This window comes from Crinia signifera, chromosome 5 (assembly GCF_055691185.1).
Source record: "Crinia signifera chromosome 5, ASM5569118v1, whole genome shotgun sequence".
In the NCBI taxonomy this organism is placed as follows: Eukaryota; Metazoa; Chordata; class Amphibia; order Anura; family Myobatrachidae; genus Crinia; species Crinia signifera.
Window position 1 is genome coordinate 47,580,224 of NC_139221.1, and position 72,089 is coordinate 47,652,312.

Sequence of the window (72,089 nt, forward strand, 5' to 3'; positions counted from 1 at the left end):
ATATGATGGACAGGGACACACATGGGGTGGGTAGGGGCACACATGGGGTGGGCAGGGGCACACATGGGGTGTGATGGACACACATGGGGTGGGCAGGAGCAAGGGCACACATATGATAGGCAGGGGCACACATGGGGTGGGATGGACACACATGGGGTGGGCAGGAGCAAGGGCACACATATGATAGGCAGGGGCACACATGGGGTGGGCAGGAGCACACATGGGGTGGGCAGGAGCAAGGGCACACATATGATGGACAAGGACACACATGGGGTGGGTAGGGGCACACATATGGTGGGCAAGGGCACACATGGGGTGGGCAGGGGCACACATGGGGTGGGCAGGGACACACATGGGATAGGTAGACAGGGCCGCCGAGAGGAATGCCAGGCCCCGGTAAAAATGTTAGGGCGTGGCCTAAGTGTGTGTGTGTTGTGGGAACCTCCCACACTCAGGCCACGCCCCCAAAATGTTTAGAGGAGGGTGAAAGAAAACTCTAAAAACTGTAATCTCAGAAGTAGCACACATCTACAGCATGTGCTGTGCTGACTGCAGGCTCAGCATGACCTCTCACGCTGTCAGTGAGACACTCATGCTGAGCCTGCTGTCAGCACAGCACATGCTGTATAAGTGTGTGCTACTGTTGCTACCCGGGAGGGATGGAGGGGGAAGGGAGGGGTCAGACCAGGGCCCCTGCGGGGCCCCTTCAGCAAGTGTGGGCCCGGGTAATTAGTACCCGCTCCCCCCTCTCTTGGCTCCCCTGTAGGTAGAGGCAGTGGCACAGCTGGTGATAGGATTCTACTCACAGTAAGCAGGGGAGGACAGCAGAACTGAGAAGCTGTAGCAGGAGATCTGGGGGCGGAGCAACAGGTCGTACAGGAGGAAATGCAGAGGGGAAGCTTCTCAGCTGCTGCTGGGACTGGAGGTTTAAGTGCTGACTGTGTATCCTGAGACTCCATAGTGGTGGGGGAGGGAGGGTACACAACCTGCCAGAGAGGGGGCCGTGGGAACTGATTATAACAGCCTCGAGTTTCCTCCTCACAGGCAGACATCTGCCTGTGAGAAGCAGGTTACGCAGCAGCAGTGGGGAGCCTGTGTGTTCTACCTGAGGAGAGAGAAGACCGGCCAGCTAGGGGGATCGGGCTGCAGAGCTTACTTCTCCACTGCTGTAGCTTGCTGCTGCCTGTCTGCTGTTTGACAGGAGCAGCAGGGAGAGCGCTTGTCCAGGTCGGTGCCTTCCTGCACTGCAGAGCGTGCTGAGCAGCCAGCTCCAGCTCTGTGTGCAGACGGTGACCTTCTTTCTTCAGTTCTCAGTGCTCCCAGCAGGCGCTGGCTCCTCCAACCCATGGCGGGAGCTGCCACAGCATAGCTACGCCACTGAGCGGTAATATATCCCAGCACTCCGACAGCTTCATACGGACACTCAAAGAATGCTCATCAAACATTGTCATCAGGCTGATGCACATGAAATAATTGCCTGTTCCTTACTTTGATTTTATTTATTATTAATTCTCTGTGCGGTGCGGTGTTCCTTGAGAGGGGGAAGCCAGGAGAGAGCTGCGTTACTGCGTAGCAGCCGTTTTGCCGCCTCAAAGATTTGCCGGCCAAAACCCTACTGCACCCGCCCTGCACAGAATTTCAGGGAGCCTGGGAGGGGACACGGTGACACTTTATTACTGCTGCCACCGCCGTTAACATGACAAGCGACCCGACTATAGCCGCTTGTCAGCGCCAGGACAGACATAACATAAGCTTTGCATTACGATTAGTTTTTTACTGCTGCCGCCGTTAATGTCCATCTTTGTCTGCCGGGAGCGTGAGAGGGGACGCGGTGACGCGGCCGCGCCAACCAATGTCGGAGAGGCGGCTGCCGTGTCGCCGCGTCCCCTCCCACGCTTCCAGTAATGCTGTGCACGGCAGGCACAGAACGGCGGTGGCAGCAGTAAAAAGGTAATCATATTGCAAAGCTTATGTTATGTCTGTCATGGCGCTGACAAGCGGCTATAGTCGGGCCGCTTGTCATAGTAATATATGTCAGTGCGACGGGCCAGACCTAAGTGTCTCGCGGGCCGGGCCGCCTGTTGCCCACCTCTTTTCTAGAAGATAATAGACAATATCTGATTGGTTTCCCAGAGCAATATTCCATCTGAAATAGATCTCCCATCTTAGTAAATGTCCCCCATAGAGTATGACACGATAGGCTACTTCATGTCTTTGTCTTACCTGAGGTCTTCCCGGCATTCTATAAACGTCTGGTGGTCACAGTGGCTGGAAGTGGTTCCTCACTAGTGTTATATTTTGGAAGGAGATCCCATATACCCCATACACCCCCATATACCCTAATATACCCCCAAATACCGCCATACACCTCTATATACCACCATACACCCCCATAAACCCTCATATACCGCCATACATGCCATACACCTCTATATACCACCATACACCCCCATAAACCCTCATATACCGCCATATACGCCATACACCTTTATATACCACCATACACCCCATAAACCCTCATATACCACCATACACTTCTATATACCACATTATACCCTCATATACTGCCATACACCTCTATATACCACCATAGACCCCCATAAACCCTCATATACCGCCATATACGCCGTACACCTTTATATACCACCATACACCCCATAAACCCTCATATACCACCATACACTTCTATATACCACGATATACCCTCATATACTGCCATACACCTCTATATACCACCATAGACCCCCATAAACCCTCAAATACCGCCATACATGCCATACACCTCTATATACCACCATAGACCCCCATAAACCCTCATATACCGCCATACACCTCTATATACCACCATAGACCCGCAGATCTATACATCTGCCTTATTGCCACTTCTCCCCATACCTGGAGGTGTATCTGGCTGTGAGACCGTGGCCAGTTATACACATTATTCTCCTCTTGCTGATAGACCAGTGATGCTGTACATACACGGATGTGCACCATTGGCTGCTGGGGATCCCGCCCTGTCCAACAGATTTGTATTGGATCATTGGATTGTCTACTCATTGGCCAAATACACTGCACTTAGTGTGAGCGACCCGCCATCTGCTGTGGAACTACACATCCCAGCATGCCCTGCCATAGTTTGCAGTTTAGGTGTCTCAGACTGTATGCCAGCTTCACCAACTCATCATGTTGCAAATCAGTTTCCATTGTTGAACAATATGACCAGGGCCGGCTCTAGGGCAATTCCATTGGATCATCACACCTGGGTGCAGTGCAGCCAGTGGTGTATTTATAATGGGTGCCTCTGACCAGCATTCTGTACAGCTCCCTCCTCATCTGTCGGTTCCCGGTGTGACTCCGTTGGATCTTACATGGCTGCAGCTACACATGTAGACCTAAGGGCTTCAAGACATTAAATAGGAGGCCCAGCCTGTGAGTTTGCCTCTAGTTACATACTGTAGGGGCAGATATATTAAGATGGATATAACGTTTTTAAAATAACGGGTCCTGCTTCTCCTGCATAACGTGGAGAAGCAGGCACCCGTTATGGGGAAATGGGTACTTGTTTCCTAGCACGGCCACAATCTTGGGCATTGTGTACCTTTAAGTTAAGGTACACGATGCCCGCGATGGACCCGATTTCCTTTGAAATCAGGTCCATTTTGCCGGCAAAGGAAAAATCGCGGGCATCGCGTCGGTCGCGACCATTAACATTGGCCCCGACGCGACCGACGCGATGTCCACGATTTTACCATAGGCTTCAATGTTAAAATATTTTTTAACATTGAAATCGGGAGCATCGCGTCGGTCTTGTGCCATTATAATGGCACAAGATGAGATGGACTTGATTAAGTCCATCTCACATAGTAAAAAATGTGAAATGGGCCAATCTGACCCATTTCACATTATATATGTCCCCGTCGTCACCCCACAATTGACGTGAACCCGAAGCGTGGCGAGCGCAGCGAGCCCGCGAGGGGCGGCGGTGCGCGTCCTCCGACCTTTTCATTCCCCTACTATCCACGTCGGCGTGGAGTTGAGAATATAAAGTGTGGCGAGCGCAGCGAGCCACCGAGCCCGAAGCGTGGCGAGCGCAGCTCCCAGGGACCCTATTCACATTTGATTCAATTAAAAAATCGGGTCGGTCAAATCGCATGCGATGCGACCGACACGATTTTTCCGACACGACCACCCCGATGGAAATCGGTGTGGCCGTGCTAGGAAACAAGTACCGGGAAATGTATTGACCCCCCCCCCTCCAGTCGATAAAGAGAGCCGTTATGCTCTACTTAGAAACATAGAAACAGAATTTGACGACAGATCAACACCATTTGGCCCATCTAGTCTGCCCCTTTTTTACCCTTCAGGTAATCTCAACCCTTTTTAATCCTTATTTCTTTGTAGGGATATTCATATGCCTATCCCAAGCATGTTTAAATTGTACTACTGTCTTTGCGTCTACCACCTCTGATGGTAGGCTACTCCACTTATCCACTACCCTTTCTGTGAAGTAATTCTTTCTAACATTTCCCCTGAACCTACCTCCCTCCAGTTTCAGTGCATGTCATCGTGTTCTATTACTTCTTTTCCTTTGAAGAAAATTTTCTCTCCTGTACTATGTTAAAACTAGGGTGGCCAATCCCGGGATCGGGATCGGCGGGATCCCGGGATTTGGCCCCCAAAACGCCGGGATTTCGATCCCGGGATTGGAATTTCCAATCCCGGGATTTCGGGATTAAACTGCGCATGCGCAGTTTAATGCCGGGCAGCGTCTGAGCACTCAGACGCTGCCCGGCTTCCCCATACCCCGCAGTGCGCAGCGTGACGAGGTCACGCTGCGAGGTCACGCTGCGCAGGGCACACGGCACAGCCGCACATCCACGGCTGCCCGCCCGCCCAGCGCTCCCGGCCACCCGCCCGCCCACCCAGCACTGACGGCCACCCGCCCGGCCACCCACCCAGCGCTGACGGCCGGCCACCCGCCCTCCCACCCAGCACTCACGGCCGGCCACCCGCCCGCCCACCCAGCGCTCACGGGCACCCAGCGCTCCCTACCAACCACCCACCCAGCGGTCCCTGACAACCACCCACCCAGCGGTCCCTGACAACCACCCGCCCACCCACCCAGCGGTCCCTGACACCCGCCCACCCACCCAGCGCTCGGGCGGCCAGGGTGTTTTTTATTATTAGGGAAGCCAATCCCGGGATCCCGGGAATCCCGGGATTGAGCATTTTTCAATCCCGAATCCCGGGATTGAAAAAATGCCCCGGGATTGGCATCCCTAGTTAAAACCCTTGATATATTTGAAGATTTCTATCATGTCCCCCTTTTCCCTTCTCTGCTCCAAACTATACATGTTAAGATCTTTTAGTCTTTCCTGGTACGTTTTGTGATGTAGGCCATGCACCATTTTAGTTGCCCTTCTTTGTATACTCTCTAATGTATTTATTTCCTTCTGAAGATGGACTCCAGAACTGGACACAGTATTCCAGATGAGGCCGTACCAATGACCAGTGGCATTATTACATCTTTTTTCTGCTACTGATTCCTCTCCCTATGCAACCAAGCATCTGACTAGCCTTCCTCATTGCTTTGCTACATTGCTTTCCTGCCTTTAAGTCCCTTGAAATAGTGACTCCTAGATCTCTTTCCTCCTCAGTAGTTTCTATTATAGTACCCTTGATACTATATTGAGCCTTTTGATACAAAGGTCCGTTGTTTTTAGTATTGCACTTTTTATTTTTTCCACCTCTCCTGCACTCCTTTCAAGTTCCTCCAATCCGCTAATGAATCACTTAAACATCTCCCCATTTTTGCAAAGTCAGCCTTCCTAAAATCCAACACCTTAGTTTTTGTGTGACTGGAGTTGGACCCTGCCTTGATACTAAACCATACTGCTTGATGATCACTGGATCCCAGGTTCTCACCCACATATATGTCCGATATCCTGTCACCATTTGTGAGTATTAAATCCTTATCAGCAGCCCCGGCGGCCAAGTGCATGTGTACTCGTGCTTTCCCCAGGGCCGGCTCTAATGGGCATGCGCAAAATCTCACTTTTATCATGAGATCTCCAGCGCAGCTTGGAGCCAGCAGCAGGGCTAGCGTTGTCCCCGCAGTGGGGGATAGGACAGCACTAGCCCTGAGCTGGCGAAGCGACTGGGCCGCCTGGGCGTCTGTTAATACATCGCCCCAGCCGCTAATCACTGGGGGGGATTTCAGGGGACAGCCACGCTGAGCGTAACTCGGCGGGCTGTCACCAGCGCACATTAGGTGCACTAGTAATACATTATGGAAAACGTAATTGCCCCCAGTTAACCAGCGTTCAGTGCATTTCTGCACTTAACTCTGGTTAGTACATCTGCCCCATAATGATCTACAGACCACTTGTGGATCTTTACAGTATGTCAGTAAGGAATGAATGCAGCACATATTGGGGTAGGTGTATGAAGCAGTGATAAGGGAGATAAGATAAGCCAGAGGAGAAGTAGCCCATGGCAACCAATCAGCTGCTCTGTATAATTTCATATTATGCAAATAAAAGATGTGACTTAAGTGCTGATTGGTTGCCATGGGCCACTTCTCCTCTGGCTCACTTCTCCCCCCTTATCACTGCTTCATACATCTTCCCCAGAATATGGTGTCAGTTAGTAATGACTACACCTGTGTACTGGCTAGCATACTTGCCTACCACAGCTGTCTCCTCTCTGGGAAAAGCCCGGAGATGAGACTCTCTGCAGCTTGTCTGGGGGGCAGATGACGTGCCGTAAATGCCGTGATTCGCCGCTCTTCGAGGAGGGGGTGGTAATAAATGATGCGATTTGCGTCATTTTAGCCTCGCCCTCCAGGAGTAGGACCTGATTTTTGGGACCCTCCCAGACATTCCGAGATGGTACGTAAGTATGCTGGCTAGGCTTTGAGGAAAACATGCACTGCTAGGACCCTGCGGACTGACACGCAGGGGTGCTGCAGCAGCCTTTCTCCCCAGCTCAGGACATAGTACCAAGCAGCATGTGCTGAGCTGGGGAGAGAGGCAGTTGCAGTGACAGTTGGTTCTCTCTCAACCTGCAATGAAGGAGGAGGAGCAGGACTCTCCAACAAGCCCAGGCCCAGGTAGAAAGTACCCAGTCCCCCCCCCCCCACACACACACACACCGTTCTGCGCCACTACTGACACTGAGAAGCACTGCACAGCAAAGGTAGTGACTGGTCTTAGTGTGATGTCGGATATGTGTAGGTATGCGCCAGCAGCGTGAGCACCAGGGTTGTGTCACACACATCACACACACTCACGGACTGTTATTGTACAGAGTTTTATTGTACATTGGTTATCTATAGATAGATAGATAGATAGATAGATAGATAGATAGATAGATAGATAGATCTATCTATAACTATGTACAATATTTACAATATTTACAAATTTACATATATACAAATATACACAAAGGTATATACTGTCCATGTCACCACCGACCAGCAGCAGTACGGATATAGATATACAGTCTGATTAGGCAGTTCAGCATAAGCATCAATATAATGATGTTATAGGGTACAAATCCCTCCACTTCTGGTAGCCCGATGCCAGGCGCCAAGTTGCCAATACCCGGGCCAACAGTAACTCAGGCTCCTCCTCCTCCTCTATGGGGGTCAGTGTAGGTGTAAACCTGGGGAGCTTGCGCCTTCTGCTCTTTCTGGTGGTAAACCTATGGCGCTTGAGCCATCTGCTCCTTCTGCAGCTAAATGCCGGTGGTGTGGAAATTATCTTCCACTTCCATAACTGTCATGTCCCACGAAGTATGTGTCTTTATATGCTGTTCAGTTACTGTCATGTTATTATTGCAAAGCTTTGCATTCTTGTGAAAATTGTCCTTCCTTGTTCCTGTAGGGCTCTGATGTCATTAGCCCTGCCTTCTTCCCATCTCTATCTCATTGTATGTCTGCCATCTTAACCTTCAGTTGATTCCTGTTGAGCTCTGGCAAATTATTATCTTTTCACCTACTGTTTTTTGTGCATTATTACAAGAATATCAGCTTGAAATAAACCCTCATCTGGATTCTTCACACATGCCTCTTCAGTTGAGTTGACACTGTCTGACAAAGTCTCCTGGTGTAAGTACTGGTTCACTATAGACATACACAGATGAACTGTCTTAAAGGCCTTACATTTACAGCCTGGTTATTGAGTCAGAACAGTGAAAAGATAGTTTATAAACTGCCAGATATACCAGCAAGCCAGCTGCAGCTTCTGCAGATACAAAGAAAGTAACTAGTTTGCCTGCAGTGTGAGGAGAAATCATCAGTGTTTTGCAGCCACACAGACAGCTACATCACACAGATTCTTCTAGCAAGCTACTGTACAAACTTACTCCAGTGTTATTTAGCTAAATTCTATCATGGCTGAAGGGAACACTGTGCAGCCTGTTCAAGATGAACACTATCTACAATCACAACAAGAAGAAGTTATGGATCTCAACTTACAGTCTAAACGCCCTGTTAAGCCTACATGGAAGGCTAAAGAGAATCTTGAAGGTAGGAAACATGAACTTTCTGCCCATATCCTAAACTTATGGCAAAAACTACAAAGTCACATGTCCACCATCTCTCAGCATGATTGTGATGTCTCACCACTAGAGGGAGCCCTAGGTCAGCTTTGTTCAGTATATGAACTTTACACAGTGAAATGTCAAGAATATGTTCATGTTTTGAAAACGCTTAATACTCACGATGCATTAAAGGAATTGCAAGGCTTCAATAATCTCAATTTAGATCGAGACAGTTTAGTATATGAAGTTAAGTCTAACACAGCAGCCAGAATCGCACAATTATTGGAAACATCATCACGCATTTCTGTGTCCACCAGGCATTCAAAGCAATCATCTAAGTCACGAAGTTCAAAATATTCCATGCTTAGTGAACAACTTGTAAAGGCACGTGCAGAAGTAGAAACTGCTAAAATACAAGCCGACTTTGCAAAAAGAAAGGCAGAAATGCAAGCTGAAATGGAAGCCAGAGCAGCACGCGAAAAGGCTGAGATGGAAGCCAGAGCAGCGCATGAAAAGGCTGAAATGGAAGCCAGAGCAGCGCATGGAAAGGCGGAAATAGAAGCTCTGGAGAAACAATGTGAACATGCCACAGCAATGGCACGTTTAAAGATTTTAGAACAAGCTGCCAGTGTAAGTGAAAGAGACAGCATCAATTTAAGTGAAGTGGATGCAGAGGATCCTCTTAAACGCACAAGAGACTACGTCCTAAGCCAGAACAGTGAACTCCTGATTGCTGAAAACATTCCTAACAGGGCAGAACAAAGGGACTCAGATCATTATTCAACAAACCATGTCCAAGGTCAGTACAATGCACACACCACAGTGCACCAAGGTCCAATGCCTCAAGAAGCTCCATATACAAATGTATGGTCGCAAACCAATATGCCAGTAAGTCACCAGATCCCTGGTAACCACACAGTTTCATATGCAGCGAGACCTATGGACTTTAAACCAGCTCCTAGGCTAAATGCCTATGCACCACCATATCTCCCTATGTCTCTTACCCAGAACACTACAAACAATATGAACAACCTTACTCAGCAGCCAGCATTATCTTGCCCAAAGTCAGAGAAAACAGACATGTCAGACTTCGCAAGATACATGGTTCGCCGTGAACTTATTAAGACTGGCCTCACTAAGTTTGATGATCAGCCTGAGAACTACAGAGGTTGGAAATGTGCCTTCAGGACCGCAATTAGTGACCTTGGCATTACTGCTGCTGAAGAACTAGATCTGCTGGTTACATGGCTTGGCCCACAGTCCACAGAACGTGTCAAGCGACTCAGATCTGTCCACATCGCTAATCCTGCGGCAGGCCTCATTGCTGCCTGGGAAAGGCTAGAAAGGAGCTTTGGAAGTCCTGAAGCCATAGAGAATGCTTTGTTCAAACGGCTGCAGAATTTCCCAAAAATATCCGGCAAGGACAATGAGAAATTTCAAGAGCTCAGTGACCTACTCTTTGAACTCCTGCTGGCCAAGGCTGATACTCACTTACCCGGCCTCAGTTACTTGGACACAGCTCATGGGGTAAACCCAATAGTTTCCAAGCTGCCGTACGGAATTCAAGAAAGGTGGACTACACTTGGGTCAAGATACAAAAGGGAAAATCAAGTCTCCTTTCCCCCATTTTCCTACTTCTGTGAGTTTGTCAAGAACATTGCAGAATCCAAGAATGACCCAAGCTTCTTCTATAGTGAGCCAAATCATCCTGGTTCGCTTTCCCCTAAGTATGATAGCCCACGTTCTAACTACAAGAACCATAGGGCGTCAGTGTCAGTGAATAAGACAGAAATCCTTTCCACACCAACATCAGCTCCTGACCAGAGCAACCAAGGTGAGGTGATCGAAAACCCTAATCGTCTGTGTCCCATACATAAGAAGCCACACCCCCTCAAGAAATGCATTGGCTTCAGAAAGAAACCACTCCAGGAACGCCTGGAACTTCTAAAGAAGTTTGGGGTATGTTACAGATGTTGTGCTTCCACTGAACATTTTGCTAAGGACTGTAAAACTGCTATTAAATGCACAGAATGTGACTGTGAGGACCACGTGCAGGCACTTCACCCATCTCAACTGAATCCTACACCACCCGCACATCTCCCTCCTATGCCAAGGCATGGCGGGGAGATTACAGATCAAACGGCAGGTCCCGCTACTATATCTTCTTCATGCACTAAAGTTTGTGGGGAAGGTCTTTGTGACAAATCTTGTGCAAAGATATGTCTAGTCAATGTATACCCCAAGGGACAGCCAGAGAAGACTCTAAAGGTTTACACCATCTTGGATGACCAGAGCAATCAGTCACTCGCAAGTCCAGAACTCTTTGATCTGTTAAAATTAGAAGGAGATATTTATCCTTACACTTTGGGTACCTGTAGTGGAATTACGGAGGAATCTGGAAGAAGAGCCAGTGGACTGGTTGTAGCATCTCTCAAAGACAATCTTGAGATACCCTTACCCACACTTGTCGAGTGTAACCAGATACCATCCAACAGAGAAGAGATTCCCACACCAGAGGTCGCTCTTCATCACATTCACCTAAGGCCTATATCCAATGAAATACCAAACCTCGACGAGAATGCAAAGATCTTACTTCTACTCGGTAGAGACATTCTCCAAGTACATAAGGTGCGTCAACATATAAATGGACCAAATAATGCTCCGTTTGCCCAACGCCTTGATCTAGGTTGGGTTATCATAGGCAATGTCTGTATGGACAAAATGAAGCCGCCTACTAAGATTTCCTCATTTAAGACAAACCTCTTGCCAAATGGTCGCAGCACTCACTTTCAGCCATGCCCACATAATTACTTGGCGAAAGAGAAGCTGGGTAGCAGTAAATTACAGCATGATCATCACAATAATACGAACATAGTCCTGTCTCGGGATGACAGTCTTGGACTTACAGTTTTCAATTCAACAAGTGAGGATAACAAGTTAGCATATGCAAGAGAAGACAAAGAATTTCTCAAGATAATGGTCAAAGATTTCACTCAAGATGATTCCAACAGCTGGGTAACACCTTTACCTTTCCGCCTGCCAAGAGTGAAACTACCAAACAATCTACAACAAACAGTTGCAGACCCTGAACATGCAGAGGAGTTTCTCATTCAGTGTGTACAACAAGAAGTATACTGTCAAGAAATTGATAAGATCACAAAGGGAGCCACTCTATCCGGGAACAGTGCACTCTTTGAACTGAACCCAGGAATGGATTGTCACAAATTGCTAAGAGTGGATGGTCGTATAGCAAAATCCAATAAGACTGGAGCTGCTTTGATTCCTTCTGAAATCTTAGACCACAATGACATCTACAGGCGCCAGTGGAAACAGGTTCAACACCTGTCCAATGTGTTTTGGTATCCCTGGAAGACAGAGTATCTACACATGCTTCAAAGTCGTCATAAATGGCAGATGTCAAAACCCAACCTCCAGATCGGTGACCTCGTTCTCTTAAAGGACAAAGAGGCCCATCGCAATGACTGGCCAATGGGACTTATCACCAAGGTTATCCCAAGCGACGATGGAAAGACTCGTAAAGCTGAAGTCAAAGTCACCAAAGGAGGTTCTGTCCGAGTTTTCTTCCGTCCAATTAGTGAATTAGTGCTTCTCCTCCCAAAGGAAGATGTCACATAAAGACGAACTTGGCTACTAGATTCAGCTAATCATAGGAAGAAATTTACTACAAACTTCCAGCTATCATACCATCGACACCTCATTATTTGGATTACAGTGTGGGTTGGTGGAAGTGTTTGCAAGTTGCGACTTCCCCAATCCGAAGATGGGTTTAACACTTGGGACTTCAGTCACAAGATTTAGACTAAATGTTTTCTTATAATTATCTGTTATTGTTGCAGGTTCTCTTTGTTTACAGGTCTCAAGATCAATTCTGCACTTCACCAAATGACTTTATTATGTTTGAATTATCGTGAAATCTAAAGATTTCAGACGGGGAGTGTCATGTCCCACGAAGTATGTGTCTTTATATGCTGTTCAGTTACTGTCATGTTATTATTGCAAAGCTTTGCATTCTTGTGAAAATTGTCCTTCCTTGTTCCTGTAGGGCTCTGATGTCATTAGCCCTGCCTTCTTCCCATCTCTATCTCATTGTATGTCTGCCATCTTAACCTTCAGTTGATTCCTGTTGAGCTCTGGCAAATTATTATCTTTTCACCTACTGTTTTTTGTGCATTATTACAAGAATATCAGCTTGAAATAAACCCTCATCTGGATTCTTCACACATGCCTCTTCAGTTGAGTTGACACTGTCTGACAAAGTCTCCTGGTGTAAGTACTGGTTCACTATAGACATACACAGATGAACTGTCTTAAAGGCCTTACATTTACAGCCTGGTTATTGAGTCAGAACAATAACAAATATCTCTGTTCTTCAGTTGGGAAATCGCCGTCTCTATCGCAGACATCGGCATTCTGGGATGTCACAGGTGCAGCGCACTGCACATCAGCATCGTCATCACAACACTTGGTCTGATAACAGCCCATCTTCACGGATAACGTCTTCCTTCATCCAGTTTCCGTGAAGATATGAGCCCAGAGCCAAACAGCTCAGACCATGTGATCAGTAGTACATTGTGACATCATCACTCTGAGACATCTTCACTCTGTGAAGCCTCAGAGTTTCTCACATTTGCATATGGCAAAATCCTTTAGCTGTTAATGGAAAATAGTATTTTGCGGTAGTTTTGTTAATTCATTTGCAGGCTTGCAAGGGGTGGGTTCTCTTTCTAGGCAGCAGCCAGTGGTGTAACGATAGAAGGTGCAGGGGGTGCACCTGCCATTTAAGGGGGCCCGTGGCCGTGGGCACAGCAAGGAACCCCTTGCACCAAGTATTTTTTTTTATCCACCACCGCGGTGTAGCTGGGTGTTAGCAGTACTCCTTGCTAAGAGAAGCACTGCCGTGTCTTTTGTGGCTCCCTCCCATCCCTGTCTCTCCGCCGGCGGGTCGGCAGCAGCAGCACCGGAAGATACACACAGTCACATCCACGGTGCTGGCTGCTTACAACCGCTCCGCCCACCTGCAAATAAGGAACAGGAGCACGGGGTCCTATGAAAAGCAGCGCCGGCAACTACAGCGCACCCCTAGCTGGGGGGGGGGGGGGGCTACTGTCTGCAATGGAGCCTCCTGGGGGAGTGGTGTTAGTGCCATGGAGCCTATTGGGGGGGGGGGGAGATCAGGGAGTGGGGCTACTGCCATGGACCCTAATGGAGGGAGGGGGGGGGGGTACTGTCTGCCACCCATGGAATTCTGCCCATGTGTTCCCCAGACATTGCAGCACTATATAGGGAGATCATATCATGCATGTACAGGGAGACATTGAATATATGTATGGATGTACGTATATACTGTATGTATGTATGTATGTATGTATGTATGTATGAGGGAGACAGTGTATGTATGTATGTATGTATGTATGTATGTATGTATGTATGAGGGAGGCAGTTTATTTATTTATTTGGTACTTGTTTTCTAGCACGGGTCCCGTCGTGGTTAATCGCATACCTTAAGTTAAGGTAACTTAAGGTATGCGATTGACGCGACCGACGCAATATTAGGCTATTTTTTGCCTTTATTGCCAGCATGGATAAAATCTCGTTCATCGCGTCCCTCGCATGCCATTATAATGGCATGCAATGCGACCGACGCGATCAACGCAATTTTACATACATGTATGGAACAATATGAAATGGCCCAATGGGCCCGATTTTTGGGTATTAAGTATGTGAAATGGCCCCACATTGTTAACGCCAACCCACTATTGACGCCAACCCAAAGCGTGGCGAGCGCAGCGAGGCCGCGAGGGGCGGCGGTACGTGTCCTCCGACCTTTTCATAACCCCACTATCCACGTCGGCGTGGAGTTGACATTATAAAGTGCCCGAAGCGTGGCGAGCCCCGCGAGGGGCCGTGTAATACCTGTGAAGTAATGCGCGTCCCCTCACGGGGCTCGCTGCGCTCGCCACGATCGTGTCAATTGCATCGCATGCGATTTGGTTGCATGTGATGCGATCGATGTGATTTTTTAGGTCCCGATCAATGCAATTAAAATCGCTGGTGCCGTGCTAGAAAACAAGTACCATTTATTTATTTATTTATTTATTTATTACCAGTTTCTTATATAGCGCAGCATATTCCGTTCCACTTTACAAAGGAGACAGGGATACAACAAACAGGGTATTTACAGACAGTCAAAATGTAGGAGGGCCCTGCTCGCAAGCTTACAATCTATAGGATGTAATATGTGTATGTATGTATGTATGTATATGAGGGAGACAGTGTACAGTATGAATGTATGTATGTATGTATGTATGTATGAGGGAGGCAGTGTATGTATGTACTGTATGTATGTATGTATGTATGTATGTATGTATGTATGTATGTATGAGGGAGACAGTGTATGTATGTACTGTATGTATGTATGTATGTATGTATGTATGTATGTACAGTATGTATGTATGTATGTATGTATGAGGGAGACAGTGTATGTATGTATATATGTATGTATGTATGTATGTATGTATGTATGTATGTATGTATGTATGAGGGAGACAGTGTATGTATGTATGTATGTATGTACAGTATGTATGTATGTATGTATGTATGTATGCAGGGCTGGTGCTAGGGTGTCCGGCGCCTTCCTTCAAACCATAAATTTTGCGCCCTTTCACATTGCCATTGCAACAAGCTGCAGCCCGATTGTGGGAGCGTATGCCACATGCTATCCTATGGAGGATCTCAGGTGCATGTACATGTATGCATACATCCTCTCAGTGCTGTGTCTGCAAAATGTTTTAGGCACTACACAAGAATCGCATACGTTATGGGCTAGATCGCATCGCATCGCACGGCCGAAAGCAGTACAAAAAGTATTTGCAGCACATACTTTTTGTACTGTGCATTGCGATGCCCGCAGAGGCGCACATCGCATCGCAGCGTGTATGGGCACCTTTAGGCACATAACCCAGCCCATTATTTAAAAAGTGTCTAAATGAATATAAAAAAAAAAACTACAATTATTAAAAAATTTGTTATAAACATGTATAATAAAAGACTCACTGTTCTTTTGCTGTTTAACTCTTGTGCAGTCCCTCCTCTTCTATCTGCGTAGGCAGGACTCTGAGGACGCCATTACACCCCTCTCGTGACTGAGGGGGAAAGGAGGGGAGAGAAGGAGGAGATGGAAGAAGAGGGAGGCGGTGCTGCTGTCTGTTCGTCATTTGATTGACAGCTGACAGGCGCAGGGAGTAACGGGTAGGGGGCGGATCCGGACATGACATGTCATCCAGGCATTCACAGACAGCGCTACATGCCTCAGCGTAAGTGTCCGTGAGGAAGAGGGGGCAGGTCGCAGGAGGAGGACAGTGTGTGCGCAGTGCAGGGAGCTGCTCAGCCTCTCCATACTGCCGCCCGCTGTCAGACAGGCACTGCGGGCGGCGTGCAGGCTGTGTGCACTCGCGGGGCAGGGAGCAGCTGTTTATACTGCCACTCGCCCGCTGTCACACAGGCGCTGCGGGCGGCATGCTGGAGGCAGTGACAGTGAGGCTGAGGCAGCTTTAGCAGAGCAGGGAGGGAGACAGCGCCTTTTCAGCATGGCGCCTCCCTCTTTGCAGGAGCTGCTGAGTGGGTAGCGCCGGCCCTGTATGTATGTATGTATGTATGAGGGATACAGTTTGTGTATTTATGTTTGTATGTATGCAGGGGCGTAACCAGAACAATGTGGGCCCCATAGCAAAATTTTTAAAGGGCCCCCCATCATACGGGAAACATCCCATGACATCACATGACATCCCTGAGGATGAGCTGCAGCTCAAAACAATTGTTGGATAAGATAAAGATTATAAATATATATATATAGCCATTAACCAGTCACTCTTCTAGGGAATGTACAGTATGACATCTGCTGTGGTGCCTATATCATTGTGGATACTGTGTATTTCAAGAAATGGCAGATGTCACTCCAGGGTCTACTTTAAGTGTATTTTATTCACCCCCAAAATGTTTTGGGCGGACCCCCGTTGTTCCTGACAATGGGCAGACATCACTCCAGAGTCTACTTTAAATTGATTTTATTCACACCAAAATTGCAGCATGTTTTGGTAAGACACCAAAACATGCTGTAATTTTGTTGTGAATAAAATCAATTTAATGTAGACTCTGGAGTGATGTCTGCCATTTCTATGTGTGTGACATGAATACAAATACATTAAAAAGATCTGAACCTGGAAGTCTAAATTCTTCTGGCAGCCAATTGCTGTTGAACCCGGAACCTGCCTCAATCTCCTGCCGCCGTTGTGTGCCCGCAGCCTGAGCTTCAGAGCTGCCTCTTCCGCAACAGACAGGTGCCTGCTAATAGCACTGCTTACTGGGAGAGGGGACGGAGAGACGGGGAACGGAGGCTTTAGCCGCTTCATGTATAGATTTCCAGAAACTAGCAGCAGTGCTGCTGTGCGCGGCTGCCAGACGCAGATCGATGTGTTTGAGCAGTCCGTCAGGCGCAGCCGCGCACAGCCGGCGCCGTTGCGCATGAAATGTCTTCACCTCTGACCTCTGTCCTTTAATCAAGGAAGTGACATGCCAGTCTTACAACTATAGAGAGTGCAGGGGATTGCCTCGGGCCCCCCAAGCCACCGGGCCCCATAGCAACTGCATCCCCTGCACCCACTATAGTTACGCCACTGTATGTATGTATGAGGGAGACAGTGTATGTATGTACTGTATGTATGTATGTATGTATGTATGTATGTATGTATGTATGTATGAGGGAGACAGTGTATGTATGTATGTATGTATGTATGTATGTATGTATGTATGAGGGAGACAGTGTATGTATGTTCTTTGTATGTACTGTATGTATGTTTGTATGTATGTATGTATGTATGTATGAGGGAGACAGTGTATGTATGTACTTTGTATGTACTGTATGTATGTATGTATGTATGTATGTATGTATGAGGGATACAGTGTGTGTGTATGTATGTATGTATGTATGTATGTATGTATGAGGGAGACAGTGTATGTATGTACTTTGTATGTACTGTATGTATGTATGTATGTATGTATGTATGTATGTATGAGGGATACAGTGTATGTATGTATGTATGTATGTATGTATGTATTAGGGAGACAGTGTATGGATGCATGTATGTATATATGCATGTACTATGTATGTATGTATGTATGTATGTATGTATGTATGTATGTATGTATGTATGTGGGAGACAGTGTATGTATGTATGGATGGATGAATGTACGTATGTATGTACAGTATGTATGTATGAGTGAGACAGTGTATGTATATATGTATGTATGCATGCATGTATGTATTTATGTATGTATGAGGGAGGCAGTGAATGAATGTTTGTACAGTATTTATGAGGGAGTCAGTGGATTTATGTATGTATGTATGTATGTATGTATGTATGTATGTATGTATGTATGTATGAGGAAGGCAGTATATGTATGTAATTGGGCAGTACGGATGGTGTAATGGTTAGCATTACTGCCTCACAGCACTGAGGTCATGGGTTTGATTCTCACCATGGCTCTAACTGTGTAGAGTTTGTATATTCTCCCCGTACTTGCGTGGGTTTCCTCCGAGTACTCCGGTTTCCTCCCACAATCCAAAAATATACTGGCAGGTTAATTGGCTCCCAACAAAATTAACCCCTAGAATGTCTGTGTGTGCGTGTGCATGTGGTAGGGAATATAGATTGTAAGCTCCACTGGGGCAGGAACTGATGTGAATGTTCAACTATTCTCTGTAAAGCACTGTGGAATATGTGTGCGCTATATAACAAACTGTTAATAAATAATACTAAAATAATGTGAGACCCCATTCCCACCCATCTGTCCGTCTGTTTGTATGTCTGTCCGTCTATGTCGCCATATCGTGCTCCGTTGCATCGTCTATGCCTGCCCCCTGACTGACTCTCTCTCTTTCTTCATGACTTTTTGTGTCTCCCCAACTCTCCCATCTCTCTCTCCCTCCCCGACGCTGCCCATCTCTCTCTCCCTCCCCGATGCTGCCCATCGCTCTCCCCCTCCCCGACGCTGCCCATCTCTCTCTCCCTCCCCGACGCTGCCCATCTCTCTCTCCCTCCCCGACGCTGCCCATCGCTCTCCCCCTCCCCGACGCTGCCCATCTCTCTCTCCCTCCCCGAAGCTGCCCATCTCTCTCTCCCTCTCTGACGCTGCCCATCTCTCTCTCCCTCCCCGACGCTGCCCATCTCTCTCTCCCTCCCTGACGCTGCCCATCTCTCTCTCCCTCCCCGAAGCTGCCCATCTCTCTCTCCCTCCCTGACGCTGCCCATCTCTCTCTCTCTCTTCCTCCCCGAAGCTGCCCATCTCTCTCTCCCTCCCTGACGCTGCCCATCTCTCTCTCCCTCCCTGACGCTGCCCATCTCTCTCTCTCTCTCCCTCCCCGAAGCTGCCCATCTCTCTCTCCCTCCCTGACGCTGCCCATCTCTCTCTCCCTCCCCGACGCTGCCCATCTCTCTCTCCCTCCTTGAATCGCACTGTCTGTGTCACTGACATCCTCTCTCTCTCCTTCTCTCTTGCTCCCCTCTTTTTCTTTCTCCCTCTGTTATGCACTCTCTCTCTCTCACTCGTTGCATCCCTCCGTCTCTCTCTGACACCCTGTCTCTCTCCTTGATGTCCTCTCTCTGTCTCATCCCTTTCTCACACCACCCCACCTCTCTCTTACTCTCTCTTTTTCCATGAAATCATCTATCACTTTCTGCCCCCCCCAGAGGCATTGTAATGGGGGGGGATTTAGCTATGGGGCCCTGAATGCTTTAGTTACGCCCCTGGCAGCTGCAATCTACTCACAGTCATCTGCAACTTCTCATATTAGTGATCCATGCCGAATTAGGTCCTACAGTATGTCTTATACAGCAATGACCCGCAAACTATGCCCCACACAGTATTGCCCCACACAGTATTGCCCACACAGTATTGCCCACACAGTATTGCCCACACAGTATTGCCCACACAGTATTGCCCCACACAATAATTCCCACACAGTATTGCCCACACAATAATGCCCACACAGTATTGCCCACACAATAATTCCCACACAGTATTGCCCCACACAGTACTGCCCCACACAGTATTGCCCACACAATAATGCCCCACACAGTATTGCCCACACAATAATGCCCACACAGTATTGCCCACACAATAATGCCCACACAGTACTGCCCTGCACATTAAGCCCCTCACAATTACGCCCTGCACATTGGGGGTATTCAGACCTCATCATTGTGCACGTGTATATGGATCACTGTACGCCTGCCTGTAGCCAAACAGCGACAAAAATGAGCATTTCTTTTCATCGCTATTTGATGGCAGGAATCCGATGTTTGGGGGGTGTCACCCAGCCACTATCTGGGAGTGTCAGGGAAAACACTGGCCTGCCCAAACATTTTAGGGAGGGTCCTGTGACATCAGCTCCGGCCTCAATCAGTCTGTCTCTGTCGCACAGTAGGATCTGGGTCACGCACAGACTGAAAACCCAGCTATTCGCTGATTGATGTGATTTTCACAAGCCATTTTCAGGGCAGGATTTCCCTCTGACTGGGTGGTGACTAAGGGGCCCATTTATTATTGATCGCATTTACAATGCAATCTGGGCTGAATATTACCGCCCAGGATCGCATTGTAAACACATCACAGGGATGTATCATCCCTGAGGGCGCAGGGACAGGACAGTCCGTCCCTGTGATGTCCGGAGCCGGGTGCCAGGGGGTCTGCGCATGCGCGGTTAGCGCTGACCCCCCGCCAACCGCACTGCTGCCCAGGCAGTGCGATCCCATAGCCATAGGATACAATGGGCTATTGCCTTCTCAGCTCCGGCCCAGAACAGCCTCTTTGTATCGCAGCCGCCGAGTAGGTCCTGGGCTACGCAGGGGCAAACGCAGGATTTTCATGGGGGGGGGTTTCCGTATGGGATAAGGTCAGAATCCTGGTGGTCAGGATGTCGGCGTTCAGTGTATGCCAGCATCCCTACTGCCTTCATATAACCGGCCATCAGGATGCCATCAACGGAATCCTGACAGCCTGCATCCCGATTAGTAATTATGTGGGGACTGCTAGCTTGCGCCCAGAGAATGGAGGTTAGGGATAGGCACTAGTGAGGGGACATAGGGATAGGCTGCGGAGCAGGGGGAAGGGGGTAGGTTTAGGCTGCAGGGTTATGCACTTAAGGGGAGGAATAGGGTCAGGCTGCATGGGGGGTAGGATTAGGTTGCTAAAAGGGAGAGTTAGGAGGGCAGGCGAGCAGTGGCGTAGCTAGGGTGGAGCAGGCGGAGCACTTGCTCCGGGCGCTGTAATATAACCTGGCGCCGGAGCCGTGCACTCTGCTGCCGGCTCCCCCGCCCTGCTCCCCCAATTCGCCCGCTCGCCATTCCCCGCTGTGCCGGCTGGAGTCCCGGACACATGAACTCATATATGATCTGACCAGGGACACGCCCCACGCTGATTGGTCGGGCACTGGCAGGATCAACATGGATTCCTGGGCGGCAGCTTCGCGGGAACGTGGCGGCGCAGGAGTCACCGGCTGGGAGGGGGAGTCAGGAGCGGCAGATGGGGAGGACAGCAGCCCTGTCAGGTCAGTGGCCAGAACCACCCCCACCCCGGTGCCTATTCATTGCCGCACGCTGCCCCGGGCTTTGAGCTTGTAGCACCGCGCTAGTTGCAGGGCGGCGGGCGGGAAGCTGATGTTGAAAAGACTGGCAAGACGCTGGTTGGCTGAATTCTCTCAGCTAATCAGTGTCTTTTCAAAATCAGCAGCGCCTCCCGCTGCCGGGCAAAATAGCGCTACAGCTACAGGATTCCAGCCGTTGGCTTCCAGCAGCGGCTGGGAGACAGGCATGCACCCTGGCAGTGTACGTGTGTATGACATGTGAGAGCTGGGCACCTTTAGTGGCAGAGGCTGGGAGTCTCCATGTTGGCTACCATCATCTCCCTGCTGACAGCTCTGTGTCACGTTACACTGTTTGTGTAATGGTGACGAGTGTGGTGGCAGTAGAGTGACCCCAGGTAGGCAGGGCCATGGACCGAGGGCTGCAGCTGGGAGCAGAGTGACAGGAGGGCAGCTATCAGTGAGAAGCAGGGCAGGGACACAACACAGAGGTCCGACCGCTGCTGGTGGCTTAGCCTGCTGTCCCCGCCCCCTCTTACAGATCTTAGGTTGGGTCGGCTGATGTGCATTGTGCACTGCAGGAACATGTATAGGTCTCGGTAAGCGGCTGCGGCTGATGCCTGCCTGGTGCTTCCTGCCCGACACCCGGCAAATAAGCTTCCAGTCGCAGCAGATCCCTGGGGCAGTGCCGTCTTGGCCATTGGGGTAGGCCCCTAGAATCCTTGGGGCCCCTAGGCAACTGCCCATTGTGCCTAATGGTAAAGACGGCACTGGTGTGTGTAATCCTGGCACAGTAGATCAAGGTGCCTCTGTGCACAAGTGGCACTATTGTGTGGGACTCAGAAAAAGACAGTTATGACCCCATTTTTTGGACGTGAGGGGTCCCAGGGACCCACTATTTTTTGGCACTTATGTGTCAAATGTGTAATGGGCATTAAGGTTTGTTATATAGTATGTAATGGGCATTACGATTTGTTATATATTATGGAATGGGCATCATGTGTGGCTTTATGTGTAATTGGCATTATGGCATGTGGCTTTATGTGTAATTGGCATTATGGCATGTGGCTTTATGTGTAATGGCTATTACAAAGTTCACAAAAATGTGCAATGGGCATTACTGTATAATGTTAGGCCACACCCCCCTTATCACCGCGCAAGAGCCCCGCATACTAAAAATTGGGGGGGGGGGGGGAGGCCTTGCTCCGGGCACCGTGGCGCCTAGCTACACCACTGCAGGCGAGAAAGGGCTAGGCTGCCGAAAGAGCCCCTGTCGGGATTTACAGTATGGGGATGCCTCGCTCAGTCAGGTGACCGCTGGTATCCTGAGCGCAGGGATCCTGTAAGTATCCCTTCCATACATACACACACACACACATATATTCAGCAAAATCAGGACTCCAAGGGGAACTTAATCATGAAATCACAGCATGTCCCCTACTGTAGTTTGTAAATATTCATACAGCTGTACAAACATATACACAGTATACTTACAAACACACACATACACAAAGGAGACACACACACAAACACACAGTCAGTGGTTTAAATATATAAATACATACTACAGGTGCACACACACATCCATCCATACAGCAAACACATACAAACATACATACATACATTCATACATACAGATGGGACAGGCTACATCCTGGCTGGCGGATCGCCAGAACGTCCCCGCTGGCGATCCGCCAGCAGCCTCGCCATCCATCAGTCTGAGATGCGAGTGCGTCTCACGCGCACGCGCGTCTCAGTCTCCGTCGGCGGGGCAACGGAAACCCTGTCCGTCTCCGCCTCAGGGAGATGGACAGGGTTAGTGGGGGTTAGGGGGGGGGGGTGCGGGCAGGCGGCGGGGACCCCGGGTAACCGCCGACAAGCCGGCGGGGACCCGGGGGAGCGGATGGAAGCGCCGTCGGAAGGAGACGCGCGCGCCTCTCGTGCGCACGCGTCCCCTTCTCGCCATCGATATGGCGCTGGCAGGGGATGGCGGCTGGCGTCGCCAGCGCCATCCCCTGCCAGGATGGGACTAGCTCCATCTGTACATACAGCAAAATAGCACAACATACTTAAACCTCCCCACAAATGCAATAAACATACCCGCACACAGCAGCATACAGGCAAGTACACACAGCCGCCCATAAAAATGCAGCCATGATCATTTACTAAACAGTGTAAACTTACCCAGCAGGTCATTGTCCGTGCTCCTCTACCACCCGCCTCCATTGCCGCCACCCCCGACCTGCATATCAGCCACTGTCTCCGGGAGTCCGGCTGCACCACTGCGCTATTGCCACCACCCCTGACCTGCATGCCATCAGTCACTGCCTCCGGGAGTCCGGCCAGCCTGGCTGCACCACCGCACCATTTCCGCCACCCCTGACCTGCATGCAGTCAGTCACTGCCTCCGGGAGTCCGGCCAGCCCAGCTGCAGCACCGTTTAGCACTAAGTCCCATGGGAACAGTAATGCCTGGCAGTGAGAGGGGCTTGCATGCTGCAGCAGCTCCCTCAGGACGGGGCAGGGGCAACGGCCGCTTAAATATCCGTGGCCCCCTGTTGTGTCCTGTGCAGTCTAGTGCAGTCCAGTCCTATGGTCCTGTGCTGCTATAGTCCATGCAGTGGTGCTGTGCTGCTGTCTAGTGCTGCTGTTAACCAGTGGCATAACTATAAATTTTGCTCCCCCCCCCCTGTCAAAAAGTGTGTGCCGCCCCCCCTCCAGGCTCCTCTCCAGCATGTTTCCCAAACCTGTGACGTGATGATGTCACACGCATAACAGAGAAACTGAAGCAGGAGAGAGGAAGAGAGACTAGCAGACACTGCTGCTTCGCTTGGCTCCGACGCATCCCAGACCACCCTAGCACGCCCATCCGCCCGCCCATCCTGTACACAGTAGCCAATAGCCGGCTCTATGTACAGTCAATTGAATCAGTGGGGGAATTTTTCATCTCTGCCATGGCCCCACCCGTGCTGCAGCTGACTCGTGTCCAGTGCTCCATGAGTGGGCAGCGGCAGGCAGCAGTGCGTCGAGTGGTGCCAGCGCCCACACAGACCCTGCTGCTGCTTGCTCCCCCAAGCGGCTGCTGGGGCTGCCTTACAGTAGTTACGCCACTGTATATTCCCACGGGTGTAAATTAATCTCAGTCTACCGGAGGCAAGTTAAATAGTAGTTAATTACATAGTAGTTAAGGCTGAATAAAGACTTGCGTCCATCGAGTTCAACCTTTGGTGCCCCCCACCCCAAATATGTTGTGTGTTAACATTCAGCTGTGCCTATAATCTCAGAGTCCAGCACCATCACTTGCTGCAGCACGGGCTGAGTGGTACCAGGCAGGAGCCATACTGACACCTATTGAAAATAAAGCCTGCTGTGATCCACACCGGTGCTGCTTTACATGCAGGTGCCCCTTTCAGAGCTTAAAACCCGGAGGCTAGAGCCGCCATTGCCTCTTGGAGTTACGCCGCCCATGTTTATTCCTTCTTTTCTTAAAGTCCAAGTGTTGGACGTGACCTTGTCCTTGTTTATAATCTCTCCATTACAATTTCAATGCCATCATTTTTTTCCTCCCATAGAAACTTAAACTTATATCTCATAAAAACAAAGGCCTGGGCAGCCCTGTAAATTATACCTTGACCTTTCACAAATACCTTAACTTGAAATGTAACATTATTAGCATAAAATCAGCACACCATTAGAAACTAAATTATATTATCTGCAAGGTTCCACTCTCTCAAGCTTCCAAAGCGGGCAAAACTCTGTCCATAGTGCCCCACGGAAGCATTCAATTCCATCTTAATGAGATCATCAAAGATACCTTATTGCAGGGGTGGCCAAACAGTCCATCGCTATCTACCGGTCCATCACAGAGCTTCCGATGGTAGATCGCAATCAGCTGCCGTTGTGTACAAGTGAAATAGCTGCTGAATTCTCTGAGGCTTCAGTGTTCCCAAGCATGCGGGTGCACGTCATGACCGTAAGTGAGGAGCCGTGGCGCTGAGCATAGTGGGGGAAAAGGCAAGCGCTCCCCACACTGGAAAGCCCCCTGTAAGCAGAAATATTACAAACTATGGAAAAAGAGGGTCAGCACAAACAGTGTTCACCCCAGGAGCGCTTACATATGAGCTACCAATCCACTTAGAGCAGCTGCTTAAGTAGGGAGGGTCAGTCCCCACGAATGAAACACCAAAAAAACACAGAAAAAAGCAGCGCTCACACTTAATAATGAGTGAATCAATTATTAACGATATCAATTATTTAATAATATTTTCAACCATGCATATGATGCACGTATACAGTATATTGATAAAAAATGTAAATAAAAATGTTGTTTTAAAAACAGATTGGATGACCAGATCTGTAACCATTGGGTTCAGGTTAGGTTCAAGGCCACTAACACCCCCTTCTCAACCCCCGTGGGGGTCCCAAGGGACCCAAAAGGGGTCCGGCCCCTACACAAACTGGGTCAGGGAAGCAAGATATGGCATAACATAGAGGGGTAGAGGACATGGGGTCTAAGAAAATAAATGTGGTCAGATCCGGGAGCCGACCACAGAGAGGTGTATGCCGGCACCCCATGGGCATTGGGAGCATGTTCAGGGCCTTCCACTGGACGGATTTGGATGAGAACTTCAGAGAGAGATGGCAAAAGGTCAGGGATGCCTATCGGAGCGGCCAGGACTTTTGTCCGATGTCAAGTTGGTGTACCAAACCCAAGCAATGCCGGGTAACTCAGCTAGTGATTAATTAAAGTTAGTCTCACCTGTAACGACATACTGTATACCTCTGGGATCAGGCATCATCTACTTCATTCATATGCTCTGCGTGTCATAAGCATCAGACAGTGCAATAAAGCAGAGATAATGTAATAAAGTTTTCTGCACATTTTTCTCCTTTGCGTTCCTTGTTAGGTTGTCATAGTATGCAGCGGCATCCCGCAATACATTTTCTTTATAGGTATGTTTTTATCCTGAGAAATCAGTGTTTTGTGCATTTTAATGTGCTCACACAGTAGCCCACGGAGGCCCCCAAACCACAGCACAATTCTACAAGTCAGATTGATAAATTACGGTAAAGTTTCTCGATGTAAAAATTCAGTAAATTGCAGCGTATTTTGGCTTTTCATGACTTTGCGCAACATGATCAATAGGTCCCTGTGTAGAACTATCAATACAGATCTGCCTGGGGCAGAGTCATCTCTAATACATGCAGCTTTCCTGACACTGTTCATTCCAGCAATTTGTTGGCAGCCAGAGAGGTGCTGCATAATTTGACCGCAAATAAATACATCACATGAGATGTCAGTAAAATGGAAAGAAGGAACAGAGAGAAGCACGTACACAGGAGATGACATGATTAAGTGGAACACCTCGTGGCTTGTTGTGAAGGCTACTGCATGCATTATATATTGCATTATTAACCCTTTACTAGAAGAATCAGCTACATGCTTCCATAACAGAAGCATTACTAGAAGCCAATCTGAAATCTCAGCCATATAAGGTTTTAGTGACTAATATATATTTATATATATATATATATATATAAAAATACATCTTGTTTTTACATATTGAATATGTTAATATTATAATATGTAACCTTATACTACCATTATTAAATTGTATACAATATTGATTGGGCAAATTGGCCTTTTTTTTATATTAATAACAGCAATTTATATATGAAAATGCTGGGTGCCCCAGTGTATTATTATTTGTTAAATGTAGTACTGTATATGACACATGCAGAGTTATTTTGTAAGGCAAACAATAGGGGGATAGAAGCAGATGAACCCCTTCAGTGGTAACCCAGAGAATTTTCCGGGCTATGCTTCAGTGCCCAGGCTGGCAAACACGTAAAATTCTCAGGATTGCCGCTGTTTAGCGCCGGGCAGCGCCGCTGAGCTGATCTCTGTGGTTGAAATGGTTCGATTTAATAAAAAAGTGGGTCCTGAGAGCCTGTTTAATGTTTTGTAGGGAGGTGGAGAATCCGATAGGGAGGGGTAGAGAATTTTAGAGATATGGAGCACAGCGGCCAAAATCTTGAAGGCGTCAATGGGAGGAAGTAACCAGTTGGCAAGACAGGTGGCGTGCATTTGTGGAGCGAAGGGAGCAGGTGGGAGTGTGAAGATATGTAGGTGGGAGTAGAATAAGATCAGATATGTTGGTGGGAATAGAATGGGTGAGTGTGAGAAGATTGAATTGTATTCTGAAAGGGAAGGGCAGCCAGTGTAGGACTTGTAAGGGAGGAGAGGTGGACACAGTACATTTTTAGAGGAAGATGAGCTGGACAGCAGCGTTGAGGATAGATTAGAGTGGAGAGAGGTGCTGACAGGGAGGCCAGAAAGTAGAAGATTACAGTAGTCCAATCTTGAGATGATAAGTGAGTGCGTGAAAGTCTTTGTAGCATCTTGGGTGAAAAAGGGTATGATCCTGGATATATGTTTGAGGTGGAAATTACATGACAGTGAGAGTTGTTGAATGTGTGGTTTAAAGGAGAGGGGGAAGTCAAGAATAATGCCAAGGCAACGTACCGGGTGGCTAGAGGAGTTGTTCCATTAATAGAGTGAAATTGTGGAAGGTGAAGTTATGCAGGAGGAAAGAAAGAGGATCAGCTCAGTCTTAAGGTGCCCATACACGGTACAATATTTCTGTGCGTTTTAGTGTAGATTGCATCACATCACACGCAATTCGCATGTGATTTGCATGCGATGTGCGATGCAATGCGATCTGAAGCTGGTTAAAAAAGCATGAGATGCACAGACTTTATGTGCTGTACGATGGGATGCCCGCGGGAGTGTCCATACACGTCGCATGGCACCCTTGCACCGTGTATGGACACTTTTAGACATGTTAAGTTTAAAAAAGCATGGGGATATCCAGAAAGAGATAGCAGAGAGTCAGTTGTAAATATGAGTGAGGAGAAAAGAGGAGAGGTCAGGAGAGGAGAGGTAGATTTAAATATTATCATCATAGAGTTGATTGGAAGTTAAATGAGCGAATGAGCTCAGCTAGAGAGGATGTATAGAGAGATAAAAGGAGTGGACCAAGAACAGAGCCTTGGGGGACACCTACTGTCAGTGGAAGTGCAGGGGAGGTGGAGTCATTACAGGAGACAGGGAAGAAGTGGTCAGAGATGTAGGAAGATAGCCAAGAGAGCAGTATCACGCAAGGGAGTGAGGATTTGTAGAAGGACAGCGTGGTCCACAGTGTCAAAAGCAGCAGAAAAGTCAAGAAGAATAAGCAGAGAGTAGTGGCCATTAGATTTGGCAGCATGAAGATCATTGCAGACTTTTGTGAAAGCAGTTTAAGTGGAGTGGAGAGGACAGAAGCCAGACTTGAATTGATCAAGCTGGGAGTGGGAGGAAAGAAAGGCAGTAAGGTGATTATAGACAATACGCTCAATGAGTTTGGAGGCAAAAGGGAGGATAGAAATGGGATGGTAGTTGGAGAGAGAATTAGGAACAAGGGTAGGTTTTATAAGTATATGAGAGTCAAGAGCACGTGGCTCCCTCCCTGCTCCCCAGAATAGTGCAGTGGTGATCACTGGTTCCCCCAACTGCCCCCGCCTGCGAGGCACTGCGAACCATGGGGCGGACAGAAAAACAGTCTCCAATTAGCCGTACTGTAGCTGGGACAGTTGGGAGTTATGGTTTACATGTGGAAGAAATTAGTTTTGATTACACAGTATATAACATACATGTCTTCCAACTCGTCAGTCCTATAATTCCCAAAGACTAATTTAAATCACTCACTTTCTGAATGGGCAATCCATTGGAGACCCTCACCCTCTCTGTTATTTAACCTGCTATGGAGTAGCCCTCCACCACTATGGTGGTACTTCTAAGGGGGCTTCAATCAATACAAGGACTCCATCCTATTGGAGGGCTTATAATTATGCTGTCACGAACCTGACTTATTTCAATTTATTTCATGTATATTTGCTCAGTTTTCTGAGTGACCCACAGCCTTGTTTTGAAATCCATGTTGCTACTGCTGCATCACATTCCTGGCTGATTGTGCACTTGTGGGAATTCCTGACTCTTGCAGTAATCACAGACTAACTGCTAACTCTTGTGTTTTTGTCTGCATACCGGATGCCACCATGTTGGAGACCATCAGGTGCCTACCACTAACCATAAACAAGGAAAATATGCAGCGCTTGGTTAATGGTTCAAACAGTTATGTGGATTAAAACATGAATTTATTAAATAAAAAGGAAAACAAATAAAAAATGACATTAATGTACATGTATTAAAATCAGTGAGTCACTGAGACCTGAATGATGGTAAATGATAGATAAATGATATAACCTGCTCTGGTCAGTCAATCTCCCATTACGGAATCCACTTGTAGGCCAATGATGTAGGATTTGCAAATGTGGGGGGATCCTTTCCAACCTATGTGGATTTCTAAAAAGTCCAGTTGGGGCAAAGCCAAAGTGGTATCTGGAGGCAATTTGTAATCCAAGGTATCCGCTGGACATGTCCCAGTCCTGTAAGGACTACCAGAGGTGGGGGGATCCTCTCTAAAGTGCGTTCGTGCTTGGGGGTGTAAAGTGCTCCGGGGGGGTGGGGGTGGTTTTGACAGCAGGACCAGATGGGCAGGTGAGGTGCAAAGTGTTGGAATTTCACAAACGCATTTCGCTGTCACTTAGGGGACAGCTTTTTCAATGTAGTCAGCATAGCTGCAGTTACGTGTGTATTATTATGTTGCCCATAGTGTCAGCGTAGTTGTACTGTCCAGTTAGGTAGTCAGCGTAGTGTCCCTCTAGCGCACGGGTGTCAAACACAAGGCCCGCGGGCCAAATCCGGCCCGTCAGACCTCGTCATGTGGCCCGCGCAAGGAGATAGCATGCTGGGGCAGTGTGTCTAAAACAGGAGTGCTGCGGGCCACGTCCACGTCCGCGGCCGCCTTACCTGTTCCTCCACTGTCGGCGACCATGTTCCTGTAGGCACATATGTATGCGGCTACAGAAACATGGCCGCCGGCCTCCACGGCTACGTGGAGGAGGGCCCGGCCGCCTGTTCCCTCTGATGCCCGGCAGTGAGAGACACTGGGTGGGGACGTCATGACGATGACGCCGCCCGCCCATGCGTCTGTAGAGAAGTAGGAGCAGGCAGGGAAGCTGGACCGGGAGTCGGGGACAGTGTGGCCGCAGCAAGCAGTGAAGAAAAGCTGGAAGCTGCAGCAGTTGCAGGACAGACGGAGAAACAGTAAGTGAGGATAAGGATCACACTCACAATAAAAAAAATATATATTTTCTGTCCCCGTGTATAATAATAATAATGCCATGACACCATAGGCTGCTCCTCCTGTATAATCATTTATGTGTCATGGCATTACTTTTATTATATTATACAGGGGGAGCAGTCTGTGGTGTCATGGCATTATTATTATACAGGGGGAGCAGCCTGTGGTGTCATGGCATTCATTTTATATTATACAGGGGGAGCAGCCTGTGGTGTCATGGCATTATGGGACCTACAGATACAACCGGCCCTTTGAGGGTGACCAAACTGCTGATGCGGCCCCCGATGAATTTGAGTTTGACACCCCTGCTCTAGCGGGTCAGAAAAGTCAGTAGTCAGGTAAAATCGCCTTAAATTTAATACACTTGATATTCCCGGAATCGGAAATCGTCATGAGTTCCATAGACATGTTTCTTAATTTTTGTGTTGGGCTTTTGTGTATAAACAAGCTTTGGGGTCTGTGGATTCAAGTGTGGTGTGTATGCACTCAAAGCGTGCATCTGCCCTTGTCTGAAGGACCTAACTAATACTAACTAATACTAACTACTAACTACTATGGTGAACAGCCAGCGTATCCGGAGTAGATACTGGAAGTGAAAATGTGTTCCATGCCCGTGGAATGCACGCCACTTCTGACAATGACGGCACTCAAAGCGTGCATCTGCCCATTTCCGACTGACTTAACTACTGTGGGGGACGGGCGGCTTATGAAAATTCAGCAAAAAATTTTCTTAACACCAATATTTTCAAAACAGAGCCTGAAACAAATATGTCATCTACGATATGAAGAAAGTAACTTCCAATTAACTTAATAACTGTTAACATTGCTGTGAGGGATCCTCAAAATAAAAATGCCAGTGTAACTCACAGCCACTGTTCTTTTTATGGGTGCAATATTTAAACTTCAATTCATTGACGAGGCAGTATTTGTATTTATTTGCACTAAAAGAACAGTCGCTGTGAGCGGCGCTGGCATCTTCAGCAGATATTTTGAGGATCTCTCACAGCAACGCTGTGTCACTCACAGGCTTAAATTGGTTTAACGGGCAGTTGCTATTATTCAGGTTAATTAGCGCAATGTTCATATTTGACATCTAGAACCAATAAACATATATATACAAGGAAATAACTGTACATAGAAGTCCTACAATACTTAAGGGCACGGTGCTCACCAGAGAACAAATCTGTCCTTGGATGGAAGCCTAGACAAGGCATGCATCTTGTCTGTGAATTATTATATTTAGATGTCTACTCTATTTGGAGAGACACACCCAAATCCAAAATTAGAAGCTTACATCTAGCATCGCCTCCTTCTAATTTGATATAACCATGTGAAAAGGCAACTAGTAGAAGTGCACTCATTCTGTGTAGCATGGGAATCGAATAATTACATTTAGATATTTTCTTAACGAGACAAAATAGACATTTCTAACTATAATGTCTCAAACTGATGGCCAGACATTGCTTTTGTCAGATTTCTCTCAAAATCTATATTAAAGATGAGGCTTGCATTCAGGTTGTTTTGACAAATCTTAGTAGAGGCCAAACGTCACTGTCACATGATCAGGTCTCACGAGATTTGGTTGCAGCCAGCAAAGTCTTCTGATGTTCTGGGAATTTTGGATCCACTGAAGTCTCCAGCATAGTATTATATCAGGAGCACAACTAAGCTGGACGCCTCAGTATGATATGTCTGGAACGAGGTATAAGAAAACCTGCCCTGCACTATATTCTGATGCAGGGCAGAGTTTCAAGGCTCACACAGAGAAAAGCAAAAAAATGCAAATACTAAACATTGCTAATCAGAATAATTATAATATCAATATAACTGAGAGTAAATGTTGAGCAAAATTATGGGCCAACCAATCTTGTGGATCCCTAACACTAACTCTGACCATACACTTAGGATTTGGGCCCTTTTCACCCGATTCCGTTTGATCGTGAAGAGAAATCAGGTGACCAGTGCCCAAATCGTACGTGCCTAACCGCCAATTCTGATCCACTGGAGCATCCCTCCCTGAGAGAGAGGGTGAGATGTACTAAGCCTTGAAAAGTGATAAAATGGAGAGTGATAAACCATCAACCAATCACCTCCTACCTGTAATTTTTCAAACATAGCCTGTAACATGACAGTTAGGTGCTGATCGGCTGGTAGTTTATCACTCTCCATTTTATCAATTATCAAGCTTAGTACATCTGGCCCAGAGTCTGTAGCGAGATTTAAGCAAGTGTGTATATCAATTATTTTGGGCCTGACGCTCAATGGGAACTACACTGGTTGGTGCGGGTGTATATTGCATTCATTCTTACTGCATATACCTCCAACAGTAGGTGCCAACAGTAGGTGCCAATAATAGTTTTTCCAGTCACATTATTGCCACTTTAAATCTACAGGCTAAACTCACTGTATTCCAGCAGGTTCCTGTAACTTGTAGACTATTACATTAGTGCCCATGTGTTTTATGGCTGTACGCAAACTGGCACCACAGGCAGCTCTTTACACTAGGATATGCCTGTGAATACCAGCCACACCCCGTGCACTCGCCTATGCCAACAACATAAGGATAACCATTTATTCAAGTTATTCAAATGTTTTTACATTCATATCTAAATACACTTAAAGTGTGTCTAATGCTAATATAAATCTAAATTTACCAAAGCATAAGTGGAGGCTATTACAGTTGTCCCATCTCTGATAACTACCCAATTAACTGTTGCATTATTAGGCGTGGTGGTCCGAAAAAAAACCAAACTGATTATTATCTGTCTGTGTGGTCACCTAACCACACTGACATTCTTCATCACCACAAGTGGTCCACCCACTCAGATAAGCTAGGGATGGATCAAACCCTATTAGCTGACTGCACTTGTGGCTAATTATTACAGTGTACTCACCCTGTGCTACATTAGCTGGCCATCACCTCTACTACCTCTACTCAGGGGTTAAAGTGAGGGGGAACAGGGTGGAGCTGAGCTCCACCACCTCTAATGGTAGGGGGAACTGAGTTACACCTCTACCACAGCCCTGAACAGTAATTCCAATGAAAAAAGTCTGTCCCAGAGGCTTCTTCTTCTGACACGGCATATGTGATGTCATGCCATCACCACCGCTGAAGTGAAGAAGAGCCACTAAGAGGAGCAGGCTCTGTGCTTGCTGAAGACAGGGTGAGAGGGGGCTGGAGGTACTCAGAGGTGGGGAAGCTGCTGAAGGGGCACAGGGCATGTGACAGTGAGCTGCTGGAGTGACAGAGACAGATGTGTATAAGCAGCACAATTGTGGATATGATGTGTATAAGGGGCACTAAAGTGTGATTTAATATGAATCAAGGGCACTATATGCAGTGTAATGTGTATATGATTGCGCTAGTGTGTGTTGTAATTTTAATTGGCATTACTATTGTGTGACCACACCCCTTCCTTGTGGGACCATTATACATTTATGGGAGGTAGGGCACAAATTCCCTGGCAGTGGTCTACACTCTGCTTAATGTGTGTGTGTGTGTGTGGGGGGGGGGGGGGTGTTAGGGGAATGGAGTTCCACCATCTCTGTGGGACCACTTTAAGCCCTGCCTCCTGCCTTTACTGGAAAATTATTTTGGTATAATTGGTACAATTTGGTATCAAACCTCCTAAAGAGGACAACCATTTATCAAGAATATGCCATTAAATGATTGTTAGAATCTGATTGGTTGCTATGGGCAACTGCTTAACGTGTCCTCTTTAGAAGATTTGATACATCTCCCTATTGGTGCTGCTCCCAAATAATAATAATAATAATAATAATAATAATAATAATAATATATATTGTTGCCCTGCTGGTGTAATCATGCAGCAATATGAAATCTTTGAAGGGTCATTGCTGGTGTAATTATATGTCATGGCAACTGCCAGATTAATCCTATGTGTTGGGGTTCTGCTAGCAATTGTTGGTGCGTGTTGTGCATAATGAATGGACAGATAATACTGTGACTATAGATCTGGATACAAAAGCCAACTGACACTGTCTAGGGACTTGAACCCATTTGGTTTTTAATCCAGCTCTTATTACAAGTGAGTACACAAGTCCTTAAATCATAACTCACGGTTTCTGTTGGCGCTCAAGCCTCTAGAAGCAGGAGTCCCAGGGTACAATAAGAAAATGATATGGCATTACGCAGCAAACCATATGCTACAGAATATACTTTCGATGACACGTGAAAAATGTCACCACTTAGGAGTTGAGTAAACTAATTTGTTTGATTTCATTTCAGTCTAAATAAGAGAAAAGTGCACCGAGTGCATTTCCCCCGTACTGCGTATTAAAGTCCATCTGTGAAGATCCATATTGCCATATGTTTCCCAGGAAGCAGAAGTCTTTGCATCTGTCCTCTACAATTGCTCTATCGCCCCATACTGTAGGTTTACTTTACTATCGCTCTGTTATAGATGTTCCCATAAACTTTTTATCATCTGTTTGTAAGGAACCAAACAGAAGTTTAAATAATGTATTGCTTACTTACACAGACAAAGGGGCTGATTCAGGTTGATTGGGCTGATGGTGCAGTTATGGGCATGCATATAGGCGAACATGTGCATGTGCAGGGGCTCAGTGCCAAAGCCTTCGGCGACTATCAGACGCATTCGCACTATGGGGCTGGAGCACCCTGGATGTGCCCACGAAAATGGTGGGTGTGCCCAGAAAAACGCTGGGCGTCCCCATGTGAACGCAGGCCTGCTGAAACCTGCACGGGGCTGGCGGCTGACATCACAGGACGTCAGCGCCCAGCCCCTGTTTGGCCATCCCCGTGTTAGGTAAAAGTCAGCTCAGACTGACTTTTAGCCGTGAGCCTGCAAAAAAGAATTTGATGGTCAGCAACGGCTGTATGCAAATGGAGGTTTCAGCCAACACAGCCATTTGCATGCTGCTGCGGGCATTCACTCATCACCAGGGGGCAGGCTTTCACTCACCTGGTGGAAGGCGTTTAATCACTCGGTAAGTAGTGATTTTCGCTGCTTACAGAGTCAATGTGAATCAGGCCCAAAGTGTAGCTAAAAACTGTAAAAAGCGGCCGATTCAGATCCGTTCGTACAGGTCCAAATTCATGCGCAAACCATGGGAACGGGAAGTTTCACACTGGCCAAACCATTCCCTCCGGACTGGGAGAGCCGGGGAGGGCAGGGGGCGTTCCCATATAAACGTTGGTTGTTACACTGAGAATGCAGGCCGATGCCTACTCAGGGTGGGCGGCTGACATCATGACGTCAGCACCGTCCCCCAATTCTATGGATAGCGGGCATCTAAAAAATAAGTATGGACTTAAGCTGGCCATACAGCTACAGATGGATTGTCAGATCTGATTGGTTGGAACAAAAACCTTGTAGTGGATGATAGCAACTGACAGTTTGCTTTGAAATGCTGGAAAATTGCCAAAAACTGTCACGCAGATACTAACGGGATTTTGTCTGACAATCAGTCTGTGGATGCAGGGGCGCCGGCTTACGTTTTTGCCGGTGGGTGCTCAAGGGTGCCCTCCCCCACAGTCGTGGATGGAGGTAGGCAGGCAGCAGGGTCCCAGCAGCGGATATGCCGTCAGCAGCGGGTGTCCCTGTGGAAGATGGGAACTAGCAGCGGTACTAGTTCCCATCCGCCGCAGGGACCCCCGCTGCTGATGGCATATCCGCTGCTGGGACCCCGCTGCGGCGCTGCCAGGATCCCCGACGGTGAAGTCCGGCCGTGGCCCGTGGGTGCTCGGGCCCCAGACCATCCACGGTTTCAGCGCCTATGTGTGGATGTATGGCCAGCTTTACTTTTCAGAGCGAAGGCTGCAGGAATCAAGCAATAGTCAGCAATTATCAAATGATTTCTCCTCTGTTTGGCCGCATAAGACGGGATTCAGGCAGGTTTGGCGTTTGGCCCGGCAGTTGTCATGTGTTCAGCTACTAACTGTCATGTGTTTTGGAAAATGACAGTTGGAAGCAGATTGGCAGGAGCACCATTTACCATATGCATAGTACAGTATTATCACTCATTGAAATATAGGCACCCTTAATATATTATTTTGGACCAAATTTTGTGGAGCAGCGGTTTCAAACATTTCCGAATATCGGTGGAGATTTATAAAATCTCGTAGACAGAAATAGTGGAGAAAGATAAAGTTTCGACCAATCAGCTTTTACTTACAGGCTTTTGGTGCTTTATTTCTCTCCAAGATTTGATAAATCTCCCTCCGTAGATTTAAATCAGGACTTGTGTCAGAGGCTGAACTTCTGCGGTGGACTGGGATTCGATCGACTGGTCGACGGTAATGAGGTCAACAGTCAATAGGATGACCACTATTGGTCCACAGGCAATAGGCTGACACGTGAAAAAGGTCATGATTTTTTTTAAACGACTTACTTAACAATCAAACTGGGCATAGAGCTAGATTATAATGGTGTCCCGAACGTAGCAAGGCATCGTGTCTGAAGCATGGCGAGCGCAGCGAGGGAACGTGGTACCCTTATACAGTGTCCATGCCGGCTGATATCAACATAGACACCATAAAAGGTTAAAAATTCATGTCAACCTTTTTCCTGTGTGGACCGTTTTCATGGTGACCTTTGGCTTGTGCCAACCTTTTGACAATGTTGTTCTTAAGCCTGTCAACCCTTTTCAATTGTCGACCTATTGTCTATCAACCAATAGTGTTCGAACTGATGACTGTCGACCTAATGATTCTCACCTGTAGGACTAATGTTGAATGAAAATGTCAACTTTGGCTTTGGTTCTACGTTAGGTCATAGGGCAAATGTTAGGACAGAGGTCTAGAACAATTACAGTGGAAAGTATGGACTTCAATTCTTAAATAAAGAAGATTATCTCTAGAGAAAGCACTGTATTCCCATTAACGAGCCCCAGACTAGCGAGCCCATAAAGACCGGCCGCCACCTGTTTGAATGCCCACCCTGCCCCCGAATCCCCTGGGTACCATGCGAGAGGAGGTACACAAACACATAGGCAGAGCATTACCACCTGAGATGTGTTATAATAACTGGAAGTGACCAATTTAAGGAACAGAGACCAAAACATGATTAACGAGTTGCATCCATTAGGTATTAGCCTAGTACCAAATTACCTGCAGATAAGCAGAACAATTCATCAATGCGGTATAATATAGGATTCTTGTTTATAATGGTAAAAGAAGTGACAACAAGTATTACTATTATGGATACAGGTATGCTAGATTTTGTGCTCAAAGACGCAAGATAAATGATGACAGATAAAGGAGAATATAAAGTATTATGCTTAGAGATCTCTTAGATATCTTAGCAAGTGGATGTCAGTATTCATATGCTTGGTTTGATCATCATCATCATCAACAGAGCAGACAAGCAGCCTATACAAACGATGTGTCTGAGAGCTTCCATCCAACTCTCTGCCAGCCTGCAGTTGTGTGACATGCCCTCACTGAGCTCTGTCTATGTGAGTGGGCCCCTGTCTATGTGAGAGTGCCCATGTCTATGTGAGAGTGTCTCTGTCTATGTGAGAGTGCCTCTGTCTATGTGAGAGTGCCCTGTCTATGTGAGAGTGTCTCTGTCTATGTGAGAGTGCCCTGTCTATGTGAGAGTGTCTCTGTCTATGTGAGAGTGTCCCTGTCTATGTGAGAGTGCCCTGTCTATGTGAGAGTGCCTCTGTCTATGTGAGAGTGTCCCTGTCTATGTGAGAGTGCCCTGTCTATGTGAGAGTGCCTCTGTCTATGTGAGTGTGTCTCTGTCTATGTGAGAGTGCCCCTGTCTATGTGAGAGTGCCTCTGTCTATGTGAGAGTGTCCCTGTCCATGTGAGAGTGCATCTGTCTATGTGAGAGTGCCCCTGTCTATGTGAGAGTGCCCCTGTCTATGTGAGAGTGCCCCTGTCTATGTGAGTGTGTCTCTGTCTGTGTGAGAGTGCCCCTGTCTGTGTGAGAGTGCCTCTGTCTATGTGAGAGTGCCTCTGTCTATGTGAGTGAGCCCCTGTCTATGTGAGAGTGTCCCTGTCTATGTGAGTGTGCCTCTGTCTATGTGAGAGTGCCCCTGTCTATGTGAGAGTGTCCCTGTCTATGTGAGAGTGTCTCTGTCTATGTGAGAGTGCCTCTGTCTATGTGAGAGTGCCCCTGTCTATGTGAGAGTGTCCCTGTCTATGTGAGAGTGCCTCTGTCTATGTGAGAGTGCCCTGTCTATGTGAGAGTGCCCCTGTCTATGTGAGAGTGTCCCTGTCTATGTGAGAGTGCCCTGTCTATGTGAGAGTGCCTCTGTCTATGTGAGTGTGTCTCTGTCTATGTGAGAGTGCCCCTGTCTATGTGAGAGTGCCTCTGTCTATGTGAGAGTGTCCCTGTCTATGTGAGAGTGCATCTGTCTATGTGAGAGTGCCCCTGTCTATGTGAGAGTGCCCCTGTCTATGTGAGAGTGCCCCTGTCTATGTGAGTGTGTCCCTGTCTATGTGAGAGTGCCCCTGTCCATGTGAGAGTGCCCCTGTCTATGTGAGAGTGTCTCTGTCTATGTGAGAGTGTCTCGTCTATGTGAGAGTGCCCCTGTCTATGTGAGAGTGCCCCTGTCTATGTGAGAGTGTCTCTGTCTATGTGAGAGTGCCCCTGTCTATGCGAGAGTGCCCCTGTCTATGTGAGAGTGTCTCTGTCTATGTGAGAGTGTCTCTGTCTATGTGAGAGTGCCCCTGTCTATGCGAGAGTGCCCCTGTCTATGTGAGAGTGTCTCTGTCTATGTGAGAGTGCCTCTGTCTATGTGAGAGTGCCCTGTCTATGTGAGAGTGTCCCTGTCTATGTGAGAGTGTCCCTGTCTATGTGAGAGTGTCTCTGTCTATGTGAGAGTGCCTCTGTCTATGTGAGAGTGCCCCTGTCTATGTGAGAGTGCCCCTGTCTATGTGAGAGTGTCTCTGTCTATGTGAGAGTGCCTCTGTCTATGTGAGAGTGCCCTGTCTATGTGAGAGTGTCTCTGTCTATGTGAGAGTGTCCCTGTCTATGTGAGAGTGCCCTGTCTATGTGAGAGTGCCTCTGTCTATGTGAGTGTGTCTCTGTCTATGTGAGAGTGCCCCTGTCTATGTGAGAGTGCCTCTGTCTATGTGAGAGTGTCCCTGTCCATGTGAGAGTGCATCTGTCTATGTGAGAGTGCCCCTGTCTATGTGAGAGTGCCCCTGTCTATGTGAGAGTGCCCCTGTCTATGTGAGTGTGTCTCTGTCTGTGTGAGAGTGCCCCTGTCTGTGTGAGAGTGCCTCTGTCTATGTGAGAGTGCCTCTGTCTATGTGAGTGAGCCCCTGTCTATGTGAGAGTGTCCCTGTCTATGTGAGAGTGTCTCTGTCTATGTGAGAGTGCCTCTGTCTATGTGAGAGTGCCCCTGTCTATGTGAGAGTGTCCCTGTCTATGTGAGAGTGCCTCTGTCTATGTGAGAGTGCCCTGTCTATGTGAGAGTGCCCCTGTCTATGTGAGAGTGTCCCTGTCTATGTGAGAGTGCCCTGTCTATGTGAGAGTGCCTCTGTCTATGTGAGTGTGTCTCTGTCTATGTGAGAGTGCCCCTGTCTATGTGAGAGTGCCTCTGTCTATGTGAGAGTGTCCCTGTCTATGTGAGAGTGCATCTGTCTATGTGAGAGTGCCCCTGTCTATGTGAGAGTGCCCCTGTCTATGTGAGAGTGCCCCTGTCTATGTGAGTGTGTCTCTGTCTGTGTGAGAGTGCCCCTGTCTGTGTGAGAGTGCCCCTGTCTGTGTGAGAGTGTATCTGTCTATGTGAGAGTGCCTCTGTCTATGTGAGAGTGCCTCTGTCTATGTGAGTGAGCCCCTGTCTATGTGAGAGTGTCCCTGTCTATGTGAGAGTGTCTCTGTCTATGTGAGAGTGCCTCTGTCTATGTGAGAGTGCCCCTGTCTATGTGAGAGTGTCCCTGTCTATGTGAGAGTGCCTCTGTCTATGTGAGAGTGCCCTGTCTATGTGAGAGTGTCTCTGTCTATGTGAGAGTGCCCTGTCTATGTGAGAGTGTCTATGTGAGAGTGTCCCTGTCTATGTGAGAGTGCCCTGTCTATGTGAGAGTGCCCCTGTCTATGTGAGAGTGCCCCGTCTATGTGAGAGTGTCCCTGTCTATGTGAGTGAGCCCCTGTCTATGTGAGAGTGTCCCTGTCTATGTGAGAGTGTCTCTGTCTATGTGAGTGTGCCCCTGTCTATGTGAGTGTGCCCCTGTCTATGTGAGAGTGCCCCTGTCTATGTGAGAGTGTCTCTGTCTATGTGAGAGTGCCTCTGTCTATGTGAGAGTGTCCCTGTCTATGTGAGAGTGCCCCTGTCTATGTGAGAGTGTCCCTGTCTATGTGAGAGTGCCTCTGTCTATGTGAGAGTGCCCTGTCTATGTGAGAGTGTCTCTGTCTATGTGAGAGTGTCCCTGTCTATGTGAGAGTGCCCTGTCTATGTGAGAGTGCCCCTGTCTATGTGAGAGTGCCTCTGTCTATGTGAGAGTGCCCCAGTCTATGTGAGAGTGCCCCTGTCTATGTGAGAGTGCCCCTGTCTATGTGAGAGTGCCTCTGTCTATGTGAGAGTGCCCCTGTCTATGTGAGAGTGCCCCTGTCTATGTGAGAGTGCCCCTGTCTATGTGAGAGTGTCCCTGTCTATGTGAGAGTGCCCCTGTCCATGTGAGAGTGCCCCTGTCTATGTGAGAGTGCCCCTGTCTATGTGAGAGTGCCCCTGTCTATGTGAGAGTGCCCCTGTCTATGTGAGAGTGTCTCTGTCTATGTGAGAGTGTCTCGTCTATGTGAGAGTGCCCCTGTCTATGTGAGAGTGCCCCTGTCTATGTGAGAGTGTCTCTGTCTATGTGAGAGTGCCCCTGTCTATGCGAGAGTGCCCCTGTCTATGTGAGAGTGTCTCTGTCTATGTGAGAGTGTCTCTGTCTATGTGAGAGTGCCCCTGTCTATGCGAGAGTGCCCCTGTCTATGTGAGAGTGTCTCTGTCTATGTGAGAGTGCCTCTGTCTATGTGAGAGTGCCCTGTCTATGTGAGAGTGTCCCTGTCTATGTGAGAGTGTCCCTGTCTATGTGAGAGTGTCTCTGTCTATGTGAGAGTGCCTCTGTCTATGTGAGAGTGCCCCTGTCTATGTGAGAGTGCCCCTGTCTATGTGAGAGTGTCTCTGTCTATGTGAGAGTGCCTCTGTCTATGTGAGAGTGCCCTGTCTATGTGAGAGTGTCTCTGTCTATGTGAGAGTGTCCCTGTCTATGTGAGAGTGCCCTGTCTATGTAAGAGTGCCTCTGTCTATGTGAGTGTGTCTCTGTCTATGTGAGAGTGCCCCTGTCTATGTGAGAGTGCCTCTGTCTATGTGAGAGTGTCCCTGTCCATGTGAGAGTGCATCTGTCTATGTGAGAGTGCCCCTGTCTATGTGAGAGTGCCCCTGTCTATGTGAGAGTGCCCCTGTCTATGTGAGTGTGTCTCTGTCTGTGTGAGAGTGCCCCTGTCTGTGTGAGAGTGCCTCTGTCTATGTGAGAGTGCCTCTGTCTATGTGAGTGAGCCCCTGTCTATGTGAGAGTGTCCCTGTCTATGTGAGAGTGTCTCTGTCTATGTGAGAGTGCCTCTGTCTATGTGAGAGTGCCCCTGTCTATGTGAGAGTGTCCCTGTCTATGTGAGAGTGCCTCTGTCTATGTGAGAGTGCCCTGTCTATGTGAGAGTGCCCCTGTCTATGTGAGAGTGTCCCTGTCTATGTGAGAGTGCCCTGTCTATGTGAGAGTGCCTCTGTCTATGTGAGTGTGTCTCTGTCTATGTGAGAGTGCCCCTGTCTATGTGAGAGTGCCTCTGTCTATGTGAGAGTGTCCCTGTCTATGTGAGAGTGCATCTGTCTATGTGAGAGTGCCCCTGTCTATGTGAGAGTGCCCCTGTCTATGTGAGTGTGTCCCTGTCTATGTGAGAGTGCCCCTGTCCATGTGAGAGTGCCCCTGTCTATGTGAGAGTGCCCCTGTCTATGTGAGAGTGCCCCTGTCTATGTGAGAGTGCCCCTGTCTATGTGAGAGTGTCTCTGTCTATGTGAGAGTGTCTCGTCTATGTGAGAGTGCCCCTGTCTATGTGAGAGTGCCCCTGTCTATGTGAGAGTGTCTCTGTCTATGTGAGAGTGCCCCTGTCTATGCGAGAGTGCCCCTGTCTATGTGAGAGTGTCTCTGTCTATGTGAGAGTGTCTCTGTCTATGTGAGAGTGCCCCTGTCTATGCGAGAGTGCCCCTGTCTATGTGAGAGTGTCTCTGTCTATGTGAGAGTGCCTCTGTCTATGTGAGAGTGCCCTGTCTATGTGAGAGTGTCCCTGTCTATGTGAGAGTGTCCCTGTCTATGTGAGAGTGTCTCTGTCTATGTGAGAGTGCCTCTGTCTATGTGAGAGTGCCCCTGTCTATGTGAGAGTGCCCCTGTCTATGTGAGAGTGTCTCTGTCTATGTGAGAGTGCCTCTGTCTATGTGAGAGTGCCCTGTCTATGTGAGAGTGTCTCTGTCTATGTGAGAGTGTCCCTGTCTATGTGAGAGTGCCCTGTCTATGTGAGAGTGCCTCTGTCTATGTGAGTGTGTCTCTGTCTATGTGAGAGTGCCCCTGTCTATGTGAGAGTGCCTCTGTCTATGTGAGAGTGTCCCTGTCCATGTGAGAGTGCATCTGTCTATGTGAGAGTGCCCCTGTCTATGTGAGAGTGCCCCTGTCTATGTGAGAGTGCCCCTGTCTATGTGAGTGTGTCTCTGTCTGTGTGAGAGTGCCCCTGTCTGTGTGAGAGTGCCTCTGTCTATGTGAGAGTGCCTCTGTCTATGTGAGTGAGCCCCTGTCTATGTGAGAGTGTCCCTGTCTATGTGAGAGTGTCTCTGTCTATGTGAGAGTGCCTCTGTCTATGTGAGAGTGCCCCTGTCTATGTGAGAGTGTCCCTGTCTATGTGAGAGTGCCTCTGTCTATGTGAGAGTGCCCTGTCTATGTGAGAGTGCCCCTGTCTATGTGAGAGTGCCTCTGTCTATGTGAGAGTGTCCCTGTCTATGTGAGAGTGCATCTGTCTATGTGAGAGTGCCCCTGTCTATGTGAGAGTGCCCCTGTCTATGTGAGTGTGTCTCTGTCTGTGTGAGAGTGCCCCTGTCTGTGTGAGAGTGCCCCTGTCTGTGTGAGAGTGTCTCTGTCTATGTGAGAGTGCCTCTGTCTATGTGAGAGTGCCTCTGTCTATGTGAGTGAGCCCCTGTCTATGTGAGAGTGTCCCTGTCTATGTGAGAGTGTCTCTGTCTATGTGAGAGTGCCTCTGTCTATGTGAGAATGCCCCTGTCTATGTGAGAGTGTCCCTGTCTATGTGAGAGTGCCTCTGTCTATGTGAGAGTGCCCTGTCTATGTGAGAGTGTCTCTGTCTATGTGAGAGTGCCTCTGTCTATATGAGAGTGCCCCTGTCTATGTGAGAGTGCCTCTGTCTATGTGAGAGTGCCCCTGTCTATGTGAGAGTGCCCAAGGCTATGTGAGTGTGCCTCTGTCTATGTGAGAGTGCCCCTGTCTATGTGAGAGTGTCTCTGTCTATGTGAGAGTGCCTCTGTCTATATGAGAGTGCCCCTGTCTATGTGAGAGTGCCTCTGTCTATGTGAGAGTGCCCCTGTCTATGTGAGAGTGCCCAAGGCTATGTGAGTGTGCCTCTGTCTATGTGAGAGTGCCCCTGTCTATGTGAGAGTGCCCAAGGCTATGTGAGTGTGCCTCTGTCTATGTGAGAGTGCCCCTGTCTATGTGAGAGTGCCCCTGTCTATGTGAGAGTGCCCCTGTCTATGTGAGTGTGCCTCTGTCTATGTGAGAGTGCCTCTGTCTATGTGAGAGTGCCCCTGTCTATGTGAGAGTGCCTCTGTCTATGTGAGAGTGCCCCTGTCTATGTGAGAGTGCCCCTGTCTATGTGAGAGTGCCCCTGTCTATGTGAGAGTGCCCCTGTCTATGTGAGAGTGCCCCTGTCTATGTGAGAGTGCCCCCGTCTATGTGAGAGTGCCTCTGTCTATTTGAGAGTGCCCCAGTCTATGTGAGAGTGCCTCTGTCTATGTGAGAGTGCCCCTGTCTATGTGAGAGTGCCTCTGTCTATGTGAGAGTGCCCCTGTCTTTGTGAGAGTGCCCCTGTCTATGTGAGAGTGCCCCTGTCTATGTGAGAGTGCCTCTGTACAGCCCAAGTACAATCCCACTCTAGTAAGTGGAGATGTAACTACTATGCGTATGGCTCTGCAGCTCCATTACTTACATACATTGGGTTCCGGAGCAGCGTAAATATGCACAAGGGGCCTAATTCAGATGATTGAGGTAATTGGGCATGCCTCAAAGTACAGATCTATGATGTCGGATGCACCAGATCTGAGGGTGGGAAGGTGGTGAGGAGGTACCATTGTTTGACGTTGGGTCATCATTTGGGTCAGGGAAGTAGTGGTGACAGTCTATGATTCCCAAGAGAGAAGTGTGTCCCAGCTGAAAATTCCTTTTCCTCTTTTTGGGATCTATGGCAGTTGGCTGTTGCCACCCAATGGGTCAGGCAGCTGGCTGATGGTGTTGCAGATGATCAGATGCTGCCATCCTGCAGCACGGATTACTAATGCATGACTAGGTATGACACTTCCCACTGCATTACCATATTAGAACCATTGCTGCTGCTTTCATGGATCTCCAACCACCAGTGGCGGTATTTACCTATGGGCTAAAGGACTGCTGCCCCCCAATTAAAATCTGCCACCTTGCCCTGTCTAAGTGAAGCCAGATGTAGCTTGTGAGACTAACTCGATGCAGTCCCATTGGTGGTGTTCCCTCCCTCCGGGATGCATCTATAGGCTGCTTTGACTGCAGATCATAGAATCTGGGGTATACGCAGTACCGAGGCTGATACTATGCATGCGCCGGTCCTGTTGCCTATCATCTGCATTATATAAGCACAGAGACCATGATTTAGCTACTATGGGCTGCTGCCAAAGCAGCCCATAGAAGCTGGGGTCCAGTGCATGCACAGTACCGAGGACGATACTGCGCATGCACCAGTCCTGGGACCGTGGCGAGAACCAGCGGTGGCAGCAGGGACCGGCGGCAGTGGGGACCAGCAGTGGCAGCGGAGGGGGGGGTGTCATCGCAGCCAGCCACCAAACCCCACCTGGCGAATGAATGCCCACCTGCCCCCTTGCAACCGAAAGTTCCCCGTGGGTGCACGCACCCTACATCTGCACATGCGCAGAAACGTGCCTGCGCAGACGCACAGCATAGGTCCTCCGTGCATTCCGAGGGAATAAGAATAACCCCCTTAATCCAGAAGATAAAATTAATTTTAAAGATGGAACATTGCTCAATGAAGGAGGTTCTAGAACTTCCTCTGCTGCAGGAGCTATTTTCTTGCTTTGATCTTTTCTCCCTCCTCTATATGCAGGAACATGAAATCTGTACTATTCACGGAGCCACATACCAGAGCAGGAACATGGTAACAATATGTGACATGACCCTTTTGCAAGGAATTCACTAAACAGGTAAAAAAACAACTAAACAATTATTAAACATCCTTGAAAACATTGCAGGAAAAATATCGATAATACTCAAACAGTCTCAAGGTAATTTATTGTGCTCACTTTTCAATACTTCAGGAATCTCCAGAACACAAACATTGCAAATATTATCTACGAAAGAGTGTTTAATCACCACAATACCGCCCTTGCTCTACACTGGGGGATGCATGCAAATAAAATTTCACCCGTTCCCGACGGAACCGGGCGAGAAATCAGCCCAAATTGGGTGAGTGTGATGTCCCCTCAGGTCTGATGCGCAGTCCAACCTCTGACCTCCCTCCCGGCAGAGGGAAACAGGGGTCATATGCGATCTATCACATGTAAAGGACAGCATGCGATGATTCGCATGCGACCCGCTCACGGCCATACACTGCTGTGAGAGATCGCAGTGGTGTATGGCCAGCTTAACATTAGTGATACATCAGATGCGTGACTGAATAATAGACAATCACAGGTGTAATACTACTTAATCAGAAAATTCGATTTCATCTTTGAGGGCCTAATCTCGAGTCACACGCTATGTTTATAATATCGGATGGAAGGTGTCTACATGGACCAGAGGTGTAACTCTGGGAGGCAATGGAGTCATCTACCGCTGGGCTCCTTCTCCCCTGCCTGCTTGAATCAGTTAATTGAAAGCCTTCAATATCATTTCTGTGGCTGACTCCCCCCCGCCTAACATCATTTTTGCAAGTGTCACATCCTGTATTATAACCCATGACCTGTCTTACTGTAGACAGATACCTTACCGATTGACATTTGGGGGGGGGGGGGCACCAATATTAATCTTGCCTCCGGGCAACTGGGCAACTGCGCGCTCCCGCAACATTGCCGGGAAAGCCGTTCATCAGCTGGTTATACCAGCAGATGAGCGGCTTTCAGGACAGCTTTGCATAGCACTCTGCTATGCAACGCCGTCCTCCCCCCCTCCGTCGGCGCTGGGCAGGGGGAAAGTCGCTCAGTGTGTATGCACTGAGCGATTTCCCCCCAGCGATGATTGGCATCATCGCTGTCCATACACGCTGGGCATAGTCGCCCAGTGTGTATGGACCTCAGTAGCGCACGCAGGGGGGGTTTCTGAGTACCCAGAAACCCCCTTAGGTGTCTAAGATCGCTAGGCTGAAAGCTGAGGGTCCCCTCTTTCCATGGTTACAAGAATTTTAAAAATCGGCCCTTGGGAACTGGAGATATCTGACTTCAAAGCAGTGGTCCCCATCCAAGCCTGTTAATTGCTCTTCCCCGTCAGATATTTCAGGTTCTGTCTGACTTAGAGTTTTTCTGAGGGTATATTCCAAAAGCTGGGACTCTCCCCTTTGATTAACACTAGTAGCTTGTCTCTGCCGTTCCCAGAATCAGAGATATCAGCCTTCCAGCAGCTGGTTACTGCTCCAGCTCCACACACCTGGTATGTAGTTTTATATACTCGTTGGCAGATTGCTCTGCCTCCTGAACTCTGATCCCCTAGTCCCCAGTACCATTTGGTAGATGGGATTCTCTAGCTTTTAATTCCATTAAAATCTAAGAAATCTATTTCTGGGAACTGGAGATATCTGCAGTCAAGCAAACTGTCCTCCCACCAGAAAATTATGAATAATAAGCCCCCTCCACTATACACCCCTCCTCTGCATATTAAACATCCTCTATCACCCTGGAAGTTATGTATAAGGGCCCCTTCATTCAGCCCATTGCCCCCTTCTCCCACCCCATCTCCCACCATCTGTGAAGTAAAGGGGTAATTAGTGGAAATTACTGATCTAGTCCCTACATGCTGAGTGGTTGATATAATACCCCCTACCACTCATGGGACATCAAAGCTCCCCCCACCCCTACCGTTGGAGGATCTGTAGGTGCCCCAATGTGTGTGTGTGTATGTGTGTATATATATATTTATATATATGTATATATATATATAATTATTATTATTTACTGTATATACATATGGTCTATCTATAATACTTTAACTGACCCGGCATATACTGGGTCACCTAAATGTCCATCTCCGTGCTTTGCTCCGCCCCTCTGGAAACCCCCTTCTGAAAATCCTGCGTTTGCCACTGGACCTTAAGTGTCCCACTGACAAACAGACATTTAATCGGTCATTTAGAGAAACTGCTCCTAGCATAGGGCTGGTGAAGGATTTTATGGTGTGATCAATGGTAGTGTCTAGCAGGGGCGGATCCAGGATAAAATGACAGGGGGGGCACCATGATAAAAAAGGGTTTGGGTGGGGGAGGTGCGGTGTTAGTGGTGCCAGTGTACATGGTAAGAGAGCGGCAGGAGAGGGTGGGAATGGAATTATAAATAGGCCCTGGCATTTAAAGTACGCAGGCCCACCATGGCGACAAAAGTGAAGGATGTAGTTGTGCGCGCGCCAAAGGCGCGCTCCTGAAAAGGGTGTGTGGCCACTCAACAGGGGGCGTGTCAACACCATATACAACTTCTACACATTATGCAACAAAATACTAGACCCCATTATACTTGCCCCTTACACATGATGCCAAATGGAATGAGCCAAAATTGACATAATGCCACATGGATTGAGCCAAAATTCACATAATGCCACACGGATTGAGCCAAATGCATAAAATGCCATACGGATTGAGCCAAAATTCACATAATGCCACATGGATTGAGCCAAAATTCCCATAATGCCACATGGATTGAGCCAAAATTCACATAATGCCACATGGATTGAGCCAAAATTCACATAATGCCACATGGATTGAGCCAAAATTCACATAATGCCACATGGATTGGGAAAAAATTCCCATAATACCACACGGATTGAGACAAAATTCCCATAATGCCACATGGATTGAGACAAAATTCACATAATGCCACACGGATTGAGCCAAAATTCCCATAATGCCACATGGATTGAGCCAAAATTCACATAATGCCACACGGATTGAGCCAGAATTCACATAATGGGGCAGATGTATTAAGCCTGGTGAAGAGATAAACTGGAGATAAATTGGAAGGAGATAACGCACCAGCCAATCAGATCCCAACTGTCATATTTCAAACACAGCTGATTGGCTGGTGCGTTAACTCTTCCAAGTTATCTCCACTTTATCTCCAGTTTATCTCTTCTCCAGGCTTAATACATCTGCCCCAATGCCACACAGATTAAGCCAAGATTCACAATACGTTTCATAAACAGGGACATTGTCCACCAAAGGCTCGCATAAAACATTTACACCATAATGTCCATTACACGTTAAGTTACACGCCATTATGTCCATTATGTGTTATGCCAAACACCATAATGCCTATTAAAAATTATGCTACATAAGTGCTGCTTCTCTACATGCTCATTGCCAAGGGTTCCATGCTCATTGCCAGAGGTTCCATGCTCATTGCCATGTCAGATTACATGCTCATTGCCATGGGTGAATACATGCTCGTGGTAAATGGGGGAGAGCCGCCGCCAGGCAGAAGTGATAGCCACTGACAGTGGCAGAGCCTGGCTGTATTCAGAGCACTGCAGGTCCCGGCTATTTGAAATAATACCCCTTTCACACCAGAAAATGCATTCCCAGGTTGGCCCCTTTTACACCAGCCTAGTCCCTGCATTTTCTGGTGTGAGGGGGAGAGAAAACCACCCCTCTCCCCCTTTAACCAGTTATCTAATTTAACCGGCTATATCTTCGGAACCAACTGACCCATTTACATGAGACAAGTATTATATTGAAGAACTTTTGAGTGGGCTTTGAATGATTTTGGACCAGTGAAACTGGGACGTTTGGTTCCAGAGTAATCTGTCCTCAAAGAACATGAACAGCCATGAAGTTACATTTCAAAAATAAAAAAAATAGGTTTACACGAAATATCTCAGGAACCGATTGACCGATATGGACCAACCTGGTATCATATTGAAGGCTCAGCGATTTGGAATTGAATGAAATCAACCACAAGCTTCTGTGATGCCAGGGGGGGAATTGGCAGCCGTCGGAACCGGGTGGGGGTCGGAATTGACGGGTCCCATATTATTCTATGGGGAAAAAAGTTACAGGTTTGCCAGACGATATCTCCAGTTCCCGGGGGGCTAGAGACACAGGGCTGGGCTCGTTGGAAAGCCCTGGTCTTCAGCTACAAAATAAATGACAGGGGGGGCATGTGCCCGGGTGCCCCCCCCCTGAATCCGCCACTGGTGTCTAGATATGCACTAAGCAAGATTTCAGCATCTAGAGATGCTTAAAAATGTGCCTCAGTTCCTGCAAAGGCAGACACACGGATGTACACAAGGGATGGTCTTCCAGGAGTATTAACATAAAGCAGCAAATGCATGACTGACAAAAGACACACATAAGGACGATGCTTAGTCCAACTCAAGATCTCTTTATAATAACAGACATAGATTGTAAGTTAAAAATAAACCCTGGCAGAGACGGCTGCACCAGCCAACTTCACAGTGCAGGGGGGAACCACTGTAAACATATACGTGTTGTGATATATGTAACATATGTGCAGACTGGTTCCCCTGGATCAGCAGCACTGTGTGTATCCGATGCTATGCGACACCGGGGACTCAGCATAAGATGCTTCTTCTAAGCTAGCCCATAGACTCTCGATGAGTGACACATGACGCCTGATACACATAGCGTCTGATACATATGGTGCCTGATACACATTGTGCCTGATACATACAGTGCTACAGATTCCTGGGGAGCCCAATCAGTACATATATTACATGTATCACAACATGTATATTTAAATGTACTGATCTACTAACCCCAGCTCCAGATTCCATTTATTGCAAAAGTATAACCAGAACATTTGGGGGTCACATATCAAAGTTAGATTTCACAACCACTGTCCCCCCACCATCACCACCATTTTTTTTACTTACAGAGGAGAAAGAAACCCCTATTCCCTCCTCGCTTGAACAGAATTGAAGACATATCAAAGGGGGTAGCAGAGACACCAAAAGTATGAATGACAACTGCAAGAACCGTAACTGATGGCCCCCTCATCTACAAGGCCCCCAGCAGCTGCTCCCCCTGCTACCTCAGTAGTTACACCCTTGCATTTGTAGTAAGCAAGGCCTGTTACACATTGCCTTCATTCTGCTGCTGAACTTATCATTGCTCCCTCATGTGGCCGGAAATTTCCTAGCTTAACCACATAATATGTAATTAGCATAGTCATTTGTCTAAATCTATTTCTAGCAGTTACTTCCTGTTTTGTATTACATAGATTGGGATCATCATCAAATATGGATATCTTTAACTTTCTAGGCAAAACGATCTAAAAGATCGTTAATAAAATGCTTAATTTGAACAGTGCCCAAGACTGATCTCTGTGGTTCACCACTAATCAGTTTAATCCAGTCTATGTAGTTTTGTCAGATGCTCCATCGGCTGTCTGGAAAATGCAGCAATATCTATATAGCCTCTGTATTGCTATGTTTTTGATCATTGTGTAACACCGCCCAATATGGTACAATGATTATGATCTCCGCTCTCTACCCGAAGGTTTTTAGAAGTACTGGAATAATAAGGGGACTTGGAGGAAACACAAACTGTAGGCAAGATGAGAGTTCTACTTTTGGGACAATTAATCTGACCGCAGCATATGAGAAACATCTTACTGCTTTGGTGTTATGAGGTTTTGCCTTCAAAGCTATTGAGAGGCGCCACTGTCCATAATCTTTGGAAAGATCTCGGAATCTAATATCTACTTGCATCTGTTGATGGCATATTTAACAGAATCTGGACTGAATAGAAGAGATTGTGGCACTACACTGAGGGCCAGATGCGCTAAGCTTCGAAAAGTGATAAAATGGAGAGTGACAAACATCCAGCCAATCAGTTCCTACCTGTCATGTCACAGACTGAGTTTGAAAAATGTCAGGCAGGAGCTGATTGGTTGGTTGTTTATCACTCTCCATGTTATCACCTTTTGAAGCTTAGTGCATCCCGCCCTGAAGCTGCCACAAACTATAGTGTGATATTTGTGCCCTTCCTTTGCTGAGTGCATTCCTGGATGGATACTATTGATTTACACAAGAGAAAGTTAACTGTGCCCTGAGTGCTGCTCCTGGCAGTAGGACACGGACCGGTCAGCAAGAGGCGTATGGATCCCAGGGAGAGTGTCGGCTTGTGCTGTGGCAGATACAATTGGATTCTGGAACAGTTGGCATGTGTGGCGGCCATCTTAGGGAGTTAGCCTGACAAGAGGAGCTATGATACCAGGCTGGAGCTGTTGTGATTCCTAGCCAGGGAGGCAGAACAGAGATGTGGCTCCCTGGCATAAGGTAGAGCTGGAGGCCATCTATGGGAGCTGGTGTCGCAAGTGACTGTCGGGTCGCTGGCCCATGGCAGCCACTCTAATTAGAGGTCAACAGCTTCCAGCAAAGAGGTGTCAAAGGCACGAGAGGCATTGCTCCTTGGGCCTTATTCTAGTTTCTGAAAAAATCCTTCTTAGATGGACAAAACCATGTGCACTGCAGGGGGGGGGGGGGCAGATGTAAAATGTGGGAGAGAATTATATATATATATATATTTAGGTTAATTATTTTGTTTCTGTGCAGGGTAAATACTGGCTGCTTTATTTCAACACTGCCTGTCCTTGCAGCCTTCCTGAATGGCCTCGCCGACAAAATTAAAGACGAACTAGCGGTTAAAGACCTGCCTTCCAAGTTGGAGGATCTAATCTCCTTATGCACTAAGATCGACCTAAGACTCAGAGAGAGACATCAAGAGAAAAGTCGAGCATCTCCTAGTCGGCATCTACCTATACCCAAAACTCCGCCACTACCAACCGTTTCAAGTTGTCCTCAGCCGAACGAAGACGTCGGCGTGATGAACATCTCTGTCTCTATTGCGCTGATCCTCAGCATTCCGTGGATTCTTGTCCCAAGAAACCGGGAAACGCCAGAACCTAACCTGTAAGAGAGAGGGCAGGTTAGGAGTTGTTACTACCTCTCCAAATACTAAAGACTGTATTTTTCAAGTATCACTACAGCACTCCTGGACTCAGGAGCAGCGGAAAGTTTCATCACGGCTGATGTCGTCAAACGTTGGCAATTACCTACTGTTCCCCTTCAGCATCCAGTATATCTAACAGCTGTGGATGGGAGTCATATATTAGGTGAGACTGTTACTTTGCAAACCCAACCTTTAACCCTACAAATCGGTCTGTTGCATGTAGAAAAAATACAGTTTCTTGTCATACCCAAGTCAACATACCCAATTGTTTTGGGCCTCCCCTGGCTACGTGCCCATAACCCTAGTATCGATTGGGCCTCGTCCCAGGTTTCGGCGTGGGGTGCATCCTGCACCAAGTCCTGCCTTAAAACGGTGACACCATCCCGTCAAGTCACCCTCCAAATCCCAGAAGGGTTAACTACCTCATATAGAGACTTCGCTGACGTATTCTGCAAGAAAGCTACTGACCAATTACCTTCTCATCGTCCATGGGACTGTCCCATCGAATTGCTACCAGGCAAAAATCCTCCACGAGGCCGTATGTACCCATTGCCCGTGCCAGAGACACAAGCAATGTCAGAGTACATAAACGAAAAAAGGGTTCATTCGTCCTTCATCCTCTCCTGCTGGGGCTGGGTTTTTCTTCGTTAAGAAAAAGGATGGAGGGTTGCGGCCTTGTATTAATTGCCGTGGCCTGAATGAAATCACCATTAAGAATCGTTACCCACTGCCACTTATTACAGAATTGTTCGATCGTATTAAGGGAGCCACCATCTTTACTAGGCTAAATCTACGCGGAGCCTATAATCTTATCCCCATCCGGCAAGGAGATGAATGGAAAACTGCCTTCAATACTAGAGATGGACATTATGAGTATCTCGTTATTCCTTTTGGGTTGAGTAATGCTCCCGCAGTTTTCCAGTCCTATATGAATGAGCTAATTAGAGACCTTCTGTATAAACATGTTGTGGTTTATCTCGACGATATTCTTATATTTTCCAACAGTCGTCAGGAGCATCAAGAACTCGTCAGAGAGGTACTGTCACGCCTTAGAAAAAATCTTCTCTTCTGTAAGTTGGAGAAATGCATTTTCGAGGTGCCTTCTATACCCTTCCTGGGATATATCGTGTCAGGCTCTGGTCTAGAAATGGATCCAGCCAAAGTAGAGGCAATTCAGTCATGGCCTCAGCCTCATACTCTCCGAGGGGTCCAAAGGTTCCTCGGATTTGCGAACTATTACAGAAAACATATCAAAAGATTTTCTACAATTGTTGCCCCCATCACTGCGCTCACTCGTAAAGGTGCCAAACCCTCTAAATGGAATCCTGAAGCTTCCAAGGCTTTTATCACTCTCAAGAGAAAATTCATCACAGCACCAGTGCTGGCCCAACCAGACGTCACTTTGCCTTTTACATTGGAGGTTGACGCCTCTTCCATCGTGTAGGAGCTGTACTTTCCCAGGCAAAGAGTGATGGACAGTTACACCCCTGTGGGTTTTTCTCAAAAAGATTCTCATCGGCTGAACAAAATTATGCCATAGGGGATCAGGAATTATTGGCCATCAAGATGGCACTAGAAGAATGGCATTATTTATTGGAGGGGGCAGTTCATATTATTAATGTTGTTACCGGTCATAAAAATTTGCTTTATCTAAAAAATGCACAATGTCTTAATCCTCGGCAGGCCAGATGGGCATTATTCTTTGCCAGATTTAATTATAAGTTGTCTTTCTCTCCAGGAGTAAGGAACCGCAAAGCAGATGCTCTTTCTAGGTCATGGGAAACAGAGGAGGAGTCCAGATCCTTTGAAGGAAGTCCAATTCCGGATCCAAGTGCCTTTGCTGCTACCACAAGTATCGGTGCCTCCAGGTAAAACGTTTGTCAGACCTAACTCAAGGAGTCAAGTCTTGCGGTGGGCCCACGATTCAAAATTCTCTGGGCACCCAGGGGTTCAAAAGACCTATGAATTATTGTCCCGAAAATATTGGTGGCCTGCTTTAAAAAAGGATGTGCAAGAGTATATTGCATCCTTTCCTCATTGTGCCCAACATAAGTCATCTAATCTAGCGCCAATAGGTCCATTGAGGCCACACCCGATCCCACGGGGACCGTGGACTAATTTGTCGATGGACTTCATCACAGATCTTCCATCCTCAGATGGTTATAGTACCATATGGGTGGTTATCGATCGATTCTCGAAAATGGCGCATTTCATACCTCTGAAGGGGTTACCTTCAGCTCCCAAGCTTGCTGATTTGTTTATAAAAGAGATCTTCAGAGTCCATGGACTACCCGAAGAAATTGTGTCCGATCGAGGGGTTCAGTTTGTGGCCAAATTCTGGAGAGCATTGTGTAAAGTCCTCAAGATTTAACTCCACTTTAGTACAGCCTGACATCCACAATCTAATGGCCAAACGGAAAGACTCAATCAGGATGTAGAAACATTTTTACGTTTACATGTGTCCTTTTCTCCAGAGGATTGGGTTGAGGTATTGCCATGGGCCGAGTTTGGCCATAACAATCAGTATCACTCGTCTGCTTCTTCTACTCCTTTCTTTATTAACTATGGCTTCCATCCCAAGGTTCCTGATTTCCAGCGTCTTCCTTCGACATCTGTGTCAGCGATAACCTTGACTCTCCAGCAACTGCGTCACCATTGGAGAAAGGTCAGGAAATCCTTGGTCAGCGCCTCTCAAAGGTACAAAAAATTTGCAGATAGAAGAAGAAGAGCAGTTCCAAATTTAAAAGTAGGTGATAAGGTATGGCTGTCCACACGGAATCTTCACCTTCGGGTCCCCTCAATGAAGTTTGCACCGCGGTTCATCGGTCCTTTTCCAATCATGCAGATCATCAACCCGGTTGCCTACAAATTAAAATTACCTCATTATTTAAGGGTGTTTATTTAAGGAGACATGAAAAATGTCTCCTTACTCAAACCATTGATTCTAAAAAAATATCATGCAAGTCTCCCCAAATCTCCTAAAGTCTTTACTCACAGGGGCGTGGAATATGAAGTGACTCGCATCCTGGACTCTCGTATAAGGTACAAGAGACTCCAGTACCTGATCAACTGGAAAGGATATGGCCCAGAAGAGAGATCTTGGACCAATGCCACAGAGGTACACGCACCCAAACTAATCAAATATTTTCACAGGAAATGTCCAGCTAAGCCTAAGGAGTGTCCTGGGGCCACTCGTAAAGGAGGGGGTGCTGTCACGACCACCATGTCTGCCACCCATGCCTCCCACACTGAGGCGCCATGATGCTGTGAACTCTGCCTGGGCCTTGCTGGACACGCTGCCTGGAGTGTACTGCACACACTTCCTGGTTCTGAAACCTGTCGCCTTCCCTGGCGGCGGCCATCTTGTTGGTTTCTTCAACCAGGCTGCACTACCAATTACCTTCAGCCAATTACAGTGCAGCTCTCCTTTTAAATACTGACCAGCTGGGCCAAACAGTCAGTCAGTACAATGATGTCCTTTCCCTAGGCATCTGACTCCCACTCCTGCTGAAAGTGCTGCTGCCTGTCAGCTATCTCCAGACTGAATCCACTCCTACTCGCCTGCTGTGTAGACCATCCACCTGCAGAACCCTGCTGCCGCCTCTAGGGTCCGGACAAGGTTAGCCCCCCAAAGGGGATCACCCTTTCCTCACCTGACGGTTACTTCCACTGCAACTCTCCCTGGTCACAGCTACTCAGGCCTGCTGTAATACTTCCCAGATTCATCCTATCAACCATCCAATCTTCCAATCATCCAACCATCCAATCACCCAATCGTCCAACCATCCAATCGTCCAACCATCCAACCAACCATCCAATCGTCCAATCATCCAATCGTTCAACCATTCAATCATCCAATCTTTCATTCAATTGTTCAATCTTCAATTCAATCATCTCTTCAAGTAAATCCTTCAAATCAACTATTCAAGTTTACGTTTATTCTTCAAATCTACACTTCAAGTCATCTTCAGTTTTCAACCTCCGTTATCCATCCACTACGAACTTTACAATAAGTTTTATATATCATTGACTCTGGTTATTTCATATCTACAGTATTACCTTTGTGCCACAGTTCATCTTCGGTATCGCAGTATCTTTATTTTAAAACTGGTTTTCTTTTATCCAATTGCATCCCTCCCTTCTGTCGTCTATGCAAAAACCTTACATCAAGGCACCTAGCCTCCGTTACACTCCAGCTGGTGCTACTGCTAGCATGACACACACCCCTCACACCTCAGACAGGCGTCCTGACAACTACAGTGCCGATCTGCTATTAGAGCTCGGCTACACTCAGACATTCCTTCTGTAAAGCTTGCGCTGCTTAAGCAAACATACATAATGTATGTAACATGTGACAAGCACCTGAGCTCTGTGAAAGCAGCTTGTTATAACAGAGGGAACATTCAGTCAGCACACAGTGGTCATCCTAACCCATGTATCCCAGGTTAGTAGCAGTGGAGACTTCAGATGTGGGGCTGCACTGCAGTTCAAAATTCAAATAGGAGAGCCAAACCCTCTGCCACCAACTGCCATTCCAAACTGATTCACTGACAGTTGGTGTATCTCCCCTATTTGAATTTTGAACTGTGCTTCAGCCCCATCCATTTGAGCCACCACTGGTGAGTATACCCTCCAACTGTACCGTTTAAGCCAGTACAGTATTTATTTATTTTATTTATTAACAGTTTCTTATATAGCGCATACATATTTCGCAGTGCTTTACAGAGAATAGTTGAACATTCACATCAGTCCCTGCCCCAGTGGAGCTTACAATCTATATTCCCTACCACATGAACACGCACACAGACATTTTAGGGTTAATTTTGTTTGGAGCCAATTAGCCTACCTGTATATTTTGGGATTGTGGGAGTAAACCGGAGTACCCGGAGGAAACCCACGCAAGTACGGGGAGAATATACAAACTCTGCACAGTTAGGGCCATGGTGGGAATTGATCCCATGACCTCAGCGCTGTGAGGCAGTAATGCTAACCATTACGCCATCCGTACTGCCTACAGTACCATTTTTTTCAACTGTCTGTACCGGCTAAAATAATCTGTACCGATTGTACCTTTTTTTTTTTACATCAGCTCTGGCTGACTGAGGGACTCTGGGAGATGTAGTTCATAACACCGCTAACTGTTCCCCAGGGAGCGTGGGGAGTGGCCGGCCAGGACTACATCTCCCAGGGTGCACGGCAGAGGGACGTAGCAGGCCAGCCTCCCCCTGCTTAGGTAGAGATTGCAGTTGGGGGAGACTACAAGTCACAGCGTACTGTGTGGCCAATTGGATTTCTTTCCCTACACCACACTCAGCTGCTACAGCAATAGCTGCCGTCAGGGTTCAAAGAGTGGGCGGCGTGATGTCACGTGATGCCCCGGCAGTGGGGACTAACAGCGGCCAATCTTCTGGCCAGATCCTGCACAGCTAGCAGGACTGACTGTTCCAGGTAGGGACAGCCAGCACAGTGTTTATTTTAAAATGGGACGCGTAAAGAAATTGGCATATGTAGTGGAAGAGTTAAAGCCACGCCCCCTTTACCCATGGCCACATCCCCTTACCGGTTTTCGCGTTGGAAATGTTGGATGGTATGGGTTAGTAGTAGTTACTGCTGCTTCTGCAAAAAGCGAAAGTGCTTACATCAGGGAGATACATCTCTTTCTTCATTCATTGGAACACTCTGTTTGCAGAATCTGGAGCAAGTTATACCAATTATAGACCGTTATTGCCCAGTAAATCAGAGAGTGATTACCAGTTTCTGTGTGTAATATATTTTGAATTTGATTGTGATACAGCCTATGGTAAGGAACAGAGACCTGAATAATACTTACCTACATATATTACACTTCACATGATACTTAACCCGAGTATAACAAGAGGCTAAATTATTTTCTGCTTAAATGACATTTGGAACCACTTCTTCGAGAAGTGGTTTACACCCTTTTCCCCTATTTTACCAACCAGATGTACTATATGCAAAACCTGTTGTTTAAACTGAAGTCATCATGGATCTGTGTTGGTTTCTAAATGACAAACCGCTATGTCGTATTCTATATGGCAGAGGTTTCTAGTGATACTGCTGCAGAATAGAAGTTAAACAATAGACAAGGACTACACACATCACTTTGATCTGTGCAGGTTTTGTTAAATTTAAAAGGATAGGAACCAGTAGCGCACGCAGGGGGGTTTCCGAGTACCCAGAAACCCCCCCAGAAGTCTAAGGGCCCTAGGCTGAAAGCTGAGGGTCCCCTCTTTCCATGGGTACAAGAATTTTAAAAAATATATGACTTCAAAGCAGGGGTCCCCATCCAAGCCTGTTAATTGCTCTTCCCAGTCAGATATTTCAGGTTCTGTCTGACTTAGAGTTTTTCTGAGGATATATTCCAAAAGCTGGGACTCTCCCCCTTTGATGGACACTAGTAGTTTGTCTCTACTGTTCCCAGAACCAGAGATATCAGCCTTCCAGCTGCTGGTTACTGCTCCAGCTCTACACACCTGGTATGTAGTTTTATATTCTCGTTGGCAGATTTCTCTGCCTCCTGAACTCGGATCCCCTAGTCCCCAATACCATTTGGTAGGTGGGATTCTCTAGTTTTTAATTCCATTAACATCTAAGAAATCTATTTCTGTGAACTGGAGATATCTGCAATCAAGCAAGTTGTCCTCCCACCAGAAAATTATGAATAATAAGCCCACTCCACTATACACCCCTCCTCTGCATATTAAACATCCTCTACCACCCTGGAAGTTATGTATCAGGGCCCCTTCATTCAGCCCAATACCCCCTTCTCCCACCTCATCTCCCACCATCTGTGCAGTAAAGGGGTAATTAGTGGAAATTACTGATCCAGGCCCTACATGCTGAGCGGTTGATATAATACCCCCTACCACCCGCGGAACATCAAAGCTTCCCCCACCCCTACCGCTGGAGGATCGGTAGGGGCCCCAATACATTGCTATGCCCTGGGGTGTACACTGCTGTTGATGCCCCTGTATGTATATATATATATATATATATATATATGTATGTATGTATGTGTATATATATATATTTGTTTTTATTATTTATATACATTTGGTCTATCTATAATACTTTAACTGACCCGGCATATACTGGGTCACCTAAGTGTCCATTTCTGTGCTTTGCTCCACCCCTCTGGAAACCCCCTTCTGAAAATCCTGCGTTTGCCACTGGGAACAGTTACAAATAAAATACCCTGGACCTCTAAGCCCTCTAAGCCCAGGCTGGTATTGAAAAACAGGGAAAAAATTTAAAAAATAATAAAGTAAATTTTGGACTTAGATCCTCCTGTTGTTTGTAAGAGATTGGGTGCATGTGCTCTTGCATTGCATGCACAGTAAAATATGTTAACAAACAGTATCCATTGCCCTTATTGATTTCCTTCTTACCAACAGGTTCGTCCTTGGGTTCGCCATATTGAATTTTGGCCCTGGTTCTGGTTCACTCGGAAAAGCAAATTCTCTCTTTAATGGACAAAACCATGTGCACTGCAGGTGGGGCTGATGTAACTTGTGCAGAGAGAGTTAGATTTGGATAGGGTTTGTACTTCAAACTTATATCTATATTGCAGTGTAAAAATAAAGGGCACTTGTGTATTATCTGGGCGCCCGATTATTTCATTGGGTCGAAAAAATTGGGTCGATCAACCAAATCGCATGCGATGCGATCGACGCGATTTTTACATTGGATCCAATGTTAAATGGTCCATGAGACCCGATTTTACATTGGGTCCAATGTTAAATGCCCCCACACCCCATTTTTAATTGTCTAAGCACCCTGATGGTTAATTATGTGAAATGCCCCAACACTGTTAACGCCACGCCACGATCAACGCCAACCCGAAGCGTGGCGAGCGCATACCCCCACTATCCACGTCGGCGTGGAGTTGATTTTATATAGTGTGGCGAGCGCCCGCGACATACGAGCCCAAAGCGTGGCGAGCGGACGCGGAATACATGTTAAGTAACATGCTCTGAGCAACCTTAGATGTGCGTTTGCCTTCCACATCATACCATGGTTGGTGACCATCGAATTCGCCACCTTGCAAATACACCAGAATAACCCCTTTTATTTGTTCATCGTGAGTCTTCCTGTGGCAGACCAGAGGCCATCATATATGGAAAAATACAGTTATCAATAAGCTAATAACAAATAACATCTGTGTTCGGAACATCATTTCCTTTAAAAACACTCTCTATATATATTAATAGCCTATATTTTATATTTCTTTAAATATGCGAAATAATTTTTGCATTATGTTCTGTATCTGAATGATATATTTCCAAGAAGACTTAGTGACTAAGTATCATTTCTCTGTCTCATTTCCTGGAATGCCAAGTATGACTTGTCATCTTATATAACAAGACATAGGTTACCTTGCCCTTAGGATCCTATAATGACTAGTTACCTCGTTTCACATGCAGAACTGTTATTCACCTTTCACTATAGTAAGAGGAATTAGCTTTTAGTTTCTGGATTTATTTGCACATTGTGAAGATGTTTTTATTTGAATTATATTTAATTAACTGCATTCTAGTGAGCTGATCTCTTCAATGGATACCATCAATCAGACTTCTCAATCAATGCTGCTTTTTTTTCTGCTTTGTTTTATTTAAAAATGTAGTAGATTATAACTTTACTCATCATTGTAATTATCTACAGCACAATGGGTCTGATTCAGACAAGATCACAGGGCCATGAATTCACAGCGGCCAGCATTGAGTTAAGCTACCACTCTGATAGAGTAAAATCCCACCGTGCTATTTACTGCGCACAGCCGTGCAAATATGTATAAAACCCATTGTAATGGGCCCACCATCTAATGATTTTTACACTGGACACAACTCATCGCAGGCGCCGCGTAGCCCTGGACTTACTCGTCGGTGCAATGGAAAAAGGCATATCCAGGCCTGGAGCTGACATCAGACAGCCTCCCCTAAAATGCTCAGACACATCAAGGCCTTCATTCATTCTGGTTGACTTGGTAAGCTGCGATGGGATGTCCCGCTGGCAGTGGAGACTGACTTATATTTGCGGCCACTCCGCCGAAGACAGGGCAGGCGGCTGATGTCATGTGACGTCAGCCGCCCGCCCCTGGCACACCTCCTCCCACCCGCATGCCCATGGGAATGCCCAGCATTTTCATGGGGACACCCATGAAACACTGGGTGTTCCCATGGGTGACAACTGGGCCTGCCGTCCCCCCCCCGCCCTGCTTTGTGCGAACGCTGAGTCTATTCACCCAGAGAGCCTCTATATATTTGCATATGCGCAGAGAAAAAACATAGCTCCCCCGTGCGAATGCTACTAGAGAGAGAAGCAACCAGAATGACCCCCAATGTTTTGTATGCATGCCTGCTCTTTTCTTAGTACTCCATCTAAACGGCTGGTTTTCTTGAAGTTTATTGTTGTTGTTTTTTAACTGCTCCCCCACCAATCAATTCCGTTTACCCACCAATCCCGTTAGTGGCCGTGGGCCTACCTGAAATTTACTACTACTGCGCCAGTACATGGGGGGAGCAGGAGGCTCAGCAGCGGAGCAGGAGGTGTGGCAGTCAGCAGGAAAGAAGGAGATGCGGCGGATCAGTAGACCCAGCGGCGTCGGGCAGTGTGGGACAGTAGCGCACGCATGGGGGGTTTCTGAGTACCCAGAAAACCCCCCAGGAGTCTAAGGGTCCTAGGCTGAAAGCTGAGGGTCCCCTCTTTCCATAGGTTCAAGAATTTTAAAAATCGGCCCTTGGGAACCGGAGATATCTGACTTCAAAGCAGTGGTCCCCATCCAAGCCTGGTAATTGCATTTTCCAGTCAGATATTTCAGGTTCTGTCTAAATTAGAGCTTTTCTGAGGGTATATTCCAAAAGCTGGGACTCTCCCCCTTTGATGGACACTAGTAGCTTGTCTCTACTGTTCCCAGAACCAGAGATATCAGCCTTCCAGCAGCTGGTTACTGCTCCAGCTCCACACACCTGGTATGTAGTTTTATATTCTCATTGGCAGATTGCTCTGCCTCCTGAACTCTGATCTCCCAGTCCCCAATACCGTTTGGTAGGTGGGATTCTCTCGTTTGTAATTCCATTAAAATCTAAGAAATCTATTTCCGGGAACTGGAGATATCTGCAGTCAAGCAAGCTATCCTCCCACCAGAAAACTCAGAATAATAAGCCCACTCCACTATACACCCCTCCTCTGCGTATTAAATATCCTCTACCACCCTGGAAGTTATGTATCAGGGCCCCTTCATTCAGCCCAATGCCCCCTTCTCCCACCATCTGTGCAGTAAAGGGGTTATTAGTGGAAATTACTGATCCAGGCCCTACATGCTGAGTGGTTGATATAATACCCCCTACCACCCGCGGGACATCAAAGCTTCCCCCACCCCTACCGCTGGAGGATCGGTAGGGGCACCAATACATTGCTATGCCCAGGGGTCTACACTGCTGTATGTATATGTATGTATGTATATATACAACGCCCCTGTATGTATATGTATGTATGTGAGACCGAATAAGGGATCTGGTGGGCACCCTTCAACAGTTTTCTAAAAGCTAAGGAAGTGCTGCTCCAAAGGGACGTATATGTATGTATATATATATATATATATATATATATATATATATATATAATATTTTTATGTAAAGAGCACTCACCAGTCTTCTACGGTGGTGTTTCCTACATTGTGTGTGGTCTTGACAAAGGGCTGACATCAGCCCGAAACGTCGACATGGGATTTTTTTGATATGGTGATGTATTATTAAACTTTCACTATTTGGCTTAAAGAAGACTGGTGAGTGCTCTTTACATAAAAATATTGGGTACTCTTTACTTAGTTGGGCGCCCGTCGCGGTCATCGCGGGTACATTTATGTCTGGCCGCGACGCGACCGACGCGATGCCCGCGATTTCCCATTGAAACCCATGTTAAACATGGAAATCGTGTCGGTCGCGTCGCGGCCGGCCATAAATGTACCCGCGATGCCCGCGACGCGATGCTCCCGATTTACCATAGGAATCAATGTTAAAAGGCCCGATGGACCCGATTTTACTGTTAAATGGCTCAATGGACCCGATTTGGCCATAGGAATCAATGTTAAATGGGCCACAGAGCCCATTAACCCTTAAATGTCCCCCCAAATTTTTAACGCCACCCCACGATCCACGCCAACCCGAAGCGTGGCGAGCGCAGCGAGCCCGCGAGGGGCGGCGGTACGCGTCCTCCGACCTTTTCATGCCCTACTATCCACTAGGGCGTGGAGTGAGAATATAATAGTGTGGCGAGCGCAGCGAGCCACCGAGCCCGAAGCGTGGCGAGCGCAGCGAGCCCCGCGAGGGGACGCGGATACCTTCACAGTTATACGCGTCCCCTCGCGGGCTTCACAGGTGTCCGTGGCGACGCCGACACCTGTGAAGCCCGCGAGGGGACGCGTCTACCTGTGAAGGTATCCGCGTCCCCTCGCGGGGCTCGCTGCGCTCGCCACGCTTCGGGCTCGGTGGCTCGCTGCGCTCGCCACACTATTCTATTCTCACTCCACGCCCTAGTGGATAGTAGGGCATGAAAAGGTCGGAAGACGCGTACCGCCGCCCCTCGCGGGCTCGCTGCGCTCGCCACGCTTCGGGTTGGCGTGGATCGTGGGGTGGCGTTAAAAATTGGGGGGGGACATTTAAGGGTTAATTGTGCCTATTTGGGCTCTGTGGCCCATTTAACATTGATTCCTATGGCCAAATCGGGTCCATTGAGGCATTTAACAATAAAATCGCGGTCAATCAGCCTTTTTAACATTGTTCCCTATGGGAAAATCGCGGTCATCGCGGTCATCGCGGGCATCGCGGGCATCCCGATTTACCCGCGATGCCCGCGATGACCGCGATGACCGCGATTTTTACCCCCGACGCCCGCGATTTCAATCGCTGGCGCCCATCTAGGTAAAGAGTACCAAATATTGTATATTGGCTATACCCCCGGGACTGCTTAGCCTAAAGATTTGCACCCCTGCTGATGTATATGGAGGATTGCGAGTGCTGGCATCTTAAACTACATATATATATATATATATATATTTTTTATTATTATTATTGTTTATATACATTTGGTCTATCTATAATACTGTAACTGGCCCGGCATATACTGGGTCACCTAAGTGTCCATCTCCGTGCTTTGCTCCGCCCCTCTGGAAACCCCCTTCTGAAAATCCTGCGTTTGCCCCTGTGGGAGAAGGAGGGGGAGAGCAAAGTACCCGGGGATGGGGGGGGGGGGGGGGGCAACTAGGAAGAACAAGATGCCTGTCATAGCCTGGCTCTTCCCCTTCCCCCTGTCTCCCCAAACTCTCTACCCCCCAATCCCCCTTTTCCTTTTTCTCTCTAAATATCTCTCTCCATGCCTCTTTATTTTTCTCATTCTCTCTCCTCCACCCCTGTCTGTTTTTTTCTCCCTTCTGTGCTCCCCCACCCTCCCTCCTCTGTTCTCTCTCCTTCCCTCCTCTGCTCTCTCTCCCTCCTCTGCTCTCTCTCCTTCCCTCCTCTGCTCTCTCTCCTTCCCTCCTCTGCTCTCGCTCTCACTCCTCTGTTCTCTCTACTTCCCTCCTCTGCTCTCTCTCCCTCCTCTTTCTCTCAACCCTCTCTCACTCCCCCTCCATCTCTGACCTCTCTAGCTTCAAATATTAAGTATCCCTGAAAGTATGTAGGAGGGACCGCACAGGGGCGTAACTATAGCACCGCAGCCCCCGCGACCGCGGGGGGGCGCTATGCATGTGTGGGCGCCGGGGGCTGCAGTGCTATAGTTACGTTACACCCCGCCGCACCATCCCCAGTCTTTACCTGTGCCGGTGGGGGGGACGCTGCGAGGCGGCTGGGGGGACGGACGCTGCGGGGGACACAGCTGCGGCAATTACTTACAGCTGAGCCGGGCAGGGGGAGCCTGGGAGCTGTCTGTACTGAAGAAGAAAAAAAAAGCCCATACAATGAATGGGCAGCCTGTGATTGGCTGCTGAGCGCTCTCTCAGCCAATTGCTGACTGGCTGAGAGAGTGCTCAGCCAATCACAGGCTGCCCATTCATTGTATGGGCTTTTTTTTTTTTCTTCCGTACTGACAGTGACAGCTCCCGGCTCCCCCTGCCCGGCTCAGCTGTAAGTAATTGCCGCCTCTGTGTCCCCCGCAGCGTCCGTCCCCCCACCTGCATTGACGGCTACCTGGGGGAGCGGCGGGTGAGTGGCTGGGCGCCCTCCCTTTAACGGCAGGGGGCGCCCAAAATGTAGTTACGCCACTGGGACCGCAGCAGGAATCTCTGATCCCTACTGCGATCCCTCCTGTACCGCAGCCGGCTGCATCCCCCATAGGTTTCTATGAGGAATGTGAAGCTGTATGAACATCTGGCAGCCCGGCTTCGCACCCCTGGGCTATCGCCATTCTGAGATGGCGATAGCCCATTAAAGCCATTGTAGCCCGGTGGCAGTTTGGACAGAGGGGCGGCGGGTGTCAGCGCTAACCACGCATGCGCATACCCCCCTGGCTTCCAGCTCCAGACATCGCAGGGATGGGCTCTTTTCAGAGCCCTGTCCCTGCGCCTGCCAGGGAATACATCTAAATGATATGATCGCATTTTACAATGCGATCCTGGGCTGTAATATTCCGCCCAGATTGCATTGTAAATGCGATCAATGATAAATGGGCCCCTTAATATCTCACTCTGGGCCTTATTTTGGTTCATTCTTTCTGACAAAATCCTTCTTAGATGGACAAAACCATGTGCACTGCAGGGGGGGGCAGATGTAACATGTGCAGAGAGAATTAGATTTGGGTGAGTAATTTTGTTTCTGTGCAGGGAAAATACTGACTGCATGATTTTACACTGCAATATAGATCTCACTTTGAAGTAAAACCCCACCCAAATCTAATTCTCTCTGCACAAGTAACACCTGCCCCACCTGCAGTGCACATGGTTTTGCCCATCTAAGAAGGATTTTGTCAGAAAGAATGAACCAAAATAAGGCCCTCTGCCCCCACGTCTTTTTCTACTCTGACTCTCTGCTGCCAACCTCTTTCCCACACTTCCTCCTCTCTTTTTCTTTTGCTTTGGGGCCCACAAACTTCTAGTTACTGGTAGGGCAGCCGAGAGGTATGCCGGGCCCTGGTAAAAGTTTTGGGGGCATGGCCTAATTGACTGAGGCGTGGCCACCTTCCATGATTAGGTCACGCACCCAAAATGTTTAAGGGGGGTGAAAAAACACTCTTAAGTACCCCCCCCCCCCCCCCCGCACACACACACACACACACACACCTCAGCAGCAGCAGTGGCACACACCTACAGCATGTGCTGTGCTGGCAGCAGGCTGAGCATAAGCTGTCAGTGAGACGCTGCTGCTGAGCCTGCTGTCAGCGCAGCACATGCTCTAGGTGTCTGCTGCTTCCTGTGAGGGACAGACGGGGAAGGTATAGGGGGCGGGTCATACCAGGGCCCCTGCTGGGCCCCTCCAGCAAGCCTGGGCCGGGGTAATTAGTACCTGTTCAGCAATATATCTCCCCCGTGTGCAGGGGCAGGCTGGGCCGGGGAGAGAGTGCCATGTACCCCCCGGGCCGCTCAATCACGATTTGTGTGCGGGCCGCCTTGCTCTGAGGCTGCTGCTGCAGCCACGGCTGACCAGTCTGGTTTCTGGTCTCCAGAAACATGGGCGCCGGCCTCCTGCACTGAGGACATGCCTAGTGCAGGAGGCTGCCCCGCTGCTACAGAGCGTGCACGGCCCGGGTCACTTATATTACAGTACAGCATAAATATGGAGGTATTGCACCGTCCATGAAGAATATCAGATGGTAGCAGAGTCAGACTGTCAGCCCAGTGGTAAGGACTCAGCCCTTTCTTGCAAACTGAGGCGTCCCGCCCCAGAGTAGTGGCTGAATGAAGTCACCACCCGGGGAAGGTGATGATGAGACTGCGGACTCGGAGGGCAGGGAGGGGGGTGTTTGTTTGTATATACATAACGAGCCAGACTTTTGTAATGGGGGTAGTTGGTGTTTGTAATTGTGTATGGAGTCGTTTTGTTGTATTGTTGGGGATGGTGGTGTTATATTTATGTATGGATTTGAATGAGATGTTTCTATGTATATATGATTGGATGGATATAAGAGAGGCAGTGTATGTATGTATGTATGTATGTATGTATGTATGTATTAGAGCAGCAGTGTATGTATGTATGAGAGCAGCAGTGTGTGTGTGTGTGTGTGTGTGTGTGTGTGTGTGTGTGTGTGTATGTATGAGAGCAGCAGTGTATGTATGTATGTACAGTATGTATGAGAGTGCCAGAGTATGTATGAGAGTGCCAGAGTATGTATGTATGAGAGTGCCAGAGTATGTATGTATCTATGTATGAGAGTGCCAGAGTATGTATGTATGTATGTATGAGAGTGCCGGAGTATGTATGTATGAGAGTGCCAGAGTATGTATGTATGAGAGTGCCGGAGTATGTATGTATGTATGTATGTATGAGAGTGCCAGAGTATGTATGTATGTATGAGAGTGCCAGAGTATGTTCTGTATGTATGTATGTATGTATGTATGTATGTATGAGAGTGCCAGAGTATGTATGTATGTATGTATGTATGAGAGTGCCGGAGTATGTATGTATGAGAGTGCTAGAGTATGTATGTATGTATGAGAGTGCCGGAGTATGTATGTATGTATGAGAGTGCCAGAGTATGTATGTATGAGAGTGCCAGAGTATGTACTGTATGTATGTATGAGAGTGCCAGAGTATGTATGTATGTATGTATGTATGTATGAGAGCGCCAGAGTATGTACTGTATGTATGTATGAGAGTGCCAGAGTATGTATGTATGTATGTATGTATGTATGTATGAGAGTGCCAGAGTATGTATGTATGAATGAGTGTGCCGGAGTATGTATGTATGTATGTATGTATGTATGAGAGTGCCGGAGTATGTATGTATGTATGTATGTATGAGAGCGCCGGAGTATGTATGTATGTATGAGAGTGCCAGAGTATGTACTGTATGTATGTATGTATGTATGAGAGTGCCAGAGTATGTATGTATGAGAGTGCCGGAGTATGTAGGTATGTATGAGAGTGCCAGAGTATGTATGTATGTGAGTGCCAGAGTATGTATGTATGTATGTATGTATGTATGAGAGTGCCAGAGTATGTACTGTATGTATGTATGAGAGTGCCAGAGTATGTATGTATGTATGTATGAGAGTGCCAGAGTATGTATGTATGAATGAGTGTGCCGGAGTATGTATGTATGTATGTATGTATGTATGTATGTATGAGAGTGCCGGAGTATGTATGTATGTATGTATGTATGAGAGCGCCGGAGTATGTATGTATGTATGAGAGTGCCAGAGTATGTACTGTATGTATGTATGTATGTATGTATGAGAGTGTCAGAGTATGTATGTATTAGAGTGCCGGAGTATGTAGGTATGTATGAGAGTGCCAGAGTATGTATGTATGTGAGTGCCAGAGTATGTATGTATGTATGTATGTATGTATGAGAGTGCCAGAGTATGTATGTATGTATGTATGTATGTATGTATGAGAGTGACGGAGTGAGTATGTATGTATGTATGAGAGTGCCAGAGTATGTATGTATGAGAGTGCCTGAGTATGTATGTATGTATGTATGAGAGTGCCGGAGTATGTATGTATGTATGTATGTATGTGCTGGAGTATGTATGTATGTATGTATGTGCTGGAGTATGTATGTATGTATGTATGTATGAGCAGGGGCGGATTTAGGGATGAGGGCGCCCCTAGGCACAACAATAATGTTTACTAAGTAGGACAGTTTATAGGGGCAGTATCTGCATGTCCTATCCATTTACACTCTATTTAAGATGGAATATGGTACAGTACAGTGGATATTTTGCAGTTATTGTTACATTTTGGGCTGACAGTACTATCACAGGCATCCAAGTGCCGCCCCTAAACATGTGCCGCCCCTAGGCCGGTGCCTCACGTGCCTAATGGGAAATTCGGCTCTGTGTATGAGAGTGCCGGAGATTGTATGTATGTATGAAAGTGATGGTGTATGTATGAGAGTGCTGGTATATGTATGTATGATAGTGGTGCTGTATGTATGTGAGAGGCGGTGCATGTATATATGTAGGTGCGAGGTGGAGGATGGACTGCCACTCATGGGCCTGTCCTTTATGCATGCCCCCCAGGCTAAACTTTGCCAGCCAGCCCCTGCCCGTGTGTACGCACCTTAATTGCTAACATTACCACACCAATTTGCAATAACAAACACAACACTCACTTTATTCTCATCACTTATAACCAGAGAAACCTTTTTTGCAGCAGCAGCAGCACAGGTCAAAGTATTTCCTGGATTGAATAATAAAAAAAAAAGTGGCTAACAATTTTAGTTTCCAAAGACGAGTCCTGTTAGCACAAACATGCTCAAGCATGAGATTCCAGCCACTACTGAAAACAAGAGGGACCATGCGGAGACCACAGGATTAATACGTTACAAAAAATGTAATGAGAACCATATGTATACTAGTATAACTAGTGTGCAATATCGGTCTCCAAACATTAATGTTTCCTTGTTGGTTTTATCATTCGCCACAGACCTAGTAATACTGCACGTGAATTCAGTGTGCTAAAAATATGTCGTTCTGGGGAAATAGAGCCGTAATGATATTAATTAATTCATTTGGAATGAAAAAGGCCCTTCTTTTCCGTTCAGTAGCACACTGAATCCCCCTTCTTCCTAACTTTAGACCTGTAATATTATGGTGGTGGGGACTTATACAGAGGACAAAGCACTGCATTCACAATCCCAGTCACCAATCAGGGCTCACAGCACTGCCCCACTCTGGTCATTATACAGCTGCAGCTAATCAGGTCAAAGAGCAATATCACTGTTACTAACCAGCCACAGTAGATAGATAGATAGATAGATAGATAGATAGATAGATAGATAGATAGATAGATAGATAGATAGATAGATAGATAAATAGATAGATAGATAGATAGATAGATAGATAGATAGATAGATAGATAAATAAATAGATAGATAATCACTGCACATCATAGATAGATAGATGAAGATTAATACATCTGCCCCAGAGTGAGCTTTGGGCTACAGAACATTTAGGGATAAATTTGCTAAGTTGGGAATTCTACTGAAGATGTAGCGACCAATCAGGTTCTAGCTATTAAATGCTGGGCATTCCCATGGGCGTACCCTGGCCTGCCACAATGTGCGTGCAGAAATGCGTATTGCAAAAACATCGGACCCGTGCGAACGAATACCCACGGCCGAAAGGACCTGAATAATGTAGTCCCATCTTAGTAAATGTACCCCTTATACCCCTTTTACACCAAAAATCCCGGATCCGACCTGGCATCTGGAAGAAGGATCCAAGCCGGGTCGGATCCGGAATTTACTCCATTTACACTGCAGTGCCCACCCGCAGTGTAGACGGAGGCGGCGCTTGGAGATTACATCGGCGCTTGAAGATGACATCATCTCCAAGCTTCCGGACCACGGTGATCCCCGCTGGATACACCGATCGCCATGTTGGGGCAGCCCAGCACCAAGGTAAGCTGCTGGGCTACCCCCAGCCCCCGTCCCCCCCCTCAGCCGCCGTCCGGGAGGTGAATGGATGCCGCACACATGCATCCATTCACCTCCTCCCCTGCCGCCACTGCTGTCTGCAGGGTATAGCAGACAGCAGCGCAGGCTGTGTGTGCCCCCCCTGTCCAACCTGCGGACGCTGCGGTCTGCAGGTTGTACGTCCCCCATTGATGTGAATGGGAGCCGGGTCATCCGACCAAGCTTACCCATTAACACCGCCCTCTACCCAGGTCCTAGCCATGTTCTACCCAGGTCAGGACCTGGGTAGAAGTCCCGTGTAAAGGGACACAGCGTGACACATTTACACCACCTCTGACCCGGGTCTGACCCGCTGAAGACCCGGGGTTTTGAGGCGATGTAAAAGGGGTATTAGTTTCCACTGAGATATGCAGGATAGTGGTACACTCTTCTGACACACCTGTAGGCACATACAGTTCAGTTTATTAAAAAATTTAAAACAAAGGAAAATAGCGCAAGCGATTGTTATTTTCTTCTTTTCTCCTAACCTGATTCTGCGGATAGAGGCAAATAGAGGTCAGACAAGCTGATGAAAAAATGCTGTTTGTTAGTAAAGCAGCTAAATCAGCACATAAACACTTCCCCTGGTATGGAAATCACAGATCACTAAGGT